The sequence below is a fragment of the Spea bombifrons genome, chromosome 1 (assembly GCF_027358695.1).
Source record: "Spea bombifrons isolate aSpeBom1 chromosome 1, aSpeBom1.2.pri, whole genome shotgun sequence".
In the NCBI taxonomy this organism is placed as follows: Eukaryota; Metazoa; Chordata; class Amphibia; order Anura; family Pelobatidae; genus Spea; species Spea bombifrons.
Window position 1 is genome coordinate 111,257,338 of NC_071087.1, and position 67,446 is coordinate 111,324,783.

The window sequence follows — 67,446 nt, forward strand, 5'->3', positions numbered from 1 at the left end:
AAAATCCTACAGTCCTAAAATTGGTGCTGTATCTTCACAAAAACACAGGAATAGAAAGAGTTAAAAGACATACCAGCATTTTTAATACCCTAGGGTGTCTAGTTTTCAAAAGTATATGATGGTGGGGTAATGGCCGGCTTCAATGAATTCCCAAATAGGACATGGGTGCAGGATGCCAAAATTCCATGTTGGAAAACGCACACCTCCCAAAAGTGGCCTTTAGCCTCCAAACAGCCCAACAAACCCACGCATGGTTGGTTTGACTGTACTCAGAAGATGTTGCTAAACACATATTGGGGAGCTGTAAATTCATACCTGAAGTGTAATATGTGTGAGAAAAACCCCATAAAGATACCACCACAAAATCGACAAAGGCTGGTGGTGGAATTACAGCATGGCAAGAGTTAAAATACCAGCATTTGACATACCATGAGGTAAATTTAATTGGCCGTCTTTAAAGATGTAAAAGGTTTTTCACATTAAAGTCAGAAATTTTATATTTTTGCCATATTTTAATTAGTAAATGAGAAAGAAGAAAATTACAGCTAAACACACAAAAATGTTAAAACAGTCACTGTTACTGAGGGTACAAAAAATAAAACAGTCTTGTCACAAAGGGTGTATTTTAGTATCTTTTCTGTACAAAAATACTGTTGACGTGTTGATTTATAATATAAAGTATTGTCTACGTTGAATAAGAAGGCGGCCAAACAAGAAGCCAACTTCAGCACAATGACACAACTTTCCAATTAGTATGAGCTTAGTGCGAAAATGAAACACTTTTTCCCCCATCCATAGCCATAAATTAACCAAACATTTTTTTTCGGGGAAAAAAGACACAGTAGCGCTTTTATGGTCATACTGATCCCTACTGATCCCTGATCCCACTTATACAGAAGACTCTATGATTTGCTCCACAAGCCGTTGGAAATGACAGTTCCAGTTTGAAATAAACCTACAGTAGCTTTACCTGCTCGCAGTTGCACGTTCCCTTAGTTTGAACTACAAACCCCGGCGTGCCTCGTAAAGGGGGCGGGTCTTAAGATTCAATATATCAAATGGCAGCCGGCGTATTCAGCAAGGCGTGTATTCGCTTATTGTGAATGGTTAAGATATTATGGGCGGGGATAGAGGGGTGGATCAATCACCGGAAACGCCGTGATTTGAAGCTGTTGTACCAGGCTATAGCTTAGATGTTTGCGGAGCGCGGTGAAAGAAAGCGCTGTGTGGCCGCTGCGAATAGGGATACGGGCGGTACAGAGCTGGTTCACAGAGTCATGTCGGGGGAAAGGTTCTCCGCAATGGACGAAAGCTCCCTCCGCAAGTTGGTGAGTACAGCCTTCCAGTGTTGTGTGGAGTTAACCATAGGCACAGTACGCACGTATGGTGGGTTTTATTACCTTAAGTCATAGACTTTGTGGACTGTTTCGTCAACACAACTGATGTCTCTTACACACACACACAGTTGGGTTGTCTCTGTGTGACTGAATGGCTCGCATGTACCTCTGGCTTGTCAAGTGCTAAGAAATCTCTGTTCTGGTGCTGAGGATTTAGCGAGCTTTTAGATAGCTTTCAGTGTCTATCAGCTTCTATTGACTTGATGCCATATCGGCAGACCTTACGCTGTTGATATATTCCCAATCAAAATAGTTTTACACTTATGTTAACAATGGCATATTGTGATCGGTTGTCATGGTGTGTTGGCACTCACCCCTTTTGCCCTGTAGATCTCCACGGATGTCATCTCCCAGCAGTTTCATGTGTAGGTGACTAACCTGTGGCATACATTCATCCCAGACGCTGCTTTGCCATAGTATCGCTGCTTGGGAGGCACCTCCTGCTTTTCTTCTGAGGTCATCATTTTGGAAGGAAATGTTGAAATCTAGGTGAAGCATAGGGGTCTGCATAGTTTGGAGTAATTTTATTTCTTTTTTAATCCGAACTATACTGCACACAAAGGTTCTAAACTCTTCTGATATCATAAGAATTTATCAAATATGCTGTCTTCCAGTTGTGATTATTTTTTTCTTTGCAAAATACATAACATATATGGAATGAGTTCAGATTGTTTTTTTATACACACTGTTGTATATAATGTATTTAGTGAAATTTACGCTTGATATGTGATTGAGTGAAAGTCACTTTGAAACATCTTCGTTGCACGCTCAAAATATACTTTCTGGTAGCAAACAGTGAAAGTCGAGGCTATTAGGTTAAATGGATGAGATTTCTCAGAAATCACTGAGTCTCAATTTATCCTTCATGTTACACGTTTATCACCCGTCATAAGATCACACGGTGTGATTGATTAGAAGGGACCTTTTTCTACCCGTCTGCTTCCAAAGTGAGTCAGTGAGTTGTGTGTATGTTGCACCACTGAACACTGCTAAAAGTGGTGATCAAATAATCGTCCTGTTGTTATTGCCTATGAGGTTATAATGCATGAATCACTGTCTGCAAAAGCTATCTTTCCGTCTGAATTCATCCAGGTATTGATGAAGTGCGATATCTTATTGACAGTTGTCTGAGTTACCTTCCTCCATATCAAGGCAATTTTCTAACCCTATGTCAACAGCGGAGTTCTACCTGAATACATTATGTCATTAGAAAAGCCTGTGTGACCTGTATTAACCACTGAGAGTCTGATATTGACAGGACTAAAGAATGGAAACTTCTATGTGACCTAAATATATACACTAAACTATTTTCCTTGGGAACTACTTTTCCTTATTGTATATACGTGCCACCGTTTGGGTCCTCATACAAGCCTTTAATTAAGACTGTCTGCCTCATATTTTAGTTTTACACATGTAAATTAGTAATTATGGCCGTAGGTGCATGTCAATGGTCTTGCTGGTTTTAGAGTTCGCATTTCGCATTGTTCCAGTGAACTTAATGTCTAGACATTTTTCAGATATACATGCCACTATCCCGTTGCCAGGGTTTCCTCATTGAGCTCTTCGATCTAGTAATGACGGCTTCTTTTTCTTTTTTGTTCTTCCAAAGAAAGGCATTAGTTGTTAGTCAATCCATGACTTGACGGGCATAGTGAACTGATGTGTGAGTTAATTGCCCCCCCTTATGCACCTTCTGGAAATGGTGTAGTCAAGCATCCTCAGTTTTTAAGGAATCGCTCTAATTATAATGACTATTGGTTCTCTTACTGAATGAATGTGAATAGATAGCTTTTCTTTTTATTTCCATTTTTTGAGTCCATTGGTTCTCTTCTTGAATGAACATGAATGTATATATATTTTTTTATTTCCATTTTCTTGTTTGCGCAAGACTGCACTTTGATTTTGTAAATATGTAATCTCAAGTGGTAATCTCTACTAGAAAATCTTTTGTAGCCTCTTGTATTTTAATTCCCTGTACCTTTAGAAATTAATTGTGGTACCTTTTTGGTTTATGTTCTGTTTATGCCCATCAATTTAAATATTTTTGGAGGATGCAATAAAATTTAGAGTCAGATCAACCTTGTGCCCTCTAAACCACCAAGGTTGCATAAATCACTGCGGTGTTAACTCTCCTGTCTTGTTGTTTTCACAAAGCTCTCACCCCAGGGGTTGAACATAGTAAAATATTAGCAGACATATTTTGCATAGAATTTACTTAGCTGGAATCTGTGAATGTTTTGTACTCTGCATGTGCTGGATGTTTCATAGTGAAGTAACCATGGTGTGGTCTGTTCTTTTTTTGATACAAAAATAAGACATAAATGTATAGACGGAACATAAACTATGTTTTTTAAGACAAAGCAGGCTGAATTGTACCACAATTTACATACTATAAAGCAAATAACCTGTGATTTGCTACTACACAATATCCTGCCTTTTATACTAAGAGTTTTGCATACTGTAAAATACAGTAGATTTCAGATTATTTTTTTTGGCACCATCAATCTTTATTAAGTTGTCTTGATTATTTTAAATACATCATTAACAAACAATGGTAACATCACTTCCAATTTAGAAACATCTTGAAATTACTGACTATAAATTTTACGTTTGCAGTCACGGGTTATTCTTCAAGCAAATATAAATGAAATAGTCCGTGATCGTATGATCACTGATATTTCTTGTGTTTTAAAACCATTGTGACATACTAATGCATCCCAATACATGCCATTAGAGCACCATATCTCGGCTTCCTGATTAATGTGTGATCAGCTAAATTGGATGTAATGCTTAAAGTAATAAAACCTAATTATATGAACCCTGATGATGTCAACATGCCTAGTTACAAGAGATCCCAGAAATCTATTGAAACTCAAGGGATCTGTAGTCTTTAAAAAGTGCTTAAATGGGGATGAGGGAAATAAAAAACGAAAAATAGAAATGTTAAAAACAAAAGGTCCAAACACTTGTACCTCACTCCTTTTAGAAATATAGAAGAAAAAAAAACTGTGCCCCCAACCTAAAGTTTCCCTTTTACTGCCAAATATTTTTATTTTAAAATGACAAAACAAACCATTGAGGTCTGAAATACTTGAGTCTGAAATACTTTAGGGAAATATAAGCACTTCAGCCATGTATGTATTTTTATATCTATATATGAATATACTTTTTCAGTACCAATATGACATTCAGCTTTACAGTCAGTTTTTCCAAGTGTTAAATGACATCATCTTTGCCACTTTGTCGTAGTCCAATGAGGATAAAAGTATGACATTAACGGAAACATTTGTGAACAAGTACAGTGTATGGAAATCCAACAGAGAAATGGTGCTTTGGTACCTCATAAGACATCATATCGTGCAGGTGTTTAATTTCTTCTTTCCTCTATAAAGAGCTTTTATGGATACTTTCTTCTATGCTTTATGGAACAGTGTGAAATGCTCCCAGTTAACATTTGTGATTTGTGTCTGAATGGAAAAAAGTAGGATGCTGTAATAAGACCAGTATTGTGGAGCAAAGAGGCAAGAAAATGTCGAACGGAAAGAAATATTAAGGCAGGAGGTCATAGTTAAAAGTAGAGGGTCAGAGTCTAGGACATCATGTGAGGAAACTTTACTGAGAGAGTGAAAAATGATCAGCCTCCTAGCAGAAATGGTAGAAGTTAATACAGTGAGGTAATATAAACACACATGGGATAGACATGGCGCTATCCTGAATCTAAGACATGACCAAAGACCAAATAAGGTTTGAGGTTTTCACAACAGGAAAAGTGGGCAGACGAGATGGACCAAATGGTTCCCATCTGCAGTCAGATTCTGTCCTATGTTTAACATTTTTATATAAGCCATTAAGAATATGCGTGGAATCATCAGAAGAACTCAAACTGAAGCAGCTAACTTTGTTACCCTTTAGTGACTATATTCAGTCTTAAGACATTAAAATGAATATACCGTATTGGCTCGGATATAGGCCGCCCCCGTATATAGGCCGCACCCTAAAAGTTTGGTGCTTTTTTAAAGAAAAAGTTTTTTTTCTTTAAAAAAGCACCAAAAAAAACATGCTGCCACTCTGTCCTCCCTCCCCGAGATACGCTGCCACTGTCCTCCCTCCCCGAGATCCGCTGCCGCTGTCCTCCCTCCCCGAGATCCGCTGCCGCTGTCCTCCCTCCCCGAGATCCGCTGCCGCTGTCCTCCCTCCCCGAGATCCGCTGCCGCTGTCCTCCCTCCCCGAGATCCGCTGCCGCTGTCCTCCCTCCCCGAGATCCGCTGCCGCTGTCCTCCCTCCCCGCGATCCGCTGCCGCTGTCCTCCCTCCCCGCGATCCGCTGCCGCTGTCCTCCCTCCCCGCGATCCGCTGCCGCTGTCCTCCCTCCCCGCGATCCGCTGCCGCTGTCCTCCCTCCCCGCGATCCGCTGTCCTCCCTCCCCGCGATCCGCTGTCCTCCCTCCCCGCGATCCGCTGTCCTCCCTCCCCGCGATCCGCTGTCCTCCCTCCCCGCGATCCGCTGTCCTCCCTCCCCGCGATCCGCTGCCGCTGTCCTCCTCTGCCCCCCCTCCTCGACTTACCGGAGCAGACTCCCGGGTGTCTTGCGGGGCCGGCGAGGGACATGTACGCAATACGCGTATGCAACTTCCGGTACCGGAAGTTGCATGCGCGTATTGCGTAAATGTCTCCCGCCGGCCCCGCAAGACACCCGGGAGTCTGCTCCGGTAAGTCGAGGAGGGGGGGGCAGAGGTAAAACGCTTAGATAACCTCCCGTGCCGGCACCCCCCCCCCCGTGGGAAGTGCTGGCAAGGGAGGCTGTCTGAGCGTATCGGGGAGAAGGATGCAGGTCCCCTGCACCGCTGCGGGGGATCTGTATCTTAACCCCGCTGCCTGCCCGGCGCCCGGGACTGCATGTCCCGGGCGTCGGGCGCTAGAGCCCGAATATAGGCCGCACCCCCACTTTAAAAACTTAAAGTGGGGGAAAAAAGTGCGGCCTATATTCGAGCCAATACGGTATATTTTTATGCTTTTTAAGTTGTGCACTCCTACACACAGGTGGCCCATTAATGGTGTCTCTGTTGGGTGCTGTCCCACTGATTCAGCTCGCTTGGTAAGCTATACAGCTAAACCTGAGGTAGCTTGACATAATGGTGGGCCTTACATTGTAAAAGAAATTGTCTTAGGTGTTTTGTGAATAGCTTCATATGTTTCTATTCCTAGGAAATAATGCAATATCCAAGCATCATGGGTGGACAGGCGTCTTATACTCTGGGGCTGCAGGTAAAGCCCCCTCCCTGAAACACACACACACTGGCACACACACACTGGCACACACACACTGGCACACAAACACGTACACACTAATGCCAACATATGTATACAGGTTCCCATTTACTGTGGGGTCCCGCAGCGTTGTTACCTCTGTGTTCCCACATCCGTGACTTGTCTGGTCCACGTGGGGCTGGCACTTTTTGAAGAATTTCAGACCAGCAGCCAGTTCTTTACTGCCAAGTGTAAATCTCATTATCAAAGTATAAAGGGGATCACAAACTTCAGGGAGGCGGACATTCTTGGACTTAAGTGGTGAATTATTTACCAAAGATCAGCCTGTCATTTGGCAGTGCAGTATGAATAGTTATTAATGGAACTGTAGCATCTAAATATAAAAAGGTCAGATACATTTAAATGTCCCGTACTTACAGCCATATACTGAAAATAGTTTAAGTTCTCAATTCTCACGAATATGTGGACATCCAATGACCTTTTGACCTGTCTGTTTATGTAAGCTTATAATTAGCATTACTTATATGCATAACCGATCAGTAGTATGCAACGTAAACAAAATGTAAAGACCCTTACACTGACAATGGGTTTGAGATGTGCATGATGCTTTATTACAGCTCAGCCTTCTCATCTACTATGGGGCATTTTATGTTCTTTCCTCATAAGGTATAAGGTAGTTTACTAAGAAAGATAATCATTATTGGGTTGCGTCAGATCCTTTGTTGAAGGATCAGCTACACATTAACTTGTAAAGCACATAGGTCTATAAATTCATGGTTTTGGTTGACTTGGTCATTGTTGCCTCCTGACTTGAAGATTTTGCTTAGTTAAAGTACCATGTGGTTATGTTTTTTTTAATTTTTTTTTTAAAATATTAATATTCCTAACATTAATGTAATAAAGCAAATAACTGACATGAATTAAGAGACTAGTTTCTCTTCTATATGCCCAAAGAAGGTACTAGCGTTTAACCACATGTGTTATCAACTGTGGTCCAAGTTCCTGCTGTTTATTTTAAAAATGTCAGGAAGCGTATATTGGGCAAACTTTAGTTGTCTATCTTTTATTTAAGAATAGTTTACGAAATAAGTAAATTAAGTAATGGTGCAAGCGTCATGTTTACAAGAACAATAAATAAAAATCCATTCTGAAGGTGCATAAATGCGCACAGGTATATATTTCAATCCTTGTAGACCTAGAAATACTTACAGCAAACCTTTATGTTCTAAAGACAACATGGTCAGGATTGGTCTGATAATGAGACACGGTGATTTTCTTTTTTTCATAAAGAACGTGTACCCTGTAGAAGTGTTCATAGCATTTTACCAGTACTTGTATTAGTGAATTTCATATCATATGTTTGTAATCCTATCCTGTGTGACTTTATTTTAATACATTGGAGTTCAAACGCTCTGATCTTAATTTGGTCTTGAATTTTTGATATTAATAAAAATAACAGTAGGGACACAATATGTATATAGGTTGAACTTGATGGACTTTGGTCTTTTTTCAACCTTATGAACTATGTTACTATGTTACTAATATTAGTCTGATGTATATTGAGCAAGACTGGTCCCAATCAGGACTGATTGTTTTTAAACAAGCTCTTCAAATATGTGACCCTAATCTTATTTTTTATTTTTTTTTAATTATCAGGCTGTTTATAGGGTATAGGATTTTTCACGTGTAAAGACTCTTTGCCGAGAAAATGAAGTCATTTGAACACTGAACTTTGTCATGTCTTATATTGTCTCTATATATAGTATTGCTGCAACCCACCAAATGATCTAACCAAAATGTACTGTCATAGTTCAGTACTTAAGTAAGTACGGCTTCTAAGAGCAAGAGCACAGTTTGATTTCAATGATCATATAGATCTGCTTGGGAGACAAACGATCATTTAAGCCTTTTTATTTCTTTTTTTAACCCTGCAAAATCTAACATTGTCCTCCCAATAATAAATGTGCATGTTCAATCCTTTGTTTGTGCGTTCTGCTGGCCAGGTACCATTGCTTCATGTAATCTGGTACCTGTTCAATGGAAATGTTTGTAGTGTATAACACACAGGCCCTTAAGGGAACCCATTCCTGGGTAGTTTGTTTCCCATAATGTCTGTTCCATGGTGAGTTAGCTGTGCGCTGACCCCAAGCCTGACATTTCTGTAGTATCCTGGGAATGGGATCCTGTGTGTGAGAATAGCCACTGAATCCTTCCTATATACCATGCGGCACCTACTATGTAACAAACTGTGTATGTGTCATATGTAAGTATACATTATTTATGATCGGTCTGTCGCTGTTTGTTACGTATTGTCTGTGTATATATTATAACTTCTTGTTTAGGGCTCGATTTCCTCATCCCCATATCCCTAGTTAGTACTTTGTCTCTACTTGGCTTCATTTTCCATTTCTCTACTGGAAGTGCTCAATGGCACTTCCGGGTGACATCACCCACTTCACTAACCATGTACCATGGCCTTGTAACTATCTCACCTATTTCCAGGATACATTTATATAAACCACAACCTTTAACCAGTAAACTGTGTTAAACAAAATGTATTGTCGTTCTGCTTTTGGTCATCTGGGTCTAATTGAATATCTTGGGCTATAAATGACACAACAGCTTGTAAATTGTGCAACGGCACTACTGTGTACTGGTATCGCGAATAGATATCTGTCAGTATTGAAAAATCACTTTTTTTTTTTTCTCACACCTGTGGATTTGCTGAAACAAAATATTTTGTGATCCAGTAAAATACCACTCCATTAAAATTGTGCTGTTCTGCATCAGATATGGATATGTGTTCAAAGAGCTTGCATCAGGTGTTTATTGTCTCAGTAAGTGAAACCTTCCATTCCCTCGTTAATAGAACAATTGCCATTTTAGGACCTAGAACTTCTATGATTAACAGACTTTAAATGTCCAAAAGCAAGTGAAACACCGCAAGAGCATTTCATTTGGCAACATAATTCCTGATGACAAATTAATTCGTTTTGGCCGATGAAGAAACTTGTGTGACCTTAAGTTGATCTCTAGGGTTTGAAAAAAGCAATGCATCTTATTTCTTTTGCAATGAAAGAAAAAAATAAAAAAGACCAGTATTCTAACAATTAAACTATTGTTCCATTGACCAAACAATTTGAATATTGATACAAAAGGGACTTTATGATGGTGGTCATCTAAAGGCCGGGTCCCCAAACTTGCAGAAGGGATGGTTGTTTGCTAATGTAGTAGTTTCACTAACGCACACAAAGCCTGTGAGACAACTATATCTTTGTTTTTGCCTATTCAGGATTCCAGTATAGCCACCCAGAGCCCTATCTCCAGGGCACAGTCTGTGGTCAGTAAGTGTGTAATGTGTAACAATACAGTTGTGAAAACAATATACTGTAGAGAGAAACTGCAACGATAGGAGGCAGGGACATGAGTTTGACATGCTGCAACACACATTCAGAAAGCTTGCCTGATTACCATGGGATTTGCAGCCTACCTTAACTAGAAGAAACTACTTGTAACACGGGGTCCTATGGATCAATAACATTTTGGCTGTATAATATAAGTCTGTATAACCATGTTGACTTGGGAGTAATGAATGTTATACTGCTGGTCTTGCAAAATCTCTGTGTTGTCACACCAATAGTACAACACTCGTTACTCCCAAGATGTATTTTTTTGTGTCTCGAAGGAACAGTACTCTTCTATATGACACTGTTTATGATAAACATCCCATTCTAGAGCAGATTTCAGTGAATTACTGATGATTGCTTTACTTTATTGGTATTTCCTTCTTGAAGTGCCAGGTAATGACATGGTATGAAGTCACAGGATATGGAAATGTGGATGTGACAGTGCTTGAATAATGTATAGGATCAGAACAAAATGAACTACACCCAAATTATTTTATCAGAGTGAAGTGGCTTCAGAACAGGGTAACATAACTCCAGCTGAAAAAGGCTATTAAATGTGTGTTCTTGCCTAATTTTAGGTGGTTCAACAAATGTTAAGCCTTTGCTCAAGCTGCAAAAAAATGGGGCTTTTGGACTAGAGTTGGGCACCTTGTTCTTGAACCTATTTAAATGAAAAAGAATACAAAACAGTTCTATGTCAAAAACCCATCATTTATATTGCCGGAGTCTTGAAACAAGCTATACAATTTCAAAGCATTTTTATCCTCTTTCTTTAGTATCTTCATTGATCAAAAGTCTTTCCATCGTAAATGGTCTTATTTAGTCTCACCATGTCTGATCTTCACTAGTGGTAACTAGCGTGTATCGTTAATAGTTTTACCATCACGTTTTAAGGATACGTATGTAGTGTTTAGTATATGTTTAAGCCAAGCAGTTACTATATAAATTGTCCGATTTCCCACGTCATCTCCTTTAATCTCTGATTGCCCTGATAGATTTTTTTTTTTGTTGAGACATTACTTTTCCTGTCTACATGTTTGAAGCTCGCCGTTCTCTGACACGGTGCTGTGAGTAAGGATTAAACCATATAAGGAGAAACTCCGCATATCTGACAGCATCTCTCTCCTCTCCCCCCTCATTCTTTCCCACTCGCTAATTTCCTTCCACTATTCCCCGTCACACAACTCAATTTCACTTTTTTTGCTCTTCTAGGAAACCCTACTTCATTTTAACGTTAGGTTTTTGGCTTGGTATAGCTTTCAACACGACGAGAATTAAGCACAAGCACATTCTGTCACTCTAGCTACTGCTGCCTTAGGGTGTTGTGAGTTTCCAGAAGCTGTAATCCTTAAAAGCCAGGTTTAAATGATTACACAGAAGGAAAAGCAATTTTCTTGTAGTTTATTCAGAATTCCTTTGTATTTGAAAGCTGACGTAGACTGTGGAGTGAAATGAAATCAATATTCTCGGCATGCTTGCCACAAATTGAGGAATTTTATCTAAATGTGTGTTTGTTTTTTTACGATGGTGTTTAGTTTCTTTCGGAAATGTTTCTGTGTATAACTAATTTTCTCTATCTTGCTTGCTTAACCCCTTCTTGCTGTAGTATAAACGTCATTTCCTGAAGAGGGCATGCATGACTTTTATCTTGGAACACATAATTGGACGTTTTCGTATTAGAATTATCGCAAGTGCTTTACTTGTTCTAGTCCCATGGGGAAACCTTCATAGCACGGCTACATAGCAGAAGCCAGAGGTAGCCAACTTGTAAGAGACCGGATATACTGACTCATAGCCAGTCTTGAGACAGCTAAAGACTGACCAGTAATCATGGTTATTGACTTTAACAGATAAAGCTACCTAATAACTTTTCCCTGAGCCATTCCAAAGTGAATTCCTGTAGCAAAGCAAGCATAACGCATTCAGAAAAAAATCACATGCCATCAATGGTAGATTCCCTTATCTACAACACATGCTTTTATAAATGTATATGTGTCATAAATGATACATTGAAATTTGTGATGGCGACTTCTAGCTGTGTGTTTAAAATACTTATTGGTGTTTCAAGGGGGGCAGTGTTGCCACAAATACTCTCCTGTGTTTTGGTGCTTGCTGGTTGACATTAACAGAGCGTGGTTCATTTTCTGTCATCGTAGCACATTGCTACGTAAAAAGGCTGTAATGAAGACAGTTGTGCTCACACAGCTTTGTCATCCATGTCAATGTTTGGATGTTGGTTGTCTTATTCTGGCCTGTTTGGGTACTTTTGCATAAAAGTAGAGTCACGATGACTGCCTCTCCCACGTTCATTAAATCAGGGGAAAGGGTATGTCTGGAGGGTATGTGTCATGATTAACTCATATAATGTAGTGGATGCATGGAAGGGTAACCCAGCAGAGGTGGTTAGTTTCTTTGTTTAAGTATTCAATGAGTTAATCTGAGGTTGATTTTAATGTGTTTCTTTGTGAATGCCCTCTGTATCTGTTCTGGCTAGAGGTGTCATCTTCCCAAAGGACCCCTGTGGTGATTCAGATAAGGATCCTTAGTTATAGGAATTCCATTCCTATCTTAAGTGGAGGGGTTTCCATCACCTTTACCCCACCATAATTTATTGGCACATCAAAGATGGGACCCGATTCTTGGGGATGGTGTCATATAATCGGTCATGTGGTCAGAGGGGGGTTTTCTTGAAAGAGAGTGTGATTTAGGGACAATGCAGCGTCCGAAAAGCAGAACTCCATGATATACTCTGATCGGAACAACATCATAAGAACCATCTGGACTTAAGGAGTTCCCACAGGCCTACTTATTGGAGAAACTCGTGAGTGAGGGTCCTGTGTTTAAGTCCCTTTGTTTTTAAGAACTGTTTGCCGTTTTATTTTTATTTTGTATGTCTTGTTTTTTGTAATTCTGGCACTGTGTAATCTTTGTCTCTTTGTTATTAAAATATTCAAAATCTAAGTCTGTCTTTGGGCTCTAGTATCGATATCCACAAACCCGAAGAGAGGATAACGCGTTACCATATTGTTATTACGTTCTACAGGATATATCTATATGTTGTTTGCCCGGGGTGGGTTGATATATATATATATATATATATATATATATATATATATATATATATATATATATATATATATATATATATATATATATATATATATATATAAAGGTTATAGAGATAAAGAGATAAAGGTTCTAATTCGGATTTCTCACGAATCCGGTATCAAAATCGTGAGTGGTGGCAGACTACCTGGGGGGATACAGGCAGGATTTGGGGGTTAATTTGGTGTAACTTATGCCCTGTTAAGGGGTGAAGTTAGTAAATCCAGAGGCCTGGTGCTATTAACCCCTTCATGCCCACGCCCTCCACACAGTCACGGCTTGGCAAGTAGTCCTGACCGTGACAGTATGCACTTTTGCACAAGTGCTCCAGGAGTCCTGGTTCATAGAAGCAGCAGAAGACATAGGGAGAAGCGGCAGAAGACAATGGGCAAGAGGAAGCAAAGCTGCAGGAAAAAAGACAAGGACGCGCAAGTGGTCGGCGGAGAAATAATTTATAATATATATTATTTGTTTGGGGGGTGATCTACTATCATCTGTTAGGAACAGCAAAGCAGTTGGTATGTGTAGCTGAATCTTCCCAGAAACCGCAGGTTGGGCTTTGCAGGACTACTTTCATCCTGCCCCTAATATGTGTTTATGAGAATGCCATTTGATATTACGTAGCTATGTAATATTGTGATATATACTATCATATATTCCTTTTCCAGTAAGTAGACTGTGGATACTAGACTTTAAGCTGCTTTTCTGTCCCTTGTTGCTTTTTCCAATACTCAATAAAAATAATCACCACAAACAGCATCCAGATGTGAACCACATGTGCTGCCAAGAGTACTGTCTGACCTCAGAGAAAGTGATGTGGGACACGCAGCTACTCAACCAAATGTTTTCTGTTTGAATGGCAGATATAAATACAACCTTATTTTTCCCTTCCCACAGTGTGTGTGTGTGTGTGTGTGTGTGTGTGTGTGTGTGTGTGTGTATAAACATTCAAAAGTTTGGGGTCACTTAGAAATTTCCTAGTTTTTGAGACACTGGTAATGTTGTAAATGAAACGGTTTTTCACTTTTATGGAATATCTTCATATGCATATAGAGGCCCTTTAGCCACAATCATCACTGATTCACTGATCACTGATGACAATCATTTAATTCTACTGTACATCCAATTGTGTGGTTCATATTGAATTCAAAATCCTTCCTGCCATTTACAGCTTTGACTGTTTAGAATTAAAGAGTTTTCTACAGTTCAAGAACATATTTAAATGGTGCTTTGTCTACGTACATTAAGTTGCCCCAAACATAAACCATTGTGCAGTGATGTCTCTTAATGGTAGAGTCTAATGTTAAACTGCTGATTGCTTTACTTTTATTAGTATTTCCTTTGCCAGGTAATGACGTGGTATGAAGTCACAGGATATGGAAATGAGGTTATGGCAGTGCTTGAATAATGTATAGGATCAGAACAAAAGTAGCCACACCCAAAGTATTGAATCAGAATGAAGTGGCTCTAGAACAGGGTAGCATAGCTCCAGTCTACGGAAGCTGCAAACGGGGCATGAAATATGTGTCCTTGCCTAATTCAAGGTAGTTTAACAAACGTGATGGCTATGCTCGAGCTACTTTCAAAGAATAAAGAACATAAGTGAAATGGTGCTTTGTCTAAGTTACCCCAAATGTAAACCACTGTGCAGTGATGTCTCTTAATGGTGGGGTCAACAAATAACCTTGTTTCCCCCCTCAGCTATATTGTTTAGTAATAGTTCGGCTAGCTCTGCATATACATATATATCACTTTTTAGAACCTACAGACTTTTCGATACTATTTAGATGACTGTTTCCTATTAATAGTTATAATGGAGTACCATTAGTTATGACTCTGGAGCTGTCCTAACAGGTCTGCAGTGTAGTCCCTTTCACTGCCAGAGAGCCTGCAATGTCTGGAAAGGCCTGCAGTTTATACATAAGTTCATCCAATGAAGTTAACTCAGATCTGTTACAGCTTGCCTTGTTGGAATCCATCGGTTGTGATTATTGGTGTGTAAATGGTGCACGCAAAGCCAAAGTATACAGATTTTCTAATAAGCAAGTGATATCAGAACTTTGTGAATTACTCCAGGATATCATGAACACTCCCTTCCCGGCAAATACCTTTTAAATTGTCAGGAGCTATCTAATATAAAGGGTCTGCATGTGAACCTGAGTTCAAATGGGTATGGAAAAAATATATTGGATGTGACTGTTGTATGGTGTATTGGTGGAAGGAGTTCTGGATTTTATTTTTACCATTCTTTTATTTTCTTAAAGCAGATCTTAAAGGGACTCTCCTGCCATCATACACAATTAATGCAGGTTATAGCTGTGTGGTCCTTTCATTTTTGTGGTGCGTCCTTTGCTAATGCATGTTACAGGATACTGCTCGGCCTGCAAATATCTAGTGCAAAATGGAGTATATCCTGTCATAGGCTGCAATCTTTCCAGGAAAACAAATCCCAAAATTAGTTGTATATGAACCTAAGTTTGCTCAAATAGTTTAGGTAACGACTCTTAAGTCGTCTTCTCACGGGATATATTCTAGTAGTGCGTTACCAATGTTGATCTCTGACTATATCTTTGCAGATTTTATCTAGAATGACAGATGTGTACAGAACATATGAGCTAAGAAAAGGAAACATTGGTATAATTCTATTTAAGAGAAATGCTTATCTACCCCCATATGTATTTGCCCCTCCCCCCCTCCAAGGTTTTTCTTTGCATATCATTATTGGCAGCAGAACCCTGGTAATAAAAAGTGTATCATGTTGATTCATAACTTCTGCATTGCAATAGTTAATCGTGGTGCAGACATCTACATGTGTATTGGAATCCCCTTAATCCTTGGCAGTGTGTGGGGGCTTATCTGCAGCTGTATTTCTTAATAGGCCAGAAATATATAAAGTAGGAAATTGCAATCCATTTATTTATTTTACACAGGGTGGTAATTAACACTCATACAAACAAGCTTACGCATACATTTAAATAACATACACACAAATACTAACCTTTACATATACATAGTAACACTTATACACATATGAATACACACACACACACACACACACACACACACACACACACACACTGGGGGGCAGCATTTCTGGCTCTGGTTTGCACCCGCTGGACACAAAGTACAATCCGCACCTGAGGGCTAAATTGTATAGTTAACTCCGTGCTCACCTGTCACACTAGGCGCCTCGAAGTAATTTCTTGTTTTGAGACTCTTGCCTATGGGTGTCACAATGTGATATATAACTACCACAGTGCAAAATGGTGTGAGCAGGTGAGCTACTCTGTAAATATACTACATAAAAGAAAAATTACCTGCTAATTTTGTCAGTGTTTAATCCTGTGGTGCTCTCCTTTGACTCGTAATGATATGGGGCGTTAAAACAGAAATCACACGTGGACAAGTGTCATGCACAGCAGTGCAGCTGGTGGATAAACAAAATATCACATGTACCATGTCAGGCTTGTAAAGGGTACACCTGGAAAGTCAGTTTCCCACCCGTGGAAAGTGTTCCCAAACAGCCTCCCAGGAGGGCTGTACCAGACAACGTAACATATGGGGTTTTGCTTTCCCCGCTGAAAATACATTTGGTCTGTTTCTATATTAAGGCCGTTGCAAACGTTACGTGCCTTAAAGTATTTAAAACAAACTTTTTTTTAATACTTCAAAATTGTGAGAAATATTCCATTGCTCGTTCATCCACTTGCACCCTCTCCTCCAAATGTGTAACATCTGTTCCACAGAAAGGAGAGGACTCTTAATAATACCTGGAAAGATTCCTGCCTGTCATTTTGCTTTTGCAGCGAACAGTTTAATTACATCTGATGCAGTGAACTTTCATGGGCTCATTCCAATTTTTATAGGTCATTGTCTGACATTTCACTTCTCTCCTTTTAATAAATGTACAGGAGTTTTATGCATTCCTCACAATACAAAGACATTTTGTGTTGCAAGACTTGCGCCCCCTGCAACGCTCACTCATTGCACATATGGGTCACATTCCCATTTCATGAGAAGGCCTCATCACACTCTTCCTCGATGTATCCCTCCTACAGAAAGGCTGCAAGGAATTTAGCAGGGAACTTAAATATTCGCAGCATGCAGCACACAAGTTGGTCAAGATAGTAATAATTAATAGGGGCAATGCTAACCATTGTTAATTGTCTGGTCTCATATAAAATAAACATAATGTTCTTTCCATTTGCATAAAATGGCTTCAAGTAGAGTTTGAATTTGCAACGGTAAATTTAAAGGAGGTCACAAACGGACAACCAAGACACTTTTTTCCTATTCCATGTGGATATATTTGTGCTATGAGATCATAATTTCACACATTGTGGTTTGACTAAAGGGAGAGTTGACAGAAGAGTTGTGGTTTCACCTTCTTGACCTCGCTATACATCTTGGCTGGCATAGTTTAAATCAATTAGGTCTCTTCAGTTTGTTCGCACATCCACCAGTCCACCATTAGTGGATGGTTTGATTGTTGCTACTGTATCCTCTCATCGGTATGTCAGTTTATATAGCTTGCCATAGTCACATTGTTGAAAACCATCCCGTCACTAAGTGGCAAGAAATTCCTCTTGTGGTGTCTGTCGCTGATTGATACAATGTACAGTACATATACAATGTACATATAGCTACGGTCTCTGAATATGAGGCGAGTTCAGTAAACAGAGTTTAGAGGCATTTCATTGCAATGTCTGCTTTGGGGAGCTCACTGGGTTGGCCTTCATTGTGAAGTCTATGAGTTAAAATATTTCCCTCACTTACAACCTCCTGGGTTAGTAAACACTACACCTCACCTGCTGGCAAGACATAAAGGCCATTTTACTTTACTTACGTCCCCTAATGCTAAACCCTAACTACTATTAAGAGAGCCGCCACAGCTACATGACGAGGTACTGAGACTCTTAAAAGGGATAGATTTGAAATTGCAAACATCCATGTGCATTGTGTTTTTTTGGTGTAAGAACATGAGTCTCTTAAAATAAAACTACAACTAAATACAGTTCTGGGGAAAAATCCTTTTAAGGGTTTTTACTGTGGCTGCATTTAGACATTTTCCTGACTTGGGAAAACATTGTTGTTGTTTCAGTAGAAATGTGTAGTTTTTGTGTTCACAGCTGATTTGCGGTTATTTATACTTTGCAAAAAAGTGCCAAAATGTCTTTAAAATAAACGTTTTAGACATAATCTAAACACATTTGTGAATGTCAGATCAACTCTGACCTCTGTCTTTCATAGCCTTGGCATGTTTTGCACATATTGCCAAGTAGGTTTTCTCCCTCGACTGATCTATAAGTAGCATTGAAAACAACCTGCTGGCAAAAACAAAACAAAATCTTGTTTGCGTCACAAACTTTTTGTATTTGCTTTTACGGGGTATCAACATTGCTAGGGACTCAAATTCTGCTGTTTCTTTAGGCAATGCCAATGTACTTGGGCTCCTCAAACCTAGTTTAGCCATCTATGGCAGGCAGGACCAACGACAGCTTGCTACCTTCTGCTGCTAGGATTGCAATCCATATTAAGATCAGTAAGTTGTTCAGCTGGTTGCTGACAGTCTTTTAACTAATGTAGAAAATATAAACTCCAGACCTAGTTTGGCGCACATGGTATTTCAGTCCAGATGCAAAAGGATTAAGGGTCCCAAGTTTTTTTTTTTTTTTTTTTTTTTTGCACTAGGGAAAATTCAGTTTTCCATAAACAAATCTGTGTTGAAAAGTCCTTTGTTTTAGCCATGGAAAATCTTGAGTGTTTCTACTTATTTTGCAATGCTTAATAACATAAAATATATAAAAATCCTCATGAAGCCCACACAGGTTCTGCCTCAACCATGACTTTGCTGCTCATCTAGGTTCGCCCATAACCTCCCATTTATCGTTTTTTGTTTCTTTTCATTCATAGCTGGAGGTTACCCTGGATCTGACAGAGCGCAGAGAGATACGTTCAGCTATTAGAGAATTGCGCCGGAAAGAGCTGGAGAGATGTGAAGAGGCATTGGCATCTAAGCGCTTCCGGTCCGAGAGAAGCAATGAACAGGAAAACAAGGAGAATCAGCCTGGGTCAGTAAGCATCCACACCTGATTGGATAACACGATGTGCTGGATACCGGTTTACACCAGAATGTGTCTTGAGTTTAGGAACTCCTTCCTGTATCTAACTTGTACCATTGGGGGTCTGTCTCTTGGGGGTAAAATTAAGTTGTGAGTAATGTAGATGAGAAGCAGTCTCTTATGAGCAGTTTTGTTGCTGCACGAATGGAAATATCCACACAGGTTATACGATATGGATGGGCCACAAAGAATATAACACGCGTGTACTTGGGCAACCACAGGTATATCTAAGAAATGTTACAAGCTTGGGAGTAAAAGGTGGGGGGGTGAATTTAGTTATGGTAAAAGCTGTGTATATAGTCAATTCTGTTGACAGAGTAGTACGTTAAAGTACATATACAAGAGTGAACAAGGTATCTCACACTACTGGTGCCTTTTAATTTTTAAAAAAATATGCAAGGCTGTCACAGGAAGCTTTTAAAGTGTGGTACTTTAATCTTTTCTCCAAATTAAGCCACTGTGATGGATGACATTTCACTTGAAACAGAGGAATGGGATCTGTGAATCATTAAATAAGATAAGGTTAGCCAAGCATTGTAGCAAAGAAGTGGGAACAGCTTTCATAGTTTGTCATGCTTTATCGGCCCAACAGGAAGACGGTAATAATTTTCAACACATCGTTGGGAAGATCTCAGTGCTACAGGCTAAATGGGTACTACATTTTGTGTGTGTGTGTCTGGGGGGGGGGGGGTCTAGAGGAGATCTAGTGTTTCTCCATATGAAAAAAAACTTGATTAAAGGATATTAACTCTGTTTTGATAAGCAAGCTAATGTAGATGATGATTTATACTAAATGTATTTACTCCCTATGTTTCCATGTGAAACTATGCAACGTGACTTAGATACTTTGTGTTAGCCTTGATTAAACGGGCTAGCACACTAGTGGTACAACCCTGAACCCTGCTGCTATGGGATAATGCATTTGTAGTGTGCAGATTTCACATTGTTAGAAAATAATGAATACCGGTGCAACAAAGTGATAGGGCCATGATGGATACCAGGTCCCCAATCTTTTTCTGGGGTTGTGCTCCTAATAGGAAGCACCTTTCTTCGCTCCCTGGCTGAAACCAAGGGAGGACCAGATTTGGCTTACTCCCTATAAAAGAGAGACACACTAAAGTCTTCAACGGGGGATGACAGCCAACCCCCACACCAAAAACAAGCCTTCAGGGACCCAGTTCCACTGTGGCGTGTCTTACTGAATGAAGATCTGCGTACCAAAATAAAGTCATTGCCGTATGTGCAGGAAAAAGTTCTAGTGAAATAGGTGTAGGTGCCATATGTGGCCCTAGCCCATGATATGTCATAAAAATTCTAGTACAAATGAGGAGGGAAAGCAAAAGGTCTATTTGAAAGGTCCAACATGTCGCATAGTATTCCTACCAGCCAGGCATTTAAGGTGGGGGGGGGAAACATTGCCCTACACTGTACACCACACTGTGCTCAGCTTCTCAGTGGACCATACCCTGGGGCTCTGTAAGCACCTCCGGCTTACCTAGGGTACAAAGGCTTTCTGTTTCACAGGTACTCACTTGATCTTGGCAAAAAGGCCGCCTGTTGACTTAATCAGTTTATTCGCAAAATACTTTCTCAGTTTAACCCCAACTTCATTGTCTTGGCTTGAATGTGTTGTTGTTGCCCCCAAACAACTTGTCTCTGCCTTCTTTGCCCACTTGCCCCTGCCAACATACTCTGACACACACGTGTGTAAGAACAAATTACACACACATACTCCTACTCACTAACACATGTACACATTCATTTCAACACGCTTAATGTTCACACTCATTACAGAGCCATGCTCGCGCAGGCACATACATAAATGCCCCTGCTTCTCTCACCTCTAGCTGCTCGCATGTCGTGCAGTCTGCCTCGGACCCCGATACATTCCTTTCTCCCTGCGCCGGGTGAAAATAGTTTAGAAAGGGCCTTTATGTCCTAGACCGGTGCGGTCCAGGTCAGAAGGGCCCTTTCTAAACAGTATTGAACCGGTACAAGGAATAGTAACAAGTTGTAGTGGGCCCCTGTAGTTATGCCTCTGATTGGAGCCCTGTGTGATTGTTCTCCGGAACAGTCACATTCATCATGTTGACGAACAATCGCCTTTTACGCGAAGCCGGTGTTGCTGAAACGCAAACAGCAACACAAAAGCACTCCAAAAATCTAGGCTTTGTGTGATTGATTTGGAGATTGTTTACAAACGCCATAGTAAGTGGTATGCCTCTCACGAGATAGGGGTGTCCAGTAAAAAGTAAGAGCTCCCAGAGGGTCTGTCAAGACCCTCCTGAGACCTCTGACAGGTTCTGCAATCAACCATGCAGGCGATGGAGCCCAGCTTTCTAATCCCTGTGAATTTAAATAAAACTTTAGAAACATTTAGAATTAAGCTTGGGTCATATCACCATGACATTATAAGGGGAACTGTCCAGTCTATTAAATATTAAAAACATACTGTGAAAAAATAGTTTAATTTTACGAAAATTAGCGCTGTATCTTCACAAAAATCCTGGCATAGAAAGTGTTAAAATACCAGCATTTTAAATACCCTATGGTGACTATTAAAAAATACATGTTTTAATAGCAGTAAACAGAATTTACTGGCTTCAAAGATTTTCCAAACAGGATATGGGGACAAGTTGACCAAATTGAAAAATACGCACCTCCCTAATGTGGCCTTTTAGCCCCCAAACAACCAGACAAACCTACTGTACTGACTACCACTTTGTCAAAGGCTGGTGGTAGAATTAGTGCATGGAGTTAAAATACCAGCATTTGAAATACCCTGGGTAGTTTTATTTTTTTAATATATGTTTTAAGGTAAATTTAAATTGGCCAGCTTCAAAGATGTTCCAAATAGGATGTGGACGCACTATGGTCATATTTGAAAAAATGGTTTTTAAATAATGTTATCTAAAGAAGGCCTTTATTGTGCTTAAAAAATGTGTGGGTACAGTAAATGAGTGAGAAGAAAATTACAGCTAAATGCAAACAACACCATGAAGATGTCAAAACGGCCATTGTCACAAACGGGTTATTTTCGAACCACTGATGGTTTAAAAGAGCCTTTATGAAGCTGTGCCAGGCCACAGAGTATTTTAATAAACATTAGGAACATTAAATTGTCCCTTTTAAATCACAAGGACCCACCCTTCCTTAAAACAATTGCTTGTATTTGTTGTTGTGAAACATTGTGTTGTGACCTAAAGGAGGTTATTGTGTGCAAATCTGTGCCTTGGGCTGGGTATAATTTAGTACACCTTTCCATTTGCCCCACATGCCTTTCTATCGTAACTTTTTTTTTTTTTTTTTTACTGGCCAAGAAAAGTTAGGGGAGATAAGAAAGCAAGAAAATCAGGAAATGAAAAACAAATCTTTTCCTGAAGCTTGGTTTTTTTCTTCTGGGGCGCTAAGCTATTATCTAGTTATAAAGTACTACATTTGTACTTTTTTTTTTTTTTTGTTTTGTAAAACAAAACAAAGTTCTAACATGCTCACATTTCCCTTAAAATGTTTATGCGCAGCTTTGAAAGTTTATAGTTTGTGTTAATGATACACAGTTGCATTTAAATTAAACCATTTCCGTAACCATAAAATGTCAGGGATGGTTTAGGCATCCTTAAGGGCCCTAGAGAAGGTTATGAAATTAAATGTGTTGCATTCATTTATTCTCCCCAGGTGGGATTATTTGAAGGGAAGGGGGAGCTAAGGGATGTGTTCACTAAACTGGGAGTATGCAGTACAGCGACTACTCGCTCTATTAAAGGACAAACCCCCAGTGAGCTTCTTCTGTAAAAAAGACCAAGCCTGTCTGCTTTATGCATAGTGTTATTAGGGATCTGAGATTATAAAGTCTGGTGCAAATTCCCTGTGGATTGAATACCTCTGACAAAAACATGGGATAAACATACATTATGCTGCATATTTATTAATACATGCTACTGTATATGTACATAACTTTTTTTCCAGAGAAGTTAGTATGGTTAAGAATACCTTTTGAAAGGCTCTGTCTGTGACACCCTTACTATAGAATAATGCTCTGAATTACCCAACACAGCAACCATGCTACAAAAGCTGCCTTCCTTCATCTGACGTTTATTGGTGCTGATTGGTTTCTTAGCTGTCAATCAGTGGCAGGAAAGTGCTGCCATTGTAAATCAATGGGATGACTTTACACATGTGTACTGGTACTGAACCGAGCAAGCTCTGCATACATCAAGTGCAGGGAGATGTATTTGGACGGATTCCTTTTTCTGCGCCGCCTTTAGCTGGGGAGTTGGGAATGGGGCAGAATCCCCCCCCATGCATTTGCAAAACTGACCACATGAAAATGTAAATGGACCACGCGCTTACACGTGCATTAAAGTGTCTTAGATGGCTGGTGTGCCGCTCTAGGTGGTTCTCCACATCTGAAAAACTGATGCTGCGGTCTTCAAATTATATGACCATTCGTTCCCTAAAAGATTTTGTATACATTTTTAGATTTACAGTTTCCAAAAATTGCACAGCTGCTGATGGCAGACAGACTTGGTGGACCTCAATACTGGGCTGCTGCAGGACTATATTAAGGTTTCTTTCTTAGTACGCTATAAGAAAAGGTCAATAGTTGTACATATCCCATCTGGATCTTGCTTACGTACTTTTTGATGAAACTTAAAAACCCCATACTGTATAAATCTAAATGTGCTCACTGCTATGATATTTATAACAACTCTTCTGTATACACAGATGGCTGCAAAGCCTTAGCAAAAGTAATGTTGAAACATTAATATTTATTTAAGCAATGAATTATCTGATCTAAAATCAACAGAAATAACGCAATTAATTCCTTTATATACTTCATTTTGGGTGGTATTGAGTGGGTGGATTGAAAATTGGATTATGCTTAGAGTAGAAGGCAGCGCCAGTTTGGGCCAAGATTATTCAATAGAGACATCAGGACAAAACAAAAGACGATGCTAGAGATAATCCTACGTGACTATTGTCTCTCTAATTGCCTCTGGGATTTGCTATTCAGATGGAGTCCTTGTGTATATGCTTTCTTGGGAGGTTAGTCTTACATCAACCCTTCAGTATTTAGTCATTGACAGCGATGCCTGTTTACCTGTCACAAGAAGCCAAATCCCAGGTGAGCCAACCTTTGCCTGTGGCTTTTTTTGAAGTTTATATGCTAAAATTTTCCAAAATGACCTAAAGCTGAAGTTCCACCTATTTTCCCAAAATCTAACACACTTGTAATTATAGTCTAAATCCTTCTTGAAAACAATGTCATGTCAACTAAAGTTGATGTCTTAGAAACTGGAAAGGCTTGTTTGCAACAAAGGATATATGAAGAAATAGTAATAAAAAAAAAAAAAAGTGTTGTGTGTAACAGAGTTTGTATGTCCTCCAAAACATGGAAAACCTTATATATGTTGAAGAATGCTGTACATGTTGAGGCAGTAGCACTTTCCCATGGAAGAAATCCTAAGCACAATTAAGACTTTTGTGTCTTAAAGTGTTTTGATCCCCTTGTATCGAGAGGAAAAAAATACATTGACTAATCTGCGAAGGCCTATTCAGAAATGTAAGAAATTAAGTCATTGATAAAAATATACAATTTAATGGCAGGCAAGAGCCTTTCGACCCATCTAGGCTGCCCTTGGTCGTGTCTTAGATTCAGGATAACTTTATGCCGGCCCTATGTATGTTTCAATCCTCACTGCTGTAAAATGTTATGTGCCATTTATTAGTGTAGGATATCTCTAAATCTAAATGCAAACAGTGATCATAAAGTTCCTACTCAAAGAGGAAAACTGCTAGTGGCCTCTCGGTACTGTCACATTTAATGGATTGCTTGTCAGTTTAATGAGGGGAGTTAAGCGCTCTTGACTATCGTATGTTTTATTTGTCTGTTTTCTCATACAGTACAGGGCAAGTTTGCTTGGCCTCTGTAACCATATTCACATGCTAAATATATATCTTTAAACAGATGTATGCGCATACATATGTTAAATATATCGGTGTGCCTATGTTTTTATAATATTGTGTGAGAATTAGTTTAATGCTTTTGTACTTGATCTATGTTGTGGGCTTATACAGGGAAGATTAAATTATACTATGGGTGCTACAGCTGTTTATGTGTTTAAAAGCGAAGTATATAGTAAGTGGTGGTTTAGCCTTTAGTACTAGTATGAGGACCCTAATTTGTATATTTTAAATCCTTTTGATTATTCTGCTACTAAACATGTTAATTTTTCCCCAAAGGGCTAGGCAAGAAGAGAAGCAGCAAAGAGCCCTACATGCCCTGGCAGGGAGGCTGGAAGATATGAGCGATATAGATGAACTGACCGTGCTGGTAAGGCATCTGAGTCACCACAGTTTATGTACATTTGTTGTTGAACAGCAGAGGGCGCTGTTTCCTTACAACCACGTGTTCTATAGAGCCAGCTGTCACTAGCTGCAGTGAGTGCACACTCTGGTGGCTGGTACCCATAATGCATATTGTCTCTCCTAGCTCAGAGCTGCCAGTGAGTATGAGGAAAGGAAGCTGATCCGAGCTGCTATCAGGAAAGTCCGCAATGATGAAATTGAAGGTGACTATAGGGTTTTTATTGCCTATTTTACCCCAATCAGAAAACAGTAGGGGTACATTGCCTAAGCATGCTATTCAGTTAAGCTTTACTCAATGTGTTTCTTGCTTGGTCATTTTTATTCAAAATGTTAACAGACACAGAGACAACAGCGGCCTTTGTGTTATTTTTTTAACTCTTGTATATTTCTGCTTTATTTTGCAGCTGCATCTCACGCTGGGGCTTTGGTCAGCCGTAGCAAAGACAGGGACAATGGGGCTGTGCTCCCCAGAGGCATGGAGAGTAATGGGGATCATACTCCCTCGTTGGTAAGTTCCCTATAGGTCAGAATTACTGCTGTCGACTAGGGCTGAAACAACTAATCGATAAAATCGATAATAATCGATAATGAAAATCGTTGTCAGCGAATTTCATCATCGATTAATCGGATCGATTTTTATCGATTATAAAAAGAGGTTTTTTTCAGAGCAAACGCTCTGAAGAACTCCTCTCCTTATATAATCCGACCTCAAACAGAGATCGGATTATAACACCGGAATCCAGATCCCCCGCTACGCTGCAGGAGACCTCACTGTCGGCCGGTCTCTCACTTCCGTCTCTCCCCCTCCCATCTGCCTCCTCCCCCCTCCCATACATCACTCTACCTCTCTACCCGGCACCGTTACTGACAGGCACTTTCCCTGCAGCTTCATAGAAGCCTCAGTGTAAGTGAAGGGCAGTAACGGAGTCTGTCTGTGCGATGCAGACCCCCACCGGCTGACAGAGAATCATCCTCTCTGATAGCCGGTGAGGGTCTGCATCGCACAGACAGACTCCGTTACTGCCCTTCACTTACACTGTGGCTTCTATGAAGCTGCAGTGAAAGTGCCTTCAGTAACGGAGCCGGGTAGAGAGGCAGAGCGGTGTATGGGAGGGGGGAGGAGTCAGAGGGGTGTATGGGAGCCACCCTCCAATACACCACTCTGGCTCCTCCTCCTCTCATACGCCACTCTGCCTCTCTACCCGGCTCCCTGGTGTCTTGTCAGAAACGGAGGTTCACAGGAGGCAGAGTGGAGTATGGGAGGGGGGAGGAGGCAAAGTGATGAATGGGAGGGGGAGGAGCCAACATGATGTATGGGAGGAGGCAGAGTGGAGTATGGGAGGGGGAGGAGCCAAAGTGATGTATGGGAGGGGAGGAGGCAGAGTGGTATATGGGAGGGGGAGGAGCCAAAGTGATGTATGGGCGGGGGAGGAGGCAGAGTGGTGTATGGGAGGGGGGAGGAGGCAGAGTGGAGTATGAGAGGGGGGGAGGAGCCAGAGTGGTGTATGGGAGGGGGAGGAGCCAGAGTGGTGTATGGGAGGGGGAGGAGCCAGAGTGGTGTATGGGAGGGGGAGGAGCCAGAGTGGTGTATGGGAGGGGGAGGAGCCAGAGTGGTGTATGGGAGGGGGAGGAGCCAGAGTGGTGTATGTGTGAGTTATAGTGGTGTATGGGGGGTATTATGAATTTTTAGGGCATATAGGGGGTATAAGGCATATGGATATTAGGCATATCAGGGGGGCATAAACATATCTGGGGGTAAAAGGTATATCAGGGGGCTCAGTCGCATATAGGGGGTATAAGACATCGATATTAGGCATATCAGGGGGGCATAAAACAAATCTGGGGGTAAAAGATATATCAGGGGGCTCAGTTGCATATCACTGGCATATAAGGAGTATAAGGCATATCAGGGGCACAGTGGCATATCAGGGGGCACAGTGGAATCTGGCATATAGGAGGTATAAGGCATATATGGGGGCAGAGTGGCAAGCTGGGGGAAGTTTGGTAAATAAAAAAATTTAAACAAGGCTTTTTTCTCAGTTTTTATTAAATATGAAAAATAGTTAACATATGAATTAATATTTACTAATAACTTTGTATTAAAACCTAGTTTGAGAAGCGCTGTGTTTGGGTTCTTGTAGCTTTTATTATTATGTCAGTAAAATAAGAAGGTGAATAGAGAGAGGCCATTGCAATAAAGAGATGAAAGTGTAAATTGTACGTTTTTTATTGCAATTTTTCTTCAATTTAAAATAATGTATTTTTTTATCCGATTAATCGACAAAATAATCGGCCAACTAATCGATTATTAAAATAATCGTTAGTTGCAGCCCTACTGTCGACTTGTTTTGCCATTGGCTATTTGCTAAGTGCACCCATGGGCTGTCTTCAGTCCTATGGAGTCTACATTCCTATGTAGATCTTAAACTTACACAAGGTAAATTGTGAGGTCTATCCCTGCCGAGGGTGCCTTTACTATCTGCCTAACTCTGATTCATGTGCTATCAAATTGATAGACGTATTTACGGAGGTAGGGAGATCCAATGTGTGCCGTGTAAAAAGTGAGAAAATTAATAAATATATTAAAACTTTACGTGGTTTCTGAAATAGCAATTTAATTGTTAACCATGGAATGTATAAAGCATTGTTATGTTGTAAGTTCTTGCAATCAGGACACTCTTTACATGAAACATTTCACTGAATGTAGCAGTAATTTTTTTGCATATATAATATACTTGTGTTTTTTTTAATTATCTTTGGTATCAAGGAGCAAAGCCCAAATAATGCTGCGCTGAATCTCTGTCTATTTAGAAGAACGTAGGAACATTTAATTGAAAGGGCACACCGAGCTATCGGATACATTAAAGTGGATACATTAACTGCAGTGTCCTCTTAATCTTCATTCTGTTGGCCCTGTTATCACTATATATATTCTGAAATGCCAGCCCAAGTGAGCTTCTCCTTAAAGAAGGTCTGAGTTGGCTCTGCATTATGCATAGGTAATGTGTTCTTAAAATAATCCACTCTGATTAAGCGAAGCATCACACAGGACCTTTTTAGCCTTTCATTAGAATTGCACTTGGCCTGGCCCTTCATCAAGTATAGTGATAGAATTTTCTGGTGAACTAAACATTAAAGCTCCCTACTATCTTTGAACAGACCCATCTGAGTTAATTATACATTATCAAAAGCAAAGCTAGTGTAAAAGTGGCAGCCTTCTGCAAAAAGGGCTGAACTGGCACTCCATAATTATATGATTTAATGTGAGACTTATGGAAATCTAAAAAACTAGGCATTATATAGGGCCTATTCAGCCCTTCTTAAAATGAGAAACTTACTGGTGCTGGCCCTTCATAATGCAAAGATGTTGAAATGGGATATTTTCAACTCTCCAGAAGTTCTTGATGCACCTTAGTTCTGCAAGACACAGAAGTAAACAAGCATTATAAATCACTCATGGCTTATATGATTGGCAGCCAATTTAATAATGAAAGGTTAAAAAGGTTTGTAAAACTTTAAATATGTTTAAGGATCTTAACAGGGTTTCCATTGGTCAGGGCAGGCCAACGCTAGTTGTCATTCTTACCACCAGTGGTCTATACTACTCTAGGTGGCAGAGGTTAGATTCCAAAAACAGCCCCTCTTCCTAGGTCTTGATGTGAGTTTTTATTTTTATTTATTTTTTTTGTTATATACTTATCCTGCTTAAGCAGCCCAAACACAACTAGAAATGTCCTCACTTGCAAGTTTTTATTTCAGGTGCAGGAAAAAGAAGACCTAGAAGAGAGACAGCGGATCAAAGCTCAGATCCATGGATTACTCAGTGCTCAGAATGGGGACAACCAATCATCTAGAGTGAAAGGTACTGCAGATAATTCTCAAGTAGTGATGTAACCTTGAATGTGAACAATTTTGCCCCCCCCTCCCATTTGATTAATTGTACAGATCATCTTGCTCTGCTTTATTGTTCATTATCAATATTGGCGCTAGATTTTCCATATTAGACACCAAAAGGGGGATCTAAAGACAAAGGGTGATTTGAATGGTATATTGGCATGTACAGTAGTAACATTTGGTCACATGTACTTGTATTGTTAGCGACTACATATGAAATGAATATAGAATTTAAGCTTAAACCACATTACTTCAAACTCTACAGGAAGCACTCCAATTTTGCTTTTTGCTTACTGCTTTTACAGAGTTACCCTCTGAGATGTTGATGAACCTCGGTGATCCTAGAGAGAGACAGCCCTCGTTTTCTTCTTCTTCCTCTACGTCGTCAGAACCTGTAAATCTGTCTGATATCGCAGAGGGCTCTTCCATAAGCACAGATGTCGCGCTAGAGACCAAATCACTGAATGGTGGGACCACACCTTGTCCCGAGCCTGCAGCTGGAAAGCATAAATCAGAGGATATAAAACCTAGCAGTCTACGTGCACGAGATGCTCTCAGTCAGATCTCTGTGGTAGACAAGAAACTACCAGCTGGACTTGTTGACAGAGTTGCTAATAATGCCATCCACAGGGTAACATTCAACACCCTCAGCCTGTTATATATTTTTTTTTGTTAGCTGTTTTACCCAATTCTTCCCTGCTAGGGATGCTGTACCTTAGTCTAACAGTATCCAATTCATACTGCATTGTAATTATTGACCGCTATATGATTATACATAGTAAATTAAAATGCTCCTAAAGGGATAGTAAAGCCTCCTCACAATGTATCTGCACGTTAAAAATGGTTAACTATCAAGTCAAGCCCTAGAGATTTCTAATACACATTCTGTTCTAACAAAAGTGAAAAGTTTGGCGTTATAAGTTTAAAACGCGTATTAGATATTTCGTACATTTGAGTGTTTAGTCTTCGGACTTTTGTGCGCTTCAACTTACTGTGTTGACACCAAGATTATGATGGATTTTTTTTATGTAGGGCGGGAGTAGCCAACCGTTGCTCCCCAGTTTATTGACGAACCCAGTGTATTTACCATAAATATAAAGTAATGTTGCATATGGCAGATGTAAAGATACTTTCCCTTTAAAAGTATATTTTATTTGCTTTAGCTGGAATCTGATAACAAGCAATCCTTACCAGTGGAAAAGGCAGCAGGGGCATGCACAGAGCAAGGTAAGGCTGTATATTTTTAGAGCTTGTGCAATTTTTAACTAGCTGTGCAATGTGTGATTGTAGATGATGAGCCATATTCTGACACTATGAATTTATGTCAAGTAGTTTTCATTGTGATGCATTATAAGAAGGTCTGGTCCACACACTAAGAACATGCCTATCCAAAAACGTTATTTGTCATATGTCGGGACACGTGTGTCCTGTTGGAATTTAGCTAGTTTATCATGCAGAGGCAATTCAATTGGTACCCAATTATCCTTTCACATGCCTACTAAGGGAAAAGCAGAAGCTAAGCCATAGTCGTATTAAATATAATATGCCCTATTCTATTTATTCCGAGCATCAAAAATATACTGTTGTATGTTGTATTGTGTTGCACTGTTGTCTTGACATCATTCTCTAGCATTTTGCACCCTGGTTTCATCTAGAACCGAACACACTGCGTTGATAGGTGACCTTCCCATCTCCTGAAAATTGTTTCATTTATTAATAGACGGAATATATATTCATTCCAATTTTCTTCTTTTTTGCATTCAGTTATATACAGAAGTAGAACATTTTCCATGCTTGGAGATTTAACGGTTTTGGTTCTATTGCAGTATTTGAGTATCTGTACTCTATCGCAGAATGCAATAAAGAGGTTGTTTTTTGCTACTACATGCAAGATAGTTTTTTGTTCTCATCAGAATGTTAATCTAAGAAGCCTTTTTTGGAAAATATAACCGTTCTCAAGCGAAGTGTGATATTATAGTAGGCAGTGCTCTATCCAAAAAAAAAAAGTATATTTTAATAACATGAACTTTTCACCTCCGTGGAAAGTGCAGAGTTAAAGTAAAATAGTACAGTAGAAGTGTAGAGGGGGAGAAAATAAAAGCCAAACACATCCAGATCTCCCTTCCTTATTGGGATAAAATATGTAAAAGTGGGGAGCATGCATGAAACCTGCTGAACATCCAGTGCCATTCCTTTCATGGAAACAGGCAGCGCTCTGTCTAAACAAGTGCCTGAGGCAGAGCGAGGGTGAGAAGCAATAAGGAGTTGCATCCTGGAGGCATCCTCATACCCGCAGCACACGTTCAAACTGACACTAGCTCTTTTCCAACTTTGTAATCAATGCCTTGATCTCCCCTGAGCTGCCAGCCACTAGCAAACGAAGTGCGCTTATTCTAGCAGCAGCCACTGCACGGTGTCCACAATACAAACGGTATTGTCTGTTGTGCCAGTAGGTGGTTTGGAAGAGGTCCTAAAAAAAATAAACAGGGAAATGGGGAAAAAGGTTTCTTTAAATTCATTAAACACTAATAACATGATTGCAGTAAATGAAAGGATATAGGAAATGCTGGGCTTATCACCAAAGTGACCCATAAAGGTTACACCAGAATCACTTTTTTATGTTCTTGTATTTTTTTGTAATTTAAATTGATTATCGGCATGGTTAGCAAACCTTTTCTCATCCAGATGCTGCTAAACTCCAATACTAAAGATTTAGCATATAAATAAGAAAAATCTGATGCAAAAGATGAAACCACGAGTACTGAGTGTAAGGGTTATCATACAAAAGCAGTATGTTCTATGTTGGGCACAGCTGCACACAAATCATACTAGGCAGAACATTAACTATATCAAAAGGGCCACCTAAAGGAAAGGGCTTTGGCATTAGGGATATCCAGATTCCTTAACCTGCAAGACCAGGCCCCAGCTACGGATTCCCTGGTCTGCTGCCGAATTTTTATTCATTTTAAGCAGTGCTGGTAGGACTGCCGAGAAAAAGTGCATTGCCAAGTTGGAGTTTGGATCGTGCGCATCACTCTGGATCCTGCATGTCTGATAAACTTCCTCTGGACCGTGCTGTTTGAGAGTTCGAAGACTGAATATGATATGTGCTTTTATGGTGTTTAATCTGTGCGGTATGGAAATGTCAGTCTGCCAGATGAAGAACAGTTATATAGATCGTGATGTCATTGAGTGGAGACTGTTATATTTTTCTGGATGTTAAATGTGTTTCTGGCTCTGTGACAGCTTGGGTCGTACAAGACGCAGATTTGCTGCATATGTAAAGGGGGAGGGATGGACAGCTATTTTTGTCCAAATGGTCAACCATTTTTCTTACCCTAAATGTGCCTTTTCTTATACACAACACATTTAACAATACTGGCTATAACCTCTGTGATATGCATAGCTCTAGAATACTATATATAACTTAATGTATCCTGACAGACTGGACGATTAAAGTGCACTGATATGAATCTGCTCTATAGTTTTGGATTTTTGATTTCATATATATTTTAAAATTTCCATCATTGTGCATTAAAAACCTACCATTTTTTTATTTTTTTTTTGATGGCCGATAAGAACCATTCGGCCCATCTAGTCTGCCCAACCTGGGAATACTTTCCTTAGTCCTTGGCCTTATCTTAGATCTAGCTTAGCCTTATGCCTATCCCATGCTTGCTTAAATTCCTTCACTGCATTAACCTCTACCACTTCGCTGGAAGTTCGGTAAAGTAATATTTTCTGTTACTTTTAAACCTTTCCCCATCTGCTTAAGACTATGTCTTCGTGTTGTGGTAGTATTTCTTTTAAATGAACTCCTCCTTTATCATGTTGATTCCCTTTACGTATCTTGCAATATGATAGAAACATTTTACGTGTCTTTCTTCCAGATAGATATATATATATCTATATAGATAGATATAGATATATAGATACATATAATCTCAAGATCTTTTAACCCTCTATGAAAAGTTCAACCATTTTTAGTTGCCCTTTTCTGAACATTCTCCAAAGTATCTACATCCTTCTGGAGATATGGACTCTAGTACTGTACACAATACTCCAGTTGAGGTCTCACCAATGCTCTGTACAACAGCATAAGCACTTACCTATTTATACTGCTAATACCTCTCGCTATACAACCAGGCATTCTGCTAGCATTACCTGCTGCTCTGTTGCATTGTTCTGTCTGTTGCAATCCCCTGAAATAAGTACCCCTTAATCTCTTTCCTCAGATGTTGAGGTTAGGACGGTTTCAAATATTCTCTACTCTGCCCTTGCAGTTTTTATGGCCTAGGTGCATTACTTTGCATTTATCCACATTAAATGCCAGTTGCCACAGCTCTGACCATTTTTCCAGTTTATCCAAATCATTTGCCATTTGACTTATCCCACCAGGGACAAACCCTGTTGCAAATCTTTGTCATCAGCAAACATAACTTGCCATCAAGACCTTCTGCGTTATCACGAATAAAATATTAAGAATGGGTACATGGGAACAAGAACATATCACTGAGGCACCCCACTGTTATCTTAAAACAGTAGAAAAAATACTTTATTTTAATGTACGGCTAAAGGGATCTTGTTACTAAAAAAAAGTGATTTTGCAGGGCCAGCACAGCCCTTCTTGCAGGAGAAGCTCTCTTGGGTTGACCTTAGTGATATCAAGGAGTTTAACCGTAAATTCCATCTGTGTCCTTAGTTGACCCCAGTGGAGCTATTGTAACAACTTATCAACTTTAATTTTTGCCTCTTTATAAACACACTTGACTGCTGTCAAAGTGGGCTACATACAGTCTAAAGTAGTAGACTAAGTTTGGGTGGTGTTACTGAAACGGTTGATACATTAAGGCAATTTCCAGTATGGTTACACGCATCTGTTCTGTCTTCTCATCTATCTACAGCAACGGAAATCCATCTGTCATTAGCTTAACTGCACCATTAAATTCCTCTTAAACATTCTGTTCTTTCAACAACATAGAAGGAACTTTGTGATTGTAAACTCGTCTCCGTGTGTGTTTACCCATGTTACGGGCACATTTTGCAGTGCGCTACATACATTGTATATTGCATGATCACCTGTGATAAAATGTTACAAATGTATATGGCTTTTTACAGTGCATGATTGCATTTGTTGTGCTATTTATGTACCTGTCTGATATAAAATCATAGGTACTGTGAATACTCTATGGGATATAATCTAATGAAATGCTTTCATTGTTCTGTTGCATTAATTAGACAAAATACGAGGAAAGGATGGGCACGTCAGATACAGAGATTGAGGCACATAAGGGAATCCCAAAAGAGCATTCTTACGGTTTCTCTCTATGCACAAACATATGAAGCCCCTCCTGAGGAAGGAAGTGTCCCAAAACAGAGCTCCAGAAAAATACACAATGAATTGTCCCGACCAAACCGGTCCCATCACAGTGGGGTATTAACACAGGGTGACGTGCTGAACACCATTCAGCAGCCTGTTTCCCTTAACACTTATTTGGCCAGATGGAACTTGCTGCAGGCAGCGAAGGGTTAATAAGCATATTTTGTCTTTACTATGGAATGCTAGGCTTTCATGTTTGGATGAAGTCTGTCACAATTCCTCACAAATGCATACTCTTAGGTCTCCTGTCTTTCTTCCTATCAATTCTTTTTAAAGTAAGCCATTGACAAAGGCAGTGGTGTGATAGCATAAGTGTTGAGGTGGAGGCAGGAGCATGACCCTTAACTCTGAAGGTAAAACAGCCACATGACAGAGTAACAACTGGGTGTATAAGACAGCAATGTTAGAGGAAGAGCTTGGGGTTAAAAACAGCAGAATCAAAGGGTACTCTCCACTGCTATTGTACCCCAACACTTACTCTATCATTATGGCCCCCGTTGCTTCCAGTGCTTGTTCTGACACGAGTTGACCTATCTGTTGTTCCTGTAATTGACTTGTATATCAATCTCTGTTTCCATATTAGACTTCAAGGTTCCACTATCCCCTTTTCGAAGAGCTAATTCTGTACGTGACAGAGTGAAGAAGTTTACAGAAGAACCTCCAGGAGTGCAGCCTGTCCTCGGTCACAGGTTTGGCAGCATGCGTGGAGAGAGAGCTCCATTCAGGGGAGGACATGTACAGCAGCAACAAACCTTGCTGTCTGGCAGTCAACAGAATGGTCAAAGCATTCAGAAGGTGACTCAGGAAGACAAAGTAATTGTTAAACCAAGACTTAATCGTACTGTTTTGGGGCCTAACGGCTACAGAGCAGACCATAGTACTGAAGAAAACAAAACACAAGGCTTTAAAATCATACCTGAATTGAAGAGCTCCAGGAGCGTGTCCATAAAAGGATCCTCTTCTGCCAGCTCTACAGGACTGTGCACGTCTGGGGAAGCGAGCAAGAGATTTCCCCAAAGCCAGGGCTCCATCACCAAGAAGGATAGTGGGAGGGACCATGTGGACCAATTGCTTATCCCCCAATCCACAACAGAGGGGGAGAGGCAGGTTGAAAACAGAGATGGGACAATCGGAACATCAGAATTTCAAGGCAGATCACACCACTCCACAACACCTCTCTGCACCTCTGCCACAGGCACACAGAGTGATAAGCAGGACACAGACATGAAAACCTTGCTCACCATAGAGATCAAGGATGGGCGAAACCAGACGACTAGCAGCAGGATTGTGGGGCAACCAGGCAACCAACGGGCAGGTAAGGAAATTACCTTGAAATGAACTTGTACTTTTACTCATTTTCTGCTGTCATAGACATCAGCCACGTAGTAGTATTTTCCAGTAATCCAGGCTTTGCCCTTTAGCTGCTTAATTGTATTTAAACATATAACCACCATGTGTAAACTTCTTATAACTCTTCACTTTGTGTGACCATTTGCTATATGCTACAATTTGGGACCTTGCAAATTATCGGTATTGGCTATTCACGTTAACTGTGGCAGTTAATAAGATCGTATCCTATTTAAGAAATAATTAGTGGCTTCCAGGTGAGTACTGCATGTGACACCATGTAGTGCCCCAAGGAGATTAATTAAAATCTAGTAACTAATTCGTAATGGATAGCTTCAGTCTAGATATTCATTTGTGTACAACAATGCTTGTGCTTATGTCTGTACGATTTAGAAAGGAATCCTTAGGTTACTTATTTTATTACTATTCTATATTAATTTTAGTGTTCTAACACTAAGCTTTCATTGCTCTAGTTTGATACATTTATCCTCTGTAATGCAATAAACATCTAATCAACCATTCCAGTGCTAAATATATATATAATGTGTGTGTGTGTGTGTGTGTGTGTGTGTGCGGGTATAATATATGCACAGAAAATGCGTGTTCTCAAGTCATTCTGGTGGAAGATGGGCTTCTTCTGCCTCCTTGTGGCAGATGTTTACATTAAACCCAGTATGAAGCCTCAAGCCTTATTGGGAGTGGGGATCTGAAGCCAAACATTTGGAGCAGGCAGAGGATCTGCTTTACCAACGATTGGTTCCTCATGGGTACTCTACCCTACTAATACAAGCATCCGCTGCATCTGCAATTTTAATAGCTATATACCTATAAGTAGGCATATATACAGATACAGCTAACATAAGGCCCTTTGCCAGTGGTTTGATTTGTTTTCAATTTAAATATTTTATTAAATGTTTTTATTGCTGAAATTGAAAAGTAAGAGCATACAAGAGTAAAAATGTCCTATTCCGGGATATGGGAACTTTAAAAGTCTGTTAGTAGTCTCAGATGAAAGTAACATGGAGCTAGCAATCATCCCTGGATAAACAGGACCATATAGGGAGGTCACCATATCAGTAGTGTTATGAGATCAGACTTGGGAGGCATTCCAGAGGTAAGTGTGTACTTTGTTCAGGGACAGCTAGGGGGCTTTAACACAGTTTAATTCTCAATTGAAAACTAGTAAATATCTGTTCAATGATATGGATGCTAATTGAGACATCTATCTAGACTGCCCTAATGACAGAATAGTAGTGGGGCCTTTCTAGATGAAAGTACCGACCTCACTTAATCTCTTGGTCCACCATTTTGATAAGTACTTAGTTTGTGTGACTTTGAGGAGAGTTATGGCTTTTGGTGTTATCCAGTAATTACTTATCCTGCTACACACATGTAATATGTCTAATTTTTAGTCTGTCTTGGTTTAATCAGAAGTCTGAAACTGATTTAAATCCAGAAGCATTGTTCTTGCTTTTGCTCAACCATTCAAACGCACAAGCAACCTGGCTTCCGCAAGAGATGCTGGATTGCTTGTGTGATTAACCGGTTGATAGAAACGATTTAATTTCTATCCATGAGTAGCTAGGTGTAAATTTTGAGGTACTATGCTAGAATGTTAGCGGCACCTATGCCCAGTGTTTTTAGGTTGGACAGTTTTGTTTTATTTATTTTAAACTGTGCTCCTAAATACAAGTCTTATTCATCTAAAGAAAAAGTGGGTAAAGGTTATGTTTTATAGGACTGGTCTCACTTTTCCTCTAGTGGTAGGTGTCCATTGTGGTTTAGTTCCCCTGTAATTTGGAATACTATAGGCAGAACATTTTGGTACACTGCCTACCCAAGGTTCCTCTGTTTAAAAAGCTAGGTCTCCATATTTGGAAGCCTCTTGAACATCAGAACACGGTACCAGTCGTCGCGCATGAAGCAGTGTGCAACATAATCATGTTAATATTTGTGCTCCAAATGGCATTAAATGTCCACAAGCCACGATTGTCGTAAAAGTAGCAAAAAAAACTATTTGTGACAAAACACTTGCATCATGTCCAATATCTCTGTCTGCTCAGGATAGTGCTCACCCTTAGTCGCCTTTTCAAGCCGGACTTTGGACACTGGCGGAGACTTTGGATTTACTGGACATTAATACCACTAGGAAAAGTTCTGCATGGGTGTGTTGGTTCCTACGTTTTTTTTTCCCCCCTCCTCTTCTGCTTTTTGTCGATATGATTTTCGGTACCTACAGAAAAACATTGGGATTTACTGTTTAAAAATGCAATAATTAACTTCGGTTTTGATCAAATGTCTTTAGTAATTGTTCATATAAGAGGGACAGAGAAAGAAGGGGGCATTCCTTCCTATTACTTGCCTTTTTTTTTTTTTTTTTTTAAATCTCCAATTTATTAATAAACGAATAAGAGTATCTTAAGATCATTGTTGATTAGGCAACTTTTCCACTATGAAGCCATAGAAGTGTCCTTGTGTTTGAGGTGTCTATCCAAAGGTGAAAAAATCTGCCAAGGTGTAGATTTTGTAATCGGTTTCAAAATACTTTGTTAATCTCAGATTTAATAGGTTGGTTTATGAAAAGGATATCTACGTCGCCTAGGTAAGGTAGGTTGTGGTAGTCTTGCGTTATACAGATCTCATTCAAGTTGTAATGAGGTGTTACGAACAAGGTGTTCCAATTATAAATTGTGTGGAGTAAAAAGCCTGGTGAATGGCTTTGTCTCTAATGCAAGAATTCAATTAGTCTCTGATGCCATAGCCAGCGCTGAAGTTTATAGTCCCTTGGTAAGTGTTAAGTCAAGAGAGCAGCGCAAAAGTAAATTCAGCTTCTGTGCAATGTCACCCCACTCCATTACATCATGTGCTGCCGGTGATGAAGTCATGGAAATAAACAAAAGCCTGGCTAGCATGCAAGTTTATAATCTGTCTACATGTGTATACAATTGGTATTCTTAGAAAACATGTTTTCTATCTCACAACATTTAAAACTTCTCTTCTAATGTTTGGGGAATTTATTAGGATCAGACTTAAATTATTTTCAATGCATTGCGTGTTTTTTGCCCATCTTTCGACATGATCTCAATCATGGCTGTAGATGATTTTCAGAGGTCTGTGGCCAGGCTTCCTAACATACCCTGTGTCAATAGTATGGAAAGTCAATAGTTGGATGTGCCCTCCCAGCATGATGTAGGACTTCCAAAATTAATACTTGGTACACAGTACATATACTGTATATATGAGAGCAAGGAACTGTAGTTTTTATTTTTATTTTTTTTACATTTTTGGTACCCATATAAAATGATTTGCATGTAATATCTCTAATTAGATAACTAGATTAATATCTAGCAACACAGGTCTGAATTGGTCTTACTGTGGTCTATATTGTTGTATCTGTATTATGTAATGACACCTTCCTTTTTCACTTAGCCACTAACCCGTATGTTTATTATGGGGCTTTACACATAAATGGTGAGCCTACTTAATAATGATTGAGGAAAGTGTGCATTCAAAGAAATTACCTTTGTTTGACAATGGTGACTGATCTTTTTCAGATGTATGTATTGATAGTTAATATACAAGGCACCTAATCCAGCAGACAGTAGTCGAGTGTTTAAAATAGTAAGCAGGTACGTGGATACTTGGATTTTTGGACTGTACAGATAACATTTACACTTTCTGTGTTAACAGAGCTTACTTTGGGATTGACAGCTTCACCTTTCAGAATTGGTAGCGGGGTTAGCACCAGCAGCGGCATCAGCACATACAGCTCAACTGGTGCAAGCACCATCAGTGTGGACAGTGGCATCAATACAAGCACTTCAAGTAAGGTAAGAACTGGCATTCAGAAAAATTAATTGCGTAGATATGCTAAAACACATTGAGTTAATTCGCTCTTTTGAATATGAAGGAACGGTTGGAGGTATGTATGTATGTATATGTGTGTGTGTGTGTGTGTGTATATATATATATGTGTATATATATATATGTGTATATATATATATGTGTATATATATATATGTGTATATATATATATGTGTATATATATATATGTGTATATATATATATGTGTATATATATATATGTGTATATATATATATGTGTATATATATATATGTGTATATATATATATGTGTATATATATATATGTGTATATATATATATGTGTATATATATATATGTGTATATATATATATGTGTATATATATATATGTGTATATATATATATGTGTGTATATATATATGTGTGTATATATATATATATATATATATATATATATATATATATATGTATATGTATATGTATATGTGTGTGTATATATTTTTTTTTATTACTAGCATTACTTACCCATGATATGCTGTATCATGGGTAACCACAGGATTCATTTCATTTAATTCTTCCTACGGAGCATGAGCCAGCCAGTTTGTGTCCTACCCTGGAAAAAAATGAATTGGCTAGCTAACAGTAGGACCAACAGAGAACTATGAACCACCTCTGTCCAGTCCATTTTTTTATGTGGCCTTCTTTTGAGTATGCCCCCACCAACCACAATGAGTTTTCCTCCTGGTTGTTTGTTGACAATAGCATTTAGATGTTGAAGTAATTCAATGCAAAGTCATAGCTCTTGGTATCTAGAGAAAGAGATCTCACCCTGCATTGATGAGACAATTCTGGAAGCAGAATTTGGTGCCGGTCATTGCCCTTTTTATCAGCACCTGGATTAGTTTCTTCTCTAGGCCCAAGGTAGTTATGGCCTTCCTATTTTTATCCCATTCATATCTGCAGGCTCTAGAATATCAATTATTATGCCATCCATTGCTTGGACTGAACTTAGTGGTCTTGTGGACTACCATGATTTTTCTACAAGACTCTTCTTTTGGCACATTTTGTGAGTCAGCTGCTGTGATCTTGTCATTCCTCAACACTGATTTCAATCCAAGCATTCACACAGAGTTTGGACTTCAGCTTTGTTCATCAATTCACCCTTAAAGGTTTATTTTGTATGTTTATTCATCATCCAAAAGATTCTGCAGGATTGTAGAATGGGATTGTTTTTGAGGTATGTTTAAATACACAGGAGATGTTTTGGCCATCACTAGAGCTATCATTAAATTTTATGGATCAATTAGGCATTTTGTTGTTTAAAACCCTTCATACTAGTAGTGCTCCTTGGTTCGGTGGCAAAAAGTGCTAAATTGACATCTTCAGCTAAAGTTACACCATTGAACAAACACAATCTGTTTTAATTAAAAACACAAATTATTTGATCTTGTCCATAATGAATACATAGTTCACATGTGGGTTGGAAAAAGTCTATATACCCCTAGGCTAATCACTTAAAAGCTAATTGTAGTCAAGAGTTGGCAACCTGGAGTCCAATCAATTAAACAATATTGGAGGTGTGTTTTTAGAGCTACTTTGACATAAAAGCTTTGAGACCTTGCAGTCATTAAGGGGATAATGACTTCTCAAGCTGATCAAGGTAACACACAGGGTAATGTCGGGATTACCCTAAATATCAAAGTAAATCTACTACAGAATGGATAAAAAAAAAAATCTGTCTTTTTGTAGTTGCCCAGAATGTAACCTATTAGAGATGCTGTGGAAGGACCTCTAGAGAGACATTCACATTAGACATCCTAGGAATATGGATGACCTTAAGCAGTTCTGTGATGAAGAATGGTTCAAAATTCCTCTTGAACATTGTACAGCTCTACTGTGTGCGCTTGTTCTGTGGTTCAACCACTTATTAAATCCAAGGGTTCACCTACTTTTTCCACCAGCACTGTGAATGTTTAATGGGTGTATTCAATAAAGACATGAAATATTAAATTGATTTATTAGCTTAAACAGATTGTCTATTTGTAACCAAGGTATAAATCCTATTTATGAACAATTAAGAAAGCAGGTATATCCAAAGGGTTCATTTACGTCTTCTTCCCACTGTATAAATATATGACTATCAAGGGCTGACAAATTTGGCTTAGATCTAGGGGGCAGCTGATAAATTTAGGAGGCCGCTATTATTTTCACCCTCAATCATGTTTTTATTTTCATATATTACCCCCTGTTCTGCAGTTAAAGGATGGCCAGCTTTTACCCCCGTGTCCTGCAAAACCCTGGGCACCTGGAAGTAGTTTCTAGTTGCTTTAGTTCAACCCCTGATAATAATATATTATCAATATGCCCATTCTAAATTTTTTTTTTTTTTTTTATTATTAACAATCCCCATAAAACAATGTTTGACATCTTGGCCTTATGAAAAACATTGCTCATGTCAACAGACAAAAAAGGTTAATTTGCACCTTTTTTTTAAAAAAAAAATAAGTGTCTGCTGGTTCAATTCCAGGAATACGCTGCTTCCTGCCACCTGCTGCGTCCACATCTCTCTTCCCCTTTGTGTCTGTGCTAGGATGTTACCAGAGTATATTTATAGCTCCCATCTGTAAACAATCCCCTGTATCAGGATTAGAAAGGGGATCAGGAAAAGGGACCCAAGCGATGTCCTTGGGCGGGTGAGCTGATTTGATTTGCTAGAGCACCTCTGCTCTAAGCAACACCCCCACCACTCACTTCCTCAGTGTCCTACACAGACTGTGCAGAACTTGGACATACTCACCCAGAACAAGTTCACTAACCTTGCACACGCAACCATGCCTAGTGTAGGCATTCAGGAGCTTGACAACCAGTACACAGAACCAGTACAGGAGGCCCAGCATGAGTTTCGGCTGTACCAGAAACAGGTGACGCAGCAGCTGAGGGAGATGGCCTTGCTGGTGGAACCATTGACTGCTGCTGTCAATGACTTGAAGGAGGAGAACTTGCGTCTCCACATTGAACAAGAAAGGTTGTCACGGCGAGTGGAGGATCTGAGTCTCTTACTTGGGTCGCAAGAAGCAATCACATCTGTCCCTCACCCTCCAAGGTTTGCCAGCACACGAAGATCATCATCTCTACAGTTGTCCAGAAATAATAGTCTTGTAAGTTTCTAAAACAAAAACATAATCATATTTACATTCTGTATATGATATTGAAAGTCTAAAGTGTGTACCAACGAATGCATATGTGTTTTTGCGTGAATGTGTTTGAAATGCTGATGATGAATGTTTTTTCTTTATTTATCAAACTTCCAGGAGTAGGTTTTTATTATATTTAGCTTTGGTTGTGTAGTTACCAGAGTTATGATATTAAATATACAGATGCATTGTCTTCTGTTTTCGCAACTGGCATTGTGCCAAACAGCTAGAGACTTAGTTGAATTTGTGGGACATGAGCCCTCTGCCTACTCTAGTTTCACATTCTATGGCAGCTGTGTAGGGTAGTAAAGCATCCTCTGTTCTGTAACCTCAATGGAATGAAGCATTTTATGTATAGGAGGGTTCTCATTTTAATTTATACAAATGTTAACAAATACCTACAATCAATTCCTAAATAGATCCCAAGATCCAGGTAGCAATAGCCCCTGAAGTTTTAATGCTGACCCTTAATTCCTTGATCTTTATCCTGGATTATAAAATTCTTTTTAAATTTATTTTTGGTTACTCGCCTTTGAAGAGGCCTCAAAGGATTCCCTTTCTGGCACCACTGGCAGTAAAGTAACTGCGCATTTTTCCAGTACAGCTCATTAAAAACACTTCATTGGTACAATGAATTGTTTTAATTAGTATCCTTCACTAAAGCATTAGTTAATTATATCCCTTTTATGAATTGTCTACTTATTGGCTTCATAAAATAACATTCTCAACCATAATTATATAGTTTTATGATTATGATTCGCTGACCATGATTTATCTAGAGGATAGAAAATAAATCGTAAATAAATGTGACATTTTGGAGGGCCCTGTTCAAATTATGTGATCAACTACTTATGTCCACCCATTGTACAGTGCTGCTGAATATGATGGAACTATATAAATAAATTACTGGTTTATCGTTTATTCTTTCTAGGCATTGACATCTGCTAGAACTCAACTATGAGCTATTTTGTTTGTCTAGCACACCATGTATTGGTGCTTTTAATTTCAAGTCCATGAGAATTTGTCATGTGCTACCCTCTCAACTCTTGTATTGACTTGTGTTTTGATCACTGTAGATTATATTTAGAGCCATATTTTCAGGCTCACTATTCATGAATGTTTCACTAGCAAACCCTAGGTCAGCTGCTGCTTCAGTGACTTTTTAGTTGGAAGTGCTCCTGAGCATGCACAGGAAATATTCTTCCTGCTTCCATTTCCTGGTTTTAATACAGGCAGACAGTGGAGGAGAAAATTGAAAAGAAGTCTCATCTAACTCCAGTATTCAAAGAATATATGGTCAATTAGTATGGAGTCCATCCGAAGAAGACTCCAACATGCATTGAAGAAATAAACAATACAATCTTAGGGATTAGATTTTTAGTAGCTCTGGCTAGGATTTCTTCTTTAAATATTCTTACCCTAAAAGAGCGAATCATATATGTGAATTCCATTTTCAATCACACCAAATTCAGAGGTCCTTTCTTCAGTCGTTTACCTTTCATGGACTGAAACTTAGGCTACATACCGTATATCATTATCCTTCTTAATCCCCATTACTTATACCCCAACCCAAAGTTGAAGCATATAATTTGACAGCAGATAAATGTTTAGACTTTAAGCAGTCTTTGGTCTTGTCATAGATTCAGCTTTTTTATTTTTTCCCCCTCCATAGGTAGAAACAGATCTGCCTCAGCAACCCTCTCAGCAGTTGGAAGTGTTTCTTCCAAGCACAACTGAAAAAGTAGAAACAGAAATCAAGAAGAAGTTGACTGCAGAAGAACTAAGTTCTATAGAAGAGGAGGAGATCCTAGATAAGATGGTGAGCAGTGATCATAAATATTCTGATGGATCAGACGTCAGTGGTGTACTGGCAATGGTTGACAAACCAGTCCTAGGGAGACAGGTCCACCTGGACAGCAGCTTGCTTGTACCTCCTCCGTTCAGTGGGCCATTTGAAAGTGAGGCCACTGACCTCCCCAACCAGCCAATAAAAATTATGGAGGAGTGTGACAAGTTGGCACAGTCTCAATAGTTCACTTCTGTCCAGTGCTACACATCCATAGAAGGTGGAGTACTTAGATATTTCATGTCCTGGTGCTCAGCGTTAAGGACAGTGCCGTGGAGAGGATGACTGGCGGCATTGCCCTGAGTTTAGGCCTTGGTAAATACTCCACTGACTGAAAAAAATCTGTTTCCTACAGCTGGATAATACCACAGACTATGAGGAGAGAAGAATGATCAGGACAGCCATGAGAGAACTACGGCAAAGAAAGAGAGGTACATGGTACACCTGTTGTAAATATCAGTGCATTTAGGCTAGCTCAAATGACCTGTTCAGTAAAACTTGGTCTCTAGACTGGGCATCTCTCAACCCAAAATTGTTTGTTCTGAGTGTGCTCTGCTCTTGAATATTAGATCTGTGTATTTTCAGGCATATATACGGTGTGGGTTGTACTTACATTATCTTTGTATATCCTCTTGTAGACCAGCGTGAGAAGGAACGAGAACAACGCTTTCAAGAGCTAAAGAACAAGGAGAGGGAGTCCAGGCTAGCAAGGAACACAGAGACCAGCATGCGCCAGAGCGAAACTACAAACCATGGCTCTGCTGTCAGCAAAATCACCAAAACGCAAAGACTTGTACAGTCAAGTAAGGGCAGCCACATGTTAACTGTAAAAGTTTGAACGCTTGTTGTCCCCTCATCCCTTAATATTCTATCTGACAAATTTATTTTTAAAGCTAGACTTACCCAAACATTTTCTGGTGATACTTGGTTTGCCTCTTAGATGACTTAAGTGAATGCAGTATTTAGTGCATGCTAGTGTAGCTTGTGTATACTTAAATATAGACTGGAGAGTGCTTCCCTGCAAAAGTTTGCTCCATGTTAATTTGATGGACATACATTGCTCCCAACTGTCCTGCCACTCTTTCCCATTGTCCCAACAAGCTCTACTTCTCCTGCCTTTCGGAGAATGCATACTGCACATGGACAGTAGTGCTGCCAGTTTGATTGACACTCTACCTCTGGGGGGGGAGGGGTAAAAGTTGAGGTGTATACACATAAGTGTGTGATACATAAGCATAAATGCATATGTGAACAGAGACATTGAGCACATAACTGATGTTCAGGATTATATTTTTGGGTGCATCTTCGATTAAGTGTTCATTATATTTTCTTGGTATTCATATGCACCACATATCATTCATTTTACACAAGCACCATCAAATCGTGAGTAGATTACTCATTTGTGTAAATATTGTGTAATAATTCCATATGTAATATAAATTGCTGGAAAAATAGAAAAGCACAATGTTTTGTACACATCTGTAATGATACCTCTTCATGTGCCCTAAAAGAGGGAGCTTGTGATAATGTGCAATTGTTCTTCTGATAGCTGCATTAACTTTTTCAGGGAATCTATTGACATGTTGCCAAACCAGCTGATGACTTGTAGGTTGAAGTTTCCTTTTAATGTATGTGTTTGCTTTATGTAGATGATGGAAGCAAAACCTCCAGGACAACCACAGTGGAAGCCAGTTACATGAAACGATCAGAGAGTAAGTAAAAGTCACCTAATCTTTTTTTTATTTTTTTTATTATTTTTATTTTTTTTCTTTTCTTTTTTTTACACTTTAGCATGTGAATATTCAGAATTTTTCATCATAAACACTTCAAACTGGTTTTCTGCAATTAATGAGGCAAGATTTTATTTGACTAAAAACATTTCTCAGACTGACATTTTTAATGCCTTTGCAAAAATTTCTGATGTGGAAAATGGTTAAAAGGCAATAAAATCAGCAGTCTTAGAAATACGTTTTTAGTCAATTTTTGGAACATCACCTTTCAGTCATAATGATTAGAAAAATAGTGTCTTATTTTGATAATATGATTACCTTTACAGATGGTGGCACCATAGTTCAGACAAAATCCTCCTTCAGCTCCACTTCCAAGAAAGTTGGCAGGTAAGGCTGTTGATACTCATTCATAATCATAGACTATAATCTATATTTCATGAGGTATGAAATGATTTTTAAATGGTTTTAAAAGAAAATCGAGTGCAGCCTGTTGCTCATGCATTCTTGAATATTATTCCTCTTAGTATTTTCGACAGAGAAGACGATGGGCAGTCCAGAGCCAATAGCGTGACTGCAATGGAGAGACTGCAGGCAGAAAGGAAGAAAGAGCTCATGAAGGCCCAGAGCCTCCCTAAAACACCCGCTACACAGTCTCGCAAAGCCATGATTGAGAAGCTAGAGAAAGAGAGTGGCAGGTAGAGGTTATATAGGTTGTCCGGAGCATGGTTTTTGTGTCTATTTGCCATGGACATGAGTTGGTTTGTTTAGACTGAATATAAAATCGCACAGATTAAAAACACCATCATCGTTGATGATGCATCTTACATGATCTTTTTTTTGTTCATTTTTTTTTGTACCTTCACGTCGCAGGATGTCATTTTGCTGTCTCTTGTGTTTGTGCTGCATACATTTTAATTTTTTACAGTGTACTTGATTATATACAAAATATTTGTTCTCTGATTTTAATGTAGCAAGTCATGTAGACCATCCTTTTTTAGGAATTTAAGGGAAATGTGTTTTGCTATATTTGTGTTCAAAAATGTTATTGGAGAAATGAGGAAACATGCTTTGCATGTCTACATCAGATTTTTTGGGGCATCCATCTTCAGAAGAAAGTGATTCCTTAAGTAATAGTAGATCAGTGCAGGCATCTTCAGATTTTAGTAGATATGACCTTTCTGTTTGTGGTCTTTCTAACTATCTATCCACATGATGACGCTTTCTCTCTCTTCCAACAGCTCCTCCAGTCCAGCCTTTGCCAAGGTAGCCACACCACGTTCATCAGCTTTTGGTGTTCCCAATGCTAACAGCATCAAGCAAATGTTGTTAGACTGGTGCAAAGCTAAGACACGTGGTTATGAGGTGGGTTTATTTGAATGTCCATCACAGCAGCTTCAAGGGTGCTTAGGCTATGACGTCTTATAGACATACACTTGTGATTTATTTCTTTTTTATTCCCTTTTTTTTTTTTTTTTTTTTTACACTTTAGCATGTGAATATTCAGAATTTTTCATCAAGCTGGAGTGATGGAATGGCATTCTGTGCCTTGGTGCATAATTTCTTCCCAGATGCATTTGACTACAGCCAGCTCATCCCGCAGAATCGGAGGCAGAATTTTGACCTGGCCTTCTCTGCTGCAGAGTATGTATTACTACATGTTTTTGGCAGGAATTTTTAACAGTTGTGAGGATGTATAAGTATGCCTATATGTATGTATATATATGTGTGTGTGTGTGTATAGTTATATTTAGACTAAATGTAAGTTAAATAGTTGACCTATAGTTTAGCATTTGTGCCAGTGCATTGATTAGTAATATGACTTGCCAAGCAAGGATGTGTGTCTCAACCACTAAAACAGCAGAACACGTTGCTGGGCTGTACAGTTGCCAGTTTGTGACATAGAACATTTATATTAACGACGTTAAGAATGATGTCACTTAAAAAGACTGTTTATATTGTTGGATTTTCCAACTTGCTGTGCTTTCTGCAGATTTCTTTTCCATGCTGTCATCTCTGGTTTACTGATCAAAATCTATCATATTCTGTTCATGCAGACAACGTAAATACTTTGCTTTCCTTTGTTTTCTCAAGCTTTTCCCCCTCAAAGTGATTGCTCTTAAAATTGGATTGGAACGGACACTTTTTGGGGGAAGAAATGTTAGTTCCCTGGGTCGTAACTGGTTTGCTTCCTGAACCACCTCCTGTGGTCAAACATTCGTAGCATGTTTCCCACATGACCTATGCAGTTTGATTGGCATTTGTCACTTATGCATGCAACTCGGCTTTGCTCTTTGCCTGTGATTCATTCTTTGTCACTGCTCTGCAACTATTTTTAATACACTTAAACAGCGCACAGATGTATAACTCCTTTCTCAGTTTATCAGAATTGTCAGGAAACATCAATGCAATCATATATTGCTTATAAATACATAACCAATAAGTACCATATTTCCACATTTCCAAATAGGTACTAACAGTAATGAAACTGTTTTATTCTTGAAAATTGATCTGGTTGAACTTATGTTTTTAACTCCTTAATGACAAAGCCCGTACATGTACGGGCTCAAAATGCATTGTTTTCAATGGGTTTAGGGACCGCCCATTGTCCTTAAGGGGCTAAGAATAAAATGGTCACTTTCAATTGTACCAGTGCTCCTAAAACATCATTTGAAAAACTATTGAGTTTTGAGTTGGACTAATGAGTCCAAATTATAGAATCAAATGCAGAGCTCCTGCTCAATACACCCAAAACCCATATCTCTCAATGTTTTGGGACCACTGGTGTATATGCATGCCATATATGATTCCATCATGCATCTAAAAAATCACACGCATGTTCTCCCTGAGACTATCCAATTAAGCACCTACTTAGCTTAAACTGCTGTAAAAGGCCAGAAGAGAAGGAAAATCCAATGTTAGCTGATATTTTATTTACTGGATGTTTGAGCATGTTCAGATGAATGTGAGTGACATACCACATGTATACATTTATCCCTCTGTGCAATGTAGTAGCTGGCAGTCAGAGGGCTTTCTGATTAACCAATTTAACTGATTTTGCTATTTCTTTGATTAGCATAATGCTTACATAAAGTCATTACGTTAAAATCTGTACATGAAATAATGACATGAGCACACCGAGTCTCAAAGTTCCTATTTATTTCATTTTAATTCATTCCCAATTGTTATTGTCAATAAAAGTTGTTTGTCTGGGATGGAGGAGAACTAAGCTGACTTTGTCATTGAGGAGCAATGATGTTTACCCCGCTAGGTGCATAAAAAGCTGCTCTGCATTGAGAGGTCTTAGTTTAGCGATGGTGGTCATATCTGCCACCAATTACATACAGATCTTATGCTGCAGCTCTTAAACACAACATCAGTCTTCCCTTTACTCTTTTGCTTTGTACCTCACATGGATTGTTTCTTCACACACCACCTTTTCTCACCCCACCTCATTTTCCACCAACCGCATCCCCCCATGTTAAAGGTCTGTTTGTTACCACGGTGGATTTCTGTGTTCTCCACATCCACTCCTGAAACACGCACAGCATGATTTATTCATGGTTATGCCACCAGAATGTTAAAGCCACTGATGAATGTCTCACTTGTATTTTTCTTTCTCCCCCCCCATCTTTTCCCCACCGGGCTGTGTTCACTGGCTCCCCCACTGTCCTTCCACCTCCTCTTCTTCTCATCCGTCCACACCTAGGAAGCACGCAGACTGTCCACAGTTACTTGACGCAGAGGATATGGTCCGCATGCGAGAGCCAGACTGGAAGTGTGTTTACACCTACATCCAGGAGTTCTACCGCTGCCTGGTGCAGAAGGGGATGGTAAAAACCAAAAAGTCCTAGGACTTTAACCAGCTTAAACTTTTATGGTGAGAACACGATGTATCTGCTCCCGGGAGGGCAGGCCTACTCAATAGTAAGGAGGTCGAGCTGAAATGTCTCTGGCATAGCAAAGACATCCGTGGTCTTGCATAACATTGTTTGCCTTATGGTGGTTGTTGCACTTAACCTTTCCTGAAAATTGCAAACTTTTGCATGACTTTAAATGGCTTCTTAAAAAATTATATAGAATTTTTCAAGTTCTTCAGATGGTTTTGTATTTAGTTCTATAATTCTGTCAAGACTTTGGGGTTTCTTCATTAAACATTTAATCTCTGTGACTTTTAACCATGCATGAAAGGAGAAGCAACTGTGAGTATCTCTCGTCTCTGCATAGTGAATAGTTTAATCTGACGGGTCACTTTAAACACTGTCTATGCGTTACTGAGCACTATCTCACCCCTTCTGCAGGAGAAACTAACCAGGAGTGTCCCTTTTATAATGCATAAAGAAAAACTCATACAGTTCTGTATGCTAAATAAAACCCTGCTTACCGAATGAAATAAACAGTTTGCATGTATACAATAGAGCCAGCAATGTCAACTTTCTATTTGGCATTGTTTTCACATTTTCACGACAGTTTCGATATTTTAAGCACCCGTTATTTTTGTAGTCGCTTATGTCTACAGTAATGCAATAGTTAAACGTTTTGGCTTCCGAAAGAAAAAAAAATCTGTTTAAAAATGGCTTGCGTGTTCCGCAGGCAGTGTGTTATATCTCGAGGACTGTCATGTACTTATATGGCGTGGACAGTGGGGGAAATTTTCTTAAGATATATAAACCAATTGATGGAAATTGTGAGTCATTATGCCTGTATATGTATACTGGTGAAGGTTAGGCTAATCCCAGGGGTAGGCTTTCTGTATCAGGTGCCCAAAATCGTGCTGGCCAGAGGGCCATCATAACGAGAGAGCATCTCCATGCCTTGTCATCTGAAAAAAATGCTGCAGAGTACTTCTGTGTGAATTGCGCCATAGCACCTTTTTGCCTTTGTCCTTCCAAGATTAACAATCTCTTCAACTAGCTGACATGCCATTGTCATGGATCGATGCCTGCTGTTTCATTTATATAAATATATTATGATTTTGGCTATTACTGCAGTTTTAATTCTCCAGTTCTAGGAGAGAAACAAGGTGCCATTAAACTCATACTAAAAATATAGAAGGTCTATGCTGAAGCCTTTTAGGGCAAACATGTTTAATGTCTAAAATCCAATCTTTATTATAAATATCTATTTGCCCGTCTTCATGTTGAACGAAACATTTTAGTCTGTCCTGGCTGAGCAAAATACAGGCAGCCTAAAGCCTTAGACCTAACATTAAGTATGTTCAGGCCTGTTGCCCGGTCATTTTGAATAAATTCTTTAAAATTTTAGTTTGTCCTTGTGTCAAGCAGCATCACTTTGTTTAGCTATATTCAATCCTTGTTCTTTCTAATCAATATTTTAAAACTGTTCAATTTTTATTTCCCCCCATTCTTTTTTGGCTATTAACTTGCCTTTATTACCCATGTATTTTTTCTAATAGCAGTCTGACCTTTTTATTATTTTTGTGTTAAACAGGATGCTGGTGGATTGTGTCCCCTTGGTGGAGGTTGAGGACATGATGATCATGGGAAAGAGGCCGGATTCCAAGTGCGTCTTCACCTACGTCCAGTCCTTATACAACCACCTGAGGCGGCACGAAATGCGTCTACGCAACAAAGAATTTTAATTAAAAAATGTTTTTGTTTTTTTTTAAAAAATCCTCCTTCCCTCAGGTTTACCCTGGCACAGCACAACACTGTCTGGCAGTACCTCAAAACATTTCAATTTATACACCACCGGAGATCGTCACTTTCAGCAAAAAGTTGTGGTGCTGTTTACCACAAAGTTTACTGACTGTATATTTTATTGTTCTTTTGTTGATTGTCTCCCGCACTGTAACTTTTGCTCTTCTGCAGGTCCTACAATGTCCTGCTGTGCAGTGTGTTGAAGGTCCTGCTGTAGAGGAAAGGTTTTTGGTTCTAGTCTAGTGCTGTGCCGGTGCAATCCTGTCACTGCCTCAAATGCCTTCTCCCCCTTCCCACAGAATTAATATATTTAGATATTATTATTAAATAGCACCACATAAGCGCTGGGCCTTTAAAATGTCACAGACACAAGCTTTATGACAGACAGCTGTAGAAGTTGACCGTTTCACTTCCAGAACTGCATCGGTGCTTCAGTCGTCTAAAACAAAGCTTTTTTTTTGCAATATATTTTAAAAGAAAATGTAACTAAAAATAAGACTGGTTTATTTGTTCTTTCAAAGCATAGTCTCTCATTTCACTATTTTATATTGTGCAGTTACACTTGCGTGAAGTTTTATTAACAAAATCACCAAACACCGGCGCAAGAAACTGAATACATATGACTTTCACAAAATCTCAATTTATATTGTGACCTTGTTATGCAGATTATGGCCTCAAAATGTACATTTCTGATAATGGCTTCCCATCATTACTAATAGCAAAATCTGGTACTCTGTCTTAGTCAGTTCACTTTTAAAAATATACATATATTATTTAATCTGTATTTTTTTGTAAACTAATTTTAGTAAAATATTGTTCCCTTCCTAAAGTAAGTTTTTCAGTGTAATTTAATACTTTACAGTGTCCATGACACTGCTGAGTCCAAAACTGGTCAAGGTTTCAAGCTAGTTTTTATTAATAAGGGCTGCTTGTCATCAAACTGATGTGAATCGCATTTTGCCATACCATACATTCATGGACGTTGGTACAATTAAGTTTAACGTTCTCATTAATGGGTGCAGTGTATTTTAATCAGGGTAAGTGCAGCTCAAACAAAACTTCTGTGGTGGCAAATATGAACAATTGGGCCCATCTAGTCTATTTATTCCCAATGGAAGACTTGGGTTTTAATCAGTCCTTGATCTTGTTTAAATTCTGATCAAAGGCTATTTTATATATCTACCACCTACATCTAAATCTATGACCCTCTAGTTTTAGACTGTGACCTCATAGTCTCGTCCTTTGGAATAAACTTCTCCTCTGTTCTTTGTTGAATCCATGTAAGTATTTTTAATGTTTCTATCACATCTCCTCTTTTCTCTTTTTTCCTCCAAGCCATACATATTGAGCTCCCTTAATCTGTCATAATTTCTATCCTGCAAACCATTTACCATTTTCGTGGCCCTCTGAACTCCAAAATGTCTACTCTCTAGAGATGGGGTCTCCATAACTGTACACAATACCCTAAGTGAGGTATGACTGGAGTTCTGTAAAGTGGCAGAATCACCTCCCTCTTCCTGCTACTAATGCCTTTTGCTATACACCACCAGCACCTTGCTTGTTTTTTGTGATGCTTTATTGCATTACCTGCTTATTGTTTAGCCCTAAAATAATTACTCGCAAGTCTCTCTCTTCTGTTGTCACTGACAGAACAGTGTCTCCAATGCTATATGCGGCTTTGGGATTTTTATGTCCCAAGTGCATTATTTTATACTTCTCAACATTAAATTGCAGCTGCCACATGCGAACATTTTAATTTACATCAATTAACCCAAAGATCTATATGTTAAATGGATTGCAAATTAAAAAGGAAATGTGCTCTTGTGCATGTAGTAAGATTTTTCTTTAGCATGTATAAATGTAAGTGCTTGCACACATTCGTATAATTAGTAAGTTCACTAAACTGAGTTTGTCAGAGAGATGAGGTCAAACAACTAGTCTCCCACATTACCTTTGCTCCATGCAGGACCAACTCAACCTTTTTTTGCAGTAGATGCTCACTGGAGTTTGCCCTTGATGATACAAAATGATATAAGGGATGTGAAATAAGACTGACATGGTATTGAAATTAATTGTTGTACGTTTCAAATAGAATGTGGACATCACTGCTCTAGCTGTATCTGGTTTCATTCAAGATCAGAATGTTGACATTTGTGTGCCTTTTTGTCTAGAAACGTAAAAATTTTAAATATCTTCAGTCCTACTGCAGGCTCCCTCTTTTTGCGAATAGACTTTACTATACCACAATACCAAGCCATGTGATGCATACAAAAAATATATTGTCACTGGATTGCAAGCAAGTGGGGAAAATACTTTGACCTATCTTACAAATTATTCATAGCATGAAGAATAATTACTTTTCTGGTCTAAAAAGCATATGGCAGATTCTGTTTAGTCATATTGTTCACTTGATCTTAACATTTTGCTATATTTTTTTAAGCAGGATCTATAGATGGCGTTTATATTTTTTAAATCTGACAGTTTGAAGCTGTTTAAGCTATATGTTTGATGTTAACTTCCCCATAACCACCAGCCAGGTGTAGTCCTACGGGAGGACAGTGAAGCAAAAACATAACATAATATGTAGCCCAATGTGTCCATGCAGGCCTAGTACCATATCATGAACATGGTCCTCTTCGATAAAGACTCACATTGAGACTACCTGACCTCTATGCTCTGAGGTGCTTCATTATATGCTCCAGTAACCAGACATGCAAACCTTTTTTAATGTGAAACCTACTCATTGACTAATATTTTGCCGTACCTTTTTTAAAAATAAATAAATAAAATATATATATATATTTATTTCATTGGTACAATATTAGGTTGCCATGCAAGATTTTTACCCTTAACATCACCTTTCAAAACTGGTTTCAGCAGTGCTACAGGATAAAGATTTACACCCTTTTTATGTTTCAAGACTTCTTGACGACAACACACACACCCACACCAAAATATATTTTCACTGCCAACCTTTCCTTCCTGGGTTTTATTGTCCTTTTAGAATATGCACTTGAACTTCAAGGTCCAGTTCAAGGTCAAATGTTTTGTCCACAACCCACGATACAACTGAACAAGTGTATGTGGGTATTTACATGTGTTGACATGCACCCTTGAACATTACCTTGTATTAATCCATGTGCATTGGAAATTCATCCATCCTTGATCATTTCTGTGACCGTTTTGATAACTGCTTCTGACTGTATACGTATGACTACTTGTTTCTATGTCTGTGGGTTTAAAAAAAAAAAAAACAGATGTGTTTTTATTCTGATGGCACAACATTGAGTGGGTGCTCTGATGACAATTCTCGTCAAGCTGGGAGTAAATCTTTTACTTCTGTCATGTACATGTTAGCCTTTTCACTGCTAGAAGGCTGTTTGCCACAATGCTTTGCTGGGCTGCTTACTAACATAAAACTGAGGGAGATGGTGCTCACAGTTCTACCTGATGGGAACAGAAAGCTTTGATTACTCTTCAGACACAGCTTTTGTTTACCAATATTTTTATACACCAGCGTGTGCTGTCATTTTAATAAAGGTTATATTAACTTACTTGTGTTCTCATTTTGTTTCATTTGCTTTGATGTTCCAATAACGGAGTTAGAAACTAAACTTTGTGCATATACCATAAGGTGCTGGTCTAGGATGGATACATGAGAATGCTGATTTAAATTATTTCCCATGAAAAGTCTTATATAAATCCTGCATCACATAAAGCATACCAACATTAGGATGTACTATTACATTCTATGAAAAATGACCCAAAAGGTTGCTAGGATGTAATACCTCCAAAGGATTTTGCATCAGCTAATCTGTGTGCAGTTTGGGCACCAGTTACACGTAACTGTTTGAATTCCGCATGCACTAATCTTGTGTATTCGTTTTTTTTCAAATGTAGCCAGGGGTGTTTTTATCCGTTAAATATTACACTATACAATCTGTGTATGTACTGTGCGTGTGCCTATCACTAATTGACAGCCTTGATATATATATATATAAGCAAATAATGTTGTGAGACATTGTAATTATTGGCACCCATTCAGTCAGTACTTTGTGCTACCTCCCTTTGCCAAGGTAACATCTGAGTGTTCTTTAACCTCATCGGGCGTTATAGGAGAATGCATGGCAAGGGATCTGAGACCATTCCTCGAAACAGAATCTTTCCAGATCCTTCAAGGTTGACGCTAGTGGACTCTCCAGTTCACTCCAAAGGTTTCCTGTGGCGTTTAAGTTGGGGGACTAGGATGCCCATGGTAATGTTTATGATCATTGTCCTGCTGGAAGATACAACCATGGCCCATTTTAAGTTTTCTGGCACAGAATGTCAGGTGCTTGTTTAATATATTGATATTTGATAGGATACATGGCATCAAGTCCGCCTCAAAACATAAGAGCCACTGCTGTAGGCATGAGGTACTTTACCATATGGCTACCTCTGTGTGCCCCAAACCCACCTTTTGTTTATTGCCAAAAAGCTCTCAGCCCAAAAACCTGACCCATTTGAAGACTTTTGAGTTCTTGTTTTTGGATGAGAGTAGAGGCTTTTTTTCTTGAAACCTTTCCAAACAGCTTGTGGTGATTTAGGTGACAGATTTTTGGAGACTTCCTGACCCCAAGACACAACTAACTTCTGCAATTCTCTAGCTGTGATCCTTGGACATTTTTTTGGCCATCCTCTTCAGGTGCGTTGAGACAATATAGACACACATCCTTCTCCAGGTTGATCTATAGCGTTTCCAGTTGACTAGAACTTCTTAACCCCTTAAGGACCAGGCTTATTTTTTCTTTTTGTACCCTTTGGGACCGAGGCTGTTTTAACACTTTTGTGGTGCTTTTGTTCAGCTGTCATTTTGTCCTCACCCATTTAGTGTACCCACACAAGTTATATATTTTTTTTCAGGACAAGATGGGGTTTCTTCAGATCATATCTTATTTACTATTTAAAAAATATTTTTAAAACATGGTGAAAATTTGAACCTTTTTATGATTTTTATTTGAAAAATCTTTTACTCGCTTACAAAAGAAAGTAAAAAAAAACTAGCTAAATAGATTCAATTTGTCCTGAGTTTAGAAATACCCAATGTTTTTATGTTTTTTTTGTAAGTTATAGGGCAATAAGTACAAGTAGCGTTTTATGATTTCCAAGCCTTTTTTCCCCCAAATCTGGTCATTCTGCCTCCATCTCCACTTTGGAACATCTTTGATGGGGATAAATTGTGTTAACAGGCTTCAAAACCATGAAAATGAAAATTTCAAATGGTGGTACTAAAGATGGGGTGGTGCTCCAGTAGGAGCGGATGGAAGTTTTTTTTTTTTTTTTTTTTTTTTTATATAATTCCCACTAGCATAGTTAATGCCCAGAATTTAAGAAATGCTGGCATGTGAATCAGGGTCAGGGCTAGCAGCACGGCACTGCTGGGCATAGATGTTGGATTGGACATTGTCTCCCAAGCCATCTTCTCCCCAAAAAATCTGTGCAAACTGCAATGGGGTAAATCCTGTAACATCAATATTGATGCAAGGAATTGCAGTAAAAGGAGGGATAGCTGGTTTATACCTAATAGGCGCTACCCACTCCTCGGGTGCACTGCCACTACTTGTGGCAGCGGAACCAGCAGCCAACGTAAAAATCTGACGCTGTCAGTGGCCTTAGAATCTGAGGCCAAAAATTCATACACTTCCTCAGCAGTATACATGTGCTGCATCATAAAATAACGAACCCTAGCCGGTAAAATATAAAAACAGCAAAAAGGTGCTGCTGCTATAGGATCAATCCCTAAGGCCTGAGCTACAGCAAAGGAGGGGTTCATGGTACCTAAAAATAATATAAAATTATATTAAATATAAAGTATAAAAAAAAATTGGATAAAAATAAAAGTGCACAAACAGCAAAAAAGTACTGATGTGCAATATCACTGCCTGTGCAAGTGATCAACTGTAAGGAAGGGGTTAAAAGAAGAGGTGCTCTTATAAGAGCCTTTGTGGTGAAAAATGTATATTTTATAATTTTTGGTAGAAGTGGAATACCTGCTTTAGAACACGATCTGTCTCTCTCCCTTGCTAAAAGCAAGTGATGAAGGGAGGCAGATCTTAACCCGGCAAAGGCTTATAAACATTGCCTTTGACTAGGCAAATCGAGATCACCCTCCTTTGGGCTTGGGGCGTCAATCACTGGATGCTGATGGCATCCAGCAACACCCCCCCGAGTGATGAAAGTGATTTATAATCGCTTCTGAGGCTATTGCCAGGAGAAGGGCAGCGCCATCTTGGAAGGTAAGTTAACCATGGCGGCGGCGGCCTGCTGCTAGAAGCTTTGTTTAAGAAACAATCGGAGGTCGTTTTTTCCATTCAGTTGGTGTTCTTGAAATGCCTTGATATCGGCGGCATGGCGGCGCCATATTTAAAAGACCTGCCGTCTTTTTTTTCTTCTTCTAATAAAAACGCTCCCGGGAGCGATATAACCGCTCCCCGACGGTTGTTCTCGCACAACCTGAGTGAAGAAAGCAATCTTTGTTTGTTTGCTTTCTGAACTGATTTAAACCCATGATGGTTCAGGACAGTCAAAGGTCATTCTCAGACAGTTTTTGCGTGGAGACCCAGAACCGTCATCGGCCGCTAAGGGGTTAATTATCGCCCGATGGTGCCATTTTCAATGCTTTTGCTATTTTCTTATGGCTACTTGCTATCTCATGAAGCTCAACAACCTTTTCTGCATTTGATGACAGGGAATTTGACCTATGCGTTACGTAATATTTATACCTCCAGGAAACAGGAAGTCATGGTTGAACAAATTTCCTGTTCCTTGTAACCCAGGTGTACTACCGTATATTCCGGCGTATAAGACGACTGGGCGTATAAGACGACCCCCAACTTTTACAGTCCAAATATAGAGTTTGGACTATACTCGCCGTATAAGACTACCCCTCTACCCAGCGTACAACAACCAGCCAATCACGGCAAGCGATGTACCTTACCGGTGATTTGCTGGTTGATTTGCTGACATATACATACATGCACTGCCCTTACACACACACATATATAATATATATATCTATATATATATCTACACATATGCCTGTCCATACATACACATTTATACACTGCCCTCACCACACACCCCTGCCTTTACACACACATGTATATGTATATGTATATGTATATATATATATATGCACACACACACGTATGTATATATTTATATATACACACACACGTGTGTGTGTGTGTATATATATATATATATATATATATATATACACACCAGTGTGTGTGTGTGTGTATATATATATATATATATGTATATATATATATATATATATATATATATATATTTCTCCCCCCTTTGTCCCTTTCTCCCCATCTCTTACCTTATCTTCTGTCTTCTTTCTTCCATCCAGTTGTGGGAGCCCGATGTCTGGCACTTCAGACCTCGGCTTCCCTGCTCTCTAATCACTACGCGCCGGCTATTGATGCCGGGCGCCGGGACATGACGTCATCCCTGCGCGCGACATCAATAGCCGGCGCCTAGTGATTAGAGAGCAGGGAAGCCGAGGTCTCAAGTGCCAGACCTCGGGCTTCCCTGCTCCCTCATCACTACGCGCCGGCAATTGATGCCGGGCGCCGGGACATGACGGCATCCCTGCGCTCGGGATCAATAGCCGGCGCGTAGTGATTAGAGAGATTGGTGGCTTCGTGGGAACCTCCGGCTTGGTAAGTACCCGGCGTATAAGACGACCCCCCAATTTTAAGAAAATTTTTGGGGGTTAAAAAGTCGTCTTATACGCCGGAATATACGGTAAATAATGTAAAAATTTCAATGGGAATATAGTCCAAATATATTTCTTATATGAATTCATAGGTCTGCCAATAATTGTGGCACCCATATACTTCACTTTTGTTTGTAAAGCTGTTGTGTTTACAATTGTTTGATATCCATGAGAGCCATGAGTATTTTTTTTAAGAAAAATCAAAAATAATTTTCACCGCATTCTTTGAACCCCCCCCCCAATCACATGAAGTTAGTTGGCCGTCTGAGACAAAGCAAAGCTTCTCCATGACATTCAGGAAGTTTGTCCTGTAGATCGTGTGTGAGTGTGTTTCAGTTTCTGATCAGTTAACCTTAAAAACCAACTTGAAGCCTAAATGCCCCACAGAACACTCAGAGGAATAGATTTTTGTTTATATCGTTTTATTGCATCTTTTTCATCAGGAACATTCTCCATTTGTGTACTGCTGGAACCTGACACTACCTCATCATCTAGACTGTTTACATCAGTTCTCAGCTTGGAAGCTTTACAGCTGAGGACATCATTCATGTCCTGGTAGACGAGGCAGGCCAGATGGAGAAGTTTGCAATAGCTGTGCACGTAACAAGGTATCAGTAGTCCATCCAACGGTAAGTTACCTATACTCAAAAGTTGGGTATAAAAATCAGCAGCCCAAACAAAATATTTGTACCAATTCAATGTCATAACAGGCTAAGACCAGCTGGTGGCCTACCAACACAATTTCACAAACAGACCTTGTTGGCTAATGTCCCAAGTCGGCGCATTACTAACTTGGCTGGCTGTATTGTGATGCAGTGTTTAGTTGTACGTCTGCTCTTTTTTATGTAATTAAAAATAACATGCATTCATGAATCTAATATTTTTTGTCTGCAGGATTAAGCAATGAAAAATATCCAACCATTTTTGCAATGTTTGTGGTGTGTGTGTGTATACACACACACACACACACAATTGGTCTGGTTACATTGTGCGGGTCTTAAAAGATTAAGAATTTGTAACCAAGGAATGGACAGATCACAGGTTCCCATTGTAAAATGTAAATTTGGTGTTTCCCTGTTCTTGTGCACTCAAAACATGGCTCATTGGAATGTGCTAGTGACAATTATACACGCTTTAAGTGTCAGGTATTTAACGATAAGCCACTCTGCAAATAGGTATTCTGTGCAATAAACACAATTTAAAATATATATTTTTTAAAAAAAGACGAACTGTACCTGAGGAATGTCAAAACAGTGGCTGGAAAATGCAGATTGACAGTGTTACAATAACCCTGTTTTAGGCCAGTTTGTGAGTGAATTGGTACAAATCAATTTATCATAGGCTCTGATTTCCCCCCAGTAATCTCTTCTAACCTTTTCAGTAAAATAAGAACTTGCATTTTAACTTAGCCCCTATAGCAGATAAGACGCTAACTGCATTACAGGTCATCTTTGGCTCCTTCCTCTTGTGTCTTTGCGATCCGTGCTGGTGCCATCTGGAACTCAGGTGGTACCGGGGCGTCCCTGCTCTCCTTCTTGTAAAATCCTAGGTCTTTTAATAGCTGGTTAATCTCGTCTCTCTTCATTTCACTGAGTGGAATGCGCTGTAATGAGAAATATATAGCAATGGTTAAATTGTAACTCCTAACCAATTTCATATCCGGAGTTCCCATTTTTTATGTTTCTACTTTCAATTTTTATGAAAACATGGGCTTTTCTTTTTTGTTTATGTACATAAAATGTCTTAGTAGCATCTGGGCTCTAGATTTGTAAAAGTTTACATTCAGTAACCTGATTATTGCATTGTAAAGCTCAAAAGAGATTTGTGGCTAATGATGTAATATGTTCTTATAACACACAATGCTGTAAGATTTGACATTTTAAGAATTCCGGATTAGGTATCTGCTTGCTCTGAAATTATGCTCACTGATCTCTATATTACCTTGGAGAGATAACTGCTCTCTCTAACATTATATTTAACCCTACAAGTCAGCTGTCATCATAGCACACATGCCAATCCAGGCTTAATATATCGACAGAAGTAAACAAGGCATATTCCATCTCCAGGGAAAATGAACAGCATATGCAATTACACTCACAAACAATATAATGTCTGTTTTCTTGTGCGGACCCATGCATGGGGTTGGCCCAATGAAAGGTATCGACTCTAAGACTCCACCTGCTCAAGTGGTAATTGTGTTCTAATTATACAAAAAACTATTAATAAAATTAAGACTAAACTGGGTCATTTTTGTGTTAAAACTTTCATCATTGCATGGGTAATGCCACAACTATGACACAGCCTGGAGTCTTGGCAGCCTTTCCCACAATTTTGGCTCCTAAAATAAGTGAATGCACTCAAACCTCACAGGATGAACGCCGCCCCCCCTTCTGCTTGTGTGATCATGGTGCGTATGCCAGGTATGGATATTTACTCTCAAACATAGTCCCAGTCAGTGGCCAAGTTTCCCTTAAATGTCTGAACACAGGTGGTGATTTGGCTTCTAAAACGGGTCCTGTTGTTTAGACATTTAAAACCAGCACTGCGTTGGTGTACCTGGATTCCGGCTTCCCAGTACGAATCTGACGCGTGAAGTTATTATAGGAAAAGTAAACAGCTTTTTCTGCACTAGTGCTGGTATACGTGTAGCTGGCAGGGCAAAGACTAGCTGTCCAGAAGGGCTAGTGGTAGATGGGGCAGTGAGATAAAATCGAAAATAATTATTTAGTGTTACTTATGCCAGATTAGCCATTTTAAGATGAAGACTAATCAATTTCACCTTCTGAGGATGGTCTCCCATGGGTACCCTTTGGAGTATGTATAATTCATACAACGGCAGATTTAAATTAATTCATTGTATGGCTTCAGTAATGCCTTGCAACTACACTGGGCCTGAACAGCCATGGAAATCACTGAAATGATTTCCCATGTACAGAGCTTACCTGCCAGCTCAACATAACTGCAACAATGGTGAGAACCAACAGTGTTTGCCGTGTCAAATTGTAGCAGGGATATTATCAAGGTAGCATCAGAAAGGTAGTAAGAAACAGAAACCCAGATTGATGATCAATATTTCACACATCTGAGGACAGTAATTGTTCATAGAAACAACGATTGTAGGGAAGACAAGGTGTTTACAGAGATGACTAGGCAAACATCACTTCTCTTACACCGATTGTAGGGAAGACAAGGTGTTTACAGAGATGACTAGGCAAACATCCTTCTCTTACCTCCAGCTCTTTGTATTGGGCGGTAAGTAGTACAAGTTCGGGATCTGCTCCTGGGATATGCTTCATTTCCAGATTGTGACTGTGAAAAACACGCAGGTCAAGGACCAAATGAAGATAAGATTCCTGTTCCTTACGTGATTTAACCGCTTAAATAAGCAGTTATTTCCAATACCCATAATCGGTTTTAATGAAGCAGTACTGTCTCCTGTCATTCTCTTCCTCACATGAACTTTATAATCTAATGGATGAGATTGATAATAATCACTGTCATTACAGCAGCACTTCTTTTCTGTTCAATATTAAGTAGTTCTATGTTGCTATTCTCCCACGCTATTGGAACATGCTTGTTTGTGCACACGTTTCATTCTGTATTTCACATCAACTCAAGAAATGGGTGAAGGAAGCAGTGGGTGTTCCTTTTGAGAGCAACCAGACAGTTCGTGTTAACACACCACATCAGAAAGTATAACACAGTTGAAGGTGGTGGGATTTAATAACACCCTAAGGGCTACAGTATCATATACATACCATATGGATTTTCTGCCCTTACTAGGTAATGCAGTTTGTCAGTATTCTAGTCAGAGATTCAAGTCCTACCAGAAACATCTGTAACTCTCAAAATACTCTGGCAGCTAATACTTCTGAAGCAGACCCAGGGCCACCCAAGTCCTATCTGTGTGCCACCAGGTTCCCAGATGTTTAAAGGATACTAAAGAGGGATGTCCTCCGTGACGAAAGCCTTCACCTGGAACACAGAACAATACACCGGTTTATACATCACAAAAAACAGAGACCTTGTGAAACTATGCAATTTCATTGGAAAATAGAATTTGATGGCACATAGCAATTCAGTAATGAGTCATTGGGTTATTCTTATTTTCAGGATAGCCGTATGCCTGTTCCATGCATGTTTAAATTCCCTCTACCACTTCTGCTAGGAGGCTGTTTCACTTACGTACGACAACCTCGGTAAAGTACAATTGAAAAGCGATATTAGAACATGGTCCCAGATATCTATGCTGTTTGTATGCGGTACAAAATGTGAAAATGAGAACCACCTTCCCTGTCGCACACCCACCCACGCAATTCTATAGAGTCAACCATTATTTCTCTTCGCTGAGCCCATCAGTACTAAAGTGGCTCTTAATGTCCATATTTCTTTTTCTGAACACCTGTGCTATTTTTATCTTGCTTTTTTTTCACAGGCATACGGCTGATAGAATATGCAGGAAACCTTGAATATTTAATAGTGCCTGATATTTGCGCTAGTTCTTTTTACTGGAATGTTATTCTGCGGTTTACAACTGTAGGTTATTGGATTCTAGAAACATGCGGAAATATTGTTAATGGATTGTAGTGATAGAGGTTATTCTGGACTATTTTCTGCAGGTTCAAAACTTTGCTAATCTCATTAATATTTTATTCATTGTCCCTTGCAACAAATACAAAAATTTTCAAATCTCCTAATGCACATCATGCTTCATGAGAACTAAAGATGTCACCTAAATATGGCCATTCAACTGTGACTACGATTGACGAAGGTTTAAGGCTGTTGTATAAAGACAGCAGATATATAATGGACATTTATAGGACAGTAACAGCTGGATATTTGTATCTGACCATCTCCATTACGCAGTTCTCTAGTGCCAAGATTACTACAAGTCTGATATCCATCCTGGGTGTGACCAGCTTGTTGCCAACATGGGACTCTAAACAAGTACAGAGTGTGCCAAATACGCCAAATCTACTTTGCATTTGGACACGTGTCCTTTGTTCATAGACTTCCATATATCACAAGCCTCTGTCTGGTTTCCTACACTTCGTTACAGAATTTGATGGCGCTATATAAAACAATAAATAATAATAATAAGACTGCAAATATTTTGAGCTGATTTATGGATTTATTTGGCCAAGCACTATAACACTGTGGTTGTGCCAGGACAGCCTGATCATTTGAGAAGAATAAAGAACTTTAAACGCTGATCTTCCTGAACTGTATTTGCTCAAAGAGACCACGAGGTCTATTTACTAAAGGAGGGTTGTTAGAAGTGTTGTGATTTTTAATTTGCCAACGCTGGCAAGTTCCTCCAGCAAAAAGGGTTGAGCTGGTCCATATGGTACATAATTCAATGTGTAAGGGGACTTTGAAGAACTCTGCATTTAAATATACATTATACAGGGTCAGCCACCCTCGTCTTACAGGAGGAGCTCACTAGGGTTGGACCTTCATAATGTATAGTTAAATCCACTACTCTCCCGACAACTTCCTTTTTAGCGAATAAACCTCAATGTTATAGAATGATTGGGCAGTGAAGTTCTCCAAATCGTTGCTAGGGTCCCTTGATATGACCCCTAGCAGTAGACTTGTGCCCACCTGTATGCCAACATGCAAAATGTTCTTACCAGATGGTTATGCAGCAGTGCAAATGCTGTCAGACTTTTGTAAACAATATCACCGTTATAACTTATTTAGAAATTGTCAACATAATTTGATAATAATAATAATAATAGCTAATGACGCAACTAGGGGTGCCAGCTGTCCAGGCTAGGAAACACCTTGTATGTTATTGCCCATGACCTCAGGCCTTTTTCTAAGAGGGCCAGTGTCACGGCAACCAAATGTTAATTTAGTTGTTTAATGTAACAGTATGTATGTTCATAAAACTCTTACTATTGTTTTAATAATTGTACGGCAAGAACCACCAGCCAAAATGGCTATATGCCAGCTTTGTTATGAGTTTATAAGGCAGTATTGTGTGTGTATGTGTTCCCAATTCTAGCATATGTTCCCTTTGAGTAAGTGAGCTGCCCAATCCTTCCCAATCCCCTTTCATCTATACACATGCTTCCCCCATACATGTACATGACACATGTGTATAGACGCAGCCTTTCCATACGACTCGTTTGCTGGAGCCGATTGGGACGGGTGAGTTTGTGTGATAAGCAGAGTGCTTTCTCTTACCTCTTTCAGCCTGTTCAGCTGTCATCCCCCACATGACTGTGAAAAGCAAAAAGGAGAACGATCAGCCATCTGCTCCTAAGAATTAACATCTTTAGCAGACTGGTTTATATACTCCAAACAATACAAAATAAGCCCACCCATAGATCATTTTAAACGCATCCCTCCCGACCACCCAAAGACATAGAAATCCCGGCACCGGAGGCACACGGAGTAAACACGCTGCGATCCTCACCTCAACTTTGCCTCTTGAGATATTTTCCAACTTCTTCCAATCGATCTGGAATCCCAGCAGGGGCTGCAGGAGGCCTAACAGCAGCAGCAGCGGCGGCAGCGGCGGGAAGCGCATCTCCACAGCTGTGCGTGAGACGCGGCAGACGGCTCACAAATGGTGTCAGCGCTCGCTGTGTGCCACGTCAGTGGGGAGTGGGGAGTGGGGAGTGAGGAGGGGAGACTCAGAGGAGGGACACAAGGAGGGGTAACAAAACTCGCCGTACGCTCCAGAGAATTAAATGTGTTCCATGGGTTACATGTTACTGTAAGCTATACAAACGTGATTAAAGGAGGTTAAAGAGATTGAAGATTGTCTGTCTCTCTATCTATATTTCTATCTGTCTATATATGTTCGTCTGTCTATATTTCTGCCTTTCTATCTACATATCCGTCTATAAATCCATCTCTCACTCTTGCATTGGTTGTCTAAATGTTCCCGGTTTCAACGAATTTTTCCACTTTTATCCATGTGGTTATCCATGTGGTAAGAGAAACATTTAATTATCGTATTTGCTCAATTAAAAGGCGACCCTTTCGTACAGACTTCTAGCCTCTTGGAAAAGCCAGCATGGATTTTCCACAGAATGGGGCGACAGAGCATTGGCCCACCCTGCTCTCCAATTGCTCCACCCCAGGGGCCCATATGTATGATCTGCATAGCACCTGTACCCAAATGGCA

The 67,446-nt window shown here is 39.4% G+C and overlaps 2 protein-coding genes and 1 long non-coding RNA gene across 4 annotated transcripts; 1 reads left to right on the plus strand and 2 right to left on the minus strand.

Annotated features, from left to right (window-relative positions):
* The first annotated feature begins 1,145 nt into the window (after positions 1 to 1,145).
* Positions 1,146 to 53,033, plus strand: SMTN (smoothelin). Of its 2 annotated transcripts, XM_053468544.1 has the most exons (20): positions 1,146 to 1,328; positions 19,089 to 19,246; positions 25,541 to 25,631; positions 25,791 to 25,869; positions 26,071 to 26,174; positions 29,426 to 29,528; positions 29,866 to 30,191; positions 30,724 to 30,787; positions 35,524 to 36,255; positions 39,978 to 40,117; positions 44,977 to 45,123; positions 45,506 to 45,581; positions 45,789 to 45,953; positions 46,800 to 46,862; positions 47,207 to 47,267; positions 47,405 to 47,575; positions 48,119 to 48,242; positions 48,370 to 48,521; positions 50,587 to 50,757; positions 52,329 to 52,493. In XM_053468544.1, exons 1-19 carry the CDS (start codon positions 1,194 to 1,196, stop codon positions 50,729 to 50,731), a joined length of 3,036 nt encoding a protein of 1,011 aa, XP_053324519.1. In that variant the 5' UTR covers positions 1,146 to 1,193; the 3' UTR covers positions 50,732 to 50,757; positions 52,329 to 52,493. The 2 variants fall into 2 exon arrangements, with proteins under 2 accessions (XP_053324519.1, XP_053324518.1); XM_053468543.1 differs by lacking the exon at positions 50,587 to 50,757 and having other exon boundaries at positions 52,329 to 53,033.
* Positions 19,672 to 29,297, minus strand: LOC128499257 (uncharacterized). The gene is made up of 2 exons (XR_008354796.1): positions 29,005 to 29,297; positions 19,672 to 19,795 (listed from the first exon to the last, which is right to left on the minus strand). It is a non-coding gene; the product is annotated as an uncharacterized LOC128499257 (long non-coding RNA).
* A 7,677-nt stretch (positions 53,034 to 60,710) lies between the features above and the next one.
* SELENOM (selenoprotein M) lies at positions 60,711 to 66,903 on the minus strand. The gene is made up of 5 exons (XM_053468545.1): positions 66,730 to 66,903; positions 66,498 to 66,533; positions 64,246 to 64,280; positions 63,536 to 63,614; positions 60,711 to 61,908 (listed from the first exon to the last, which is right to left on the minus strand). Exons 1-5 carry the CDS (start codon positions 66,841 to 66,843, stop codon positions 61,744 to 61,746), a joined length of 429 nt encoding a protein of 142 aa, XP_053324520.1. The 5' UTR covers positions 66,844 to 66,903; the 3' UTR covers positions 60,711 to 61,743.
* Between the last annotated feature and the right edge of the window lie 543 nt (positions 66,904 to 67,446).

Bases quoted from the DNA above. Each gene is read 5' to 3' on its own strand.
- SMTN (XM_053468543.1), top strand. From the start codon at position 1,194: ATGTTTGCGGAGCGCGGTGAAAGAAAGCGCTGTGTGGCCGCTGCGAAT. The intron at 19,247-25,540 runs GTCAGTAAGCAT...TTTTCCCCAAAG, and splicing joins AACAAGGAGAATCAGCCTGG to GGCTAGGCAAGAAGAGAAGC. The intron at 29,529-29,865 runs GTACTGCAGATA...CTGCTTTTACAG, and splicing joins CCAATCATCTAGAGTGAAAG to AGTTACCCTCTGAGATGTTG.